Source organism: Chenopodium album, chromosome 5 (assembly GCF_948465745.1).
Source record: "Chenopodium album chromosome 5, dcCheAlbu1.1, whole genome shotgun sequence".
Classification (NCBI taxonomy): domain Eukaryota; kingdom Viridiplantae; phylum Streptophyta; class Magnoliopsida; order Caryophyllales; family Amaranthaceae; genus Chenopodium; species Chenopodium album.
The window spans coordinates 76,296,543-76,368,631 of record NC_137838.1 but is presented as its reverse complement, the minus strand read 5'-3'; the positions used below and the strand labels follow the sequence as shown (position 1 = coordinate 76,368,631).

The following is a 72,089-nucleotide window of genomic DNA, read 5'->3' as shown; positions in this document are numbered from 1 at the left end:
ATTGAGATAATAAGTTACTAAAAGTCAAACTGATTCTTTAACCAACCTTAGAGTCATCCTCATATATAAGAGATACAAACGTGTGGTATGGATACCTGATCACTTAGGGTGTGTTTAATTCACCTGATTTTCATTGATGTGAAGTTATCTTAATTTATTCGAACTTATCTAAATTTATCCGAACTTATTAAACCTTATTAAATTTATTTTAGTTGTAATTTGTACTTGGATAACCACTTATTAAACCTGAACTGAACTTATTTGAACTTATTACACCTGAAATAAGTTAAAATAAAGTGAACACACCCTAGTTTCCAATCTCCTTCTAACAAACATGTGTTGTTGGAAAAAAAAATCGCCTATGCAATTCAACTTGGATTTAGTAAGAATATTGATGTATGTTAATACAGAGGTAGGAGGAGAACAAGTTTGTCATTTAACTAATTTTTCTTCTAATATTTAGATAGTTTCATTCAAAACTATTGAATTTATTTCAATTAGTTAAAAGTAACTACGGAGTACTTAAAATGAGAACTTTGACGTACTTCTCAACTTTATCGAGAGATTGATAATCTCCCAACAAATGTAGAGCCCGAAGAGCAAAATAAACTGTAAATGTAAGATGGGTTGAAAAGTACCTTGACGTTTTAGACAAGATAACCACAACCCCCCCCCCCCCCCCTTTTTCCAAAATTTTGTGTAGAATTTTATTCCTCTAAACCTACCCTAATTCGAGTAAATTCAATCTATAATTGATCAAATCTTTATTACTTTCCCAATTTTTTTTGAAAAAAAAATCTTTACTTTCTTCGTTCCAAAATATCTTGGACGTTGAGACGGGCACATAGTTTAAGAAAACTTTGAGTGAGACAATTTAATACATTTGTTTAATGTGAAAAAATTTCTTTTGATTTTTTATGCATTTGAAATTGTTTTCAAAAAAAAAAAGGGCTATGGAAGAGTAAAGGAAAATAATTTTTAATTAATTGTCCCATACTATATTTAGTAATGTATCAAAAATTTTAAGTTGGACGAAAATGAAAAAGTATCAATTATTCTAAAACGGGGGAGTATCATCTACAGAGTACTCTATATTATATGTCGGTTTATATCTAAGCTAAAACATGTCATTTTCAAACAACAAATGAAAGCAAATTAGTACAATTACCTCAATGTAAATGCATTATATCAAAAGATGCTTATGTTAAAACCAAGAATTTACAAGTCATAATGATTATAATAATCTTAATTATAGTACATAAATTTTACAAAAAAAGAAAGAAGATGTTGACCAACTAACCCCTAAGTCATAAACCCCAAAAAAGCAATGAAAAACCCCTCCTATTAAATGAATAAAAATGATTGACCTCACATGAACCAAGTTTTCAACAATTGAACCACCACTTAAACCTTTTTTTTAGCCCACCAACAACAACACCCAACAAAAAATAGCTCCTCCCCCTTTCTACATGTTATAATTATAATACTCCCACTCCACCTCCCAAAGTTAGAAATAACTTTCAACTCTCACTCAAAGTACCACCATTTTCTCTCTCCTCTCTTTTGTTTTCCCAAAAAAAAAAAAAAAAAAAAAAGGAAAAAAAAAATCAGAATTCAGAACCAAAAGAAGTTTCCAACAACAGCCTTCATTTAAAATTGTAAGATGCACCAAAACCTATGTATTTTCAATTTTGACTCTTTCTCCTCCAATTGACTCCTTACAATCTTCTCTTCTTCTACTAAAAGTTCCCAAAACCCCAAAACTTTTTCCCCCTCCCTAACATTAATGTAAACCAACCCCAAATCAAACCAAATCAAACCGCAAAAATACGATTATTATTATTATTTTCTCTTTCACGAGAAAAACAAATCAAAACCCCGTTTCCGAGTTTCGAAACCGGGATACCCCTTTATGAGAGTTTCCGTGCGCGGTACATACATAAAATCAACCTCGCACTCGTACTCGCACACTTATGGTTTAGGGAAAAAATAACCAAGTATGGGAGGTCATCGCAGTAGAATGAGAAAACAACAACTAGCATGTTTATCGTTGTTATTACTCATAATATTGATCTTCAAAACTCCTACATTTGCTTTCGGGTATGGTAGATTCAACAGATTCAAATCCGGGCCTTCTTCGTCTTCTCCTCAAGTCATCGATTTTCATGGAAAACAACATAAAGCTCAACAAAGTAATAATGATAAAAATGGTGGTGATGATATTTTTGGAGCTGATAAGAGAAAAGTTCATACAGGTCCAAATCCACTTCATAATAGATAAGTTTAGTTTTTTTTATTTTTATTTTTATAATTAGTTGAAAAAAAAGAAGGAAAAAACAAAATTATGATATTTTGAAACTAAATTTCCTGATTATGTTAATTAGGAGTGTATATGAAAATTTTGATCTTTTGTTGATGAGAAGTTTGCTTTTTTTGGAAATTTTATATAGTATTTATTTGTTTAAAAATTTGAGATATGGATGAAATTATATTTTTCAGAGAATAATTGTGATCATTAATATGGAATTAATGACATTAATAATGGGTTGTTGGTGTAATGAATATTTTGTCTCTCTTTTTATTTTATTTTTTATTTTTATTTTTTTTCAGGTTGGTTGTTGTGAGTGTGAGTAGAAGTATAATCTTTTCTAGCTAAACATAGCTACTAATGTTGAAATTAAAGGATGATTAATATATATATTAAAAAAAATAAAATAAAATTACGAGTATCATTTTTCAATCTCTTTTGATTATTGTTTTCTCATTGTTTTATGCATGCATACTTAAATAGTTTGTTAACTAGGATTTAAAGGTTTTATACTCGTACTAGAATAGCTATACATTTAATAACACCAAGTGATGCGTGCTTTTTTATGCTATCTTGACAATTCTAGCGAAATAGAACTAACGATATCTCACATGACTATATTTGTTGAATAGATTAACGTATAAACAAATGTTATCTCTGTGATGTTCTCGAATTCATGAAAACATAATTCATAAATTAATTGTGAAATCTGTAATGTAAACTGTGCTTCTTCTTCTCATTAATTGTGGAATCAATAAATTGTCAGAAACTACAGGATAGATGTCTCCTCACATAAATTAAGATGAAAGGAAGAAAAACTTTAAAAATGGAGGTGTATTTCAAAAGTAATGATTCAAAAACAGGAAATTAAAATAAAAAGTTGATGATATCATGAAATAAAGTTATGTAACAGTAATAATATAATTATTACAGATAAACATTGATGTAAAACAATTAGCATATAATCTGATATTATTCCAACATCTTAAGTCAATAATTAAGTGGAAATAATCAAGCCAGCTATATATTCTTTTTTTTTTTTATTTTTTTTTCAAATAAAAGAATAATAATCTTTCTTTTTTGAGGTTTATTTCCATTTTAATGGGTTAATTAAATTACTTAAATGAGGTGACAGTCATTTTTAAGCAAGTAAAAAAATCTAAAGTGTTAGTAAAAAAGTGTAAAAACAAAGAGATGAAAACAGAGATGATATTATTAAAGAACCGAAAAAGTAATAAAGGAAATAAACTTTTGAAAAACTGAATCCAAAAGTACAAATTCTTAAATGAACCTGGTTCACACTAATTTATTGTGGACCACTAACATTAGTGAAACTATGGTTGTTTTATTAATTAAAAAAACAGTCACTATAATAAAATGAAGGTTACTATGTTGAAAATAAAAGTCATTTTGGTACTCCCTCCGTCCCTAAATTACATTCCTCTTTCTCTCTATTATGTGAGGAATAAATGCTCGAAAGAGGAATGTAATTTAGGGACGGAGGGAGTAATATATAGGCTATAAGAGGTTAATTTTTTTAATGAAATATTTTATAAGGTCAATATTAATAATAAAGGTCACTATATTAAAATTAGGGTCATAACGTCGTACTTCAAATTCACAATAGTATTAAACGTTATACAACTTTTAATAAAGATTACTATGTTAAAAATAAGGTTACTATGTTAAAAATAAAGGTCACTATGTTCAATATAATGTCAGTTGCGTGTGTATAAACCTCGGGTCCACAATAATATTATTGTGAACCAGGTCCACGCAAGTATTTCTGATCCAAAAGTAGGATCCAAGTATTATAAATGGAAACAAAAAATATTTGCCTTCATAGATGAAACTTTAGCTACACGGCATATCAATTGGTAGATGCTTCATCTTTTGGCCATATATATTTTCATTCTTTTATACTCGTATCGACTTGTTCAATTTACTACGGAGTATAATTATTGTTCGTGTTTGTTTGATTTACATAAATTAACATATAAGACGTGAAACTTAAATTAGGGTCTTTTCTGATTTACTGAGCTGAACTGAATTGTTTATGAGATAAGAAAATTGGAAACTAAACTGAACTGAGCTGAAATTAAGTTAAAGAGAACAGACCCTTAATGTCAAACAATCGACTGAATACTGCAAAGTCTTTTACTCGTCAATTGGTAGTACACACGCATGATTTTTTGTACCAATGAAAATATACGAGCAAAGTTTGTAGAGTCACTTTTTAAAAGTGGAGAGAGTATTTATGTTCGTAAGGGCGTCTTAATTTTGGATTTCCCAATCTATAGGGCAAAAAACAACTTTGGTCATGATCACTAGGACCACTATTCTAAATGAATGCCCTTTGCTTTTATTACTCCAACAACCCACCGATTATAGGATTTAGAGAGGTCTACGTATAAATGTATAAGAATGTAGGTTTATGCCCATACTTTTAAGGAATGTATGCCTTTAATGTTGAGTTTTATCACGTGATTAATTAAATCAATTAATCTAATTATAAAAAAGAACAGATAATAATTAAAAACAAGTCAAAAGGCAAGTTCATGATTCTACTAAAATTTATGCAATTTTAATTAATATTCTCTCTTTTAAAAAAAGTAGTTTTTATGTTGCCAATTATGTCAATTGAGCTCTGTAGAGTAAAGATTGTTTTACAGCTTTTATTCTGGCTAACACTATCTCATAATTTAATTGGCACTAGAAATGTTTACGTGTTTCACGAAATATATATATATATCAAACTTGTAAAGAAAAATAATGATAAAAAGTCATTTGTATTTTAAAAAAAGAAACAAAAGAATCCATTAAATTTGAGGATTAAAAAGGTTTGAAGGGTTGAGCAAGTAAGAAAGTTATTTTCTCCTCTATACATTATTTCATCCATGCATTTACTACTGTTTTATATCGTTTTGATAAAGATTAATCCTTTAACATGTAATCTTAGGTGAGACCAGCCTCATTTGATCGATATATGGGTAAAATATAAAACGCTTAGCAAATTAGTTGCGAATAATTACATTATAGATACCTTCCAACAACGTGATATTCTCAACAACATAACCCATCACCTCAAAACCAATTGGTCACACTAAAATATTGTGGTAGAAATCAATCTCATATCACTAGTAGAAAAAAAAAAAAAAAAAAAAAGCAAAATGACACTGGTTCAAAATGGCTTAAAGGCATCGGTTTTGAATGGTTAGTTGAACCGGTGCCTAACTGCTTGGTGCTATACAGTTCATAGAGGCACCGGTATTGTATTAAAGGTTTAAAGGCACCTTTTGTGGCACTTTAGGGACAGAGGGAGTACTTCATAAGTTTTAGCGATCTAACAAAGACGGGTTGTTATCTAAATCTCAAACTTTAGCTTATAATATCCATGTGTTTCTAGCCTAAATTTCGTTGACAGAATATTGAGGACGCTGTTGTCATATGATTCCACAAGAGCAGGCAGCTAAGTAGACAAATCCAAAAACTTCCAACCATTCCAAACCCATGATATATATTCTTGAGCAACACATTTCTTGTAAACTTATATAGAAGCAGAAACCAGAAAATATTGAAGCATATGACGTCAACAAACTTACAGAAAACTGAAATTTTTATAGCAAAATAGGAGGCAAATAACCTACATATCTCCAAAAAAAATTTACATCTGACAAAATGACAATATTTTTTTATACAAAGGGTCCACAACCTTCGAATAAGAGCCAGCTCTCAGAAGTCACCTATCAGAAACCAGTGATAGCAACTTATAGTATGGTATGGATGTCTAGGAGTTATGTTTATTGTTTGGTAGAAATAGAAATTTGCAGGACAATCGTGTGCTCTTGTGTTACTATCATTCTTTAGAAGTTTTATTGTGTGTGCTAGGAGTGACAGACCCGTCACGGCGACTAGATTAATTCGTCGACCTTTAAGGTTATGCACTAGCGTTACGTACTGTCACACTATATAAGTCTTATCGCGCATGTGAGGAGTGATAGACCCAACACAGTGATGAGTTGATTAATTCGTCGACCTTTAAGGTTAAATAAAATGTACATGACTACATGTTTTATGCTTTGATTGGCATGATGATAAGCATATAAAAATCACTCGGTTACATCGTAGTAAACATTGACAATATATTACATCGTAGTAAACATTAGTAGTAGCTTATGGCGTGATTAAAATTATAGTATGTGTGGACCCAAATCACCCAATAAGGGGTGAAAACATGATTGATGAATCCATTTCAATAACAACTGAATCGAAATTTTATTCTCAAATTAGATGAAGGGTCTGTTCTCTTACGTTGAAATTCAGTTCAGTTCAGTTCAGCTCTGTTCTTAATTTCCTTCTCTTATAAAATATACATTTCAGTTCAGTTTAGTTCAGTTCAACTCAGTTCAATTCAGTTCAGTTCAACTGAGTTCAGTCAATGAGAACAGGCCCGAAAGTTATTAATTTCAACAAAGTTTAAAGTAGACTCCTAAACCTAAACGAAAGTTGAATATTATCAAATTCGTAAAGAAAATGACCAACATTAACAATTCAATCGACGGAACATAAATGGATATTACTAGTATGTAGGGCATGTGGAAAAGTTGTAGTTGGGGGTAAAAATCCAGAGGACATGCAAAAAAATCCAAATAAAATAAAAGTGCCCTAGTCCCTAAGCAATTCAAAGAAGAAGTAATAAGTCAGAGCCATACTCTGTATCTACCACAAATCAGAGAAAAAAGACATATATAGTGTTACATCAGAACACATAATTTTCATTTAAAGCTTGCAGAACCCTATTTAATTCTTTACATTTATTTCTCAATCAAGGGAGCAAATGTTCTGTTGACAGATGCTCATTAAGAAAACTATCTCCAATGAGGCCTATTTTTTACATTAAACATGATTATCAGCAACTTTATTAGGAATAAAAAAATAAAAAATAAATTCAAACCGATTCTATGTGCGTGGACAATGTTTTGAGAAGTATGTTTTTTTCCGATGCAAAAATGTAAATAATCTATGCAATAATTATATTCGTAAACAGTTCCTTGTTATGGTTCAGATCATTTAAATTTAGCATAATTGCGTAAGTTCCTTGCAATACTAAGATTCATGCATGTCCATTGAATTTTAGCATATTCTTATACCAAGTGCATATATGGCTATATGCATTGTCTAAGTCAAGAATAACCTAAGCAAATTGAACTAATTTAAATTTTTATTAATATAAAGTTTTACAAAGTGGTGGTAATACGTGTATATAATTAGAAAACAAAAAATGACAAATACTATACAATTAATTTTAAGGCTACACGTAAAAAGATAATAAAAAAGCTAGAAAATATTAAACAATAATAAAATCGATCAACACCTGATTTATTTACAGGCTTATCATAACCGTTAAACAGAACACTCGTTAGAAAATGTAATTATAGAACCTTAAACATAAATTGTAAAAAACGTGTTTGTTAACTTCATGAAACCAAATTCAATGACTCATCATAATTCATAATAAAGGAGAATGTGAATTTAATAAATTAGATAGAGTGGTTATATAATTACAATAATTAATTAGAAATAGAATAAAGGTCCGACCAAGTTGTAAATGCAAATAAATCAAGGCATTGAATGATAGTGAAATGAATATAATCCACAAAACCTAGTTTTGTCTCCTGAAGATAGCCAGCAAGCATCACTGCTTTTTACCCGACCAAACAACTAGCTAACCTTACTACTTCTTCTTCTTTTTTTTTTTTAAAGGAATTTTTTTATTTTAGTATTATTTCCCCTTTAATTACTATCTCTGCCTTCTGACTGTTGCATGGAAGCCTTTAAGCTGTTCTATGCACAAATTCTAACAAATTAAATGCCCTTACATACATAAATAAATAAAATAATGGTCTTGTATATTACTCCCTCCGTCGCTAAATTACATTCCTACTTCTCTCTATTATGTGAGGAATAAATGCTATAAATAGGAATGTAATTTAGGGATAGAGGGAGTACTCCGTATATGGTATCGTATGTACTCCCAACGGATATACGAAGTATGTATATAGTACAAAAGAAGCTAAAAGTGAAAACATTAAACATGAATCAATACTTAAATTATTATAATTTTATGCTTGTTACTTTACGTGGAAATATATTTATATCTCATATGAAATATATAAATCCCTTTGGGCAACCTATAGCATATGGCTAAACATGCGATTCAACTCGGTTATTTAAATGTTCTACTATTACTTGACATGTTTTTTACTGCACAACTTTGATCATTAATATATATTGATTTGAACCCAAAAAGAACAAAACGCATTATAATATACTACAATACATATTGATATGAATCCAAAAGGAACAAAAACATCGCATAATAAAATATATTTTTTTCCTTCTTATTTTCATTTTTTTAAAACAGTAAGATATGTGAATGGTGTCAAAACCCCCGCAAAACAGCTAAAAAAGCGAAGGTGGTATTATATTGGCTACAAGGGCTACAACTGGTTAAACAATGATAAAATAATGAATGGTGTCTTACTTTGAGAATTACATAGAAAGAAAACAATGGCCTAATGAAGACAGACATACGTTTAAAGTATGAATAAACTATTTAGTGAAAACAATGGCCTTTGATTGCTGTTAAACTACTACGGAGTACAAGTATATTGGAAGTTGAAGAAGTTGTTATTAGAAATTGATTTAATCCAAACCGACCAAACCATCACTATTGCGTTATATTATGTGAAATTTTACACATAAAAGTGCAACATCAATCTCCACGTCTTTGGATACAGGATGGTCCAATATACTTGCTAATAATATTAAGTAACCCTTGAAGATATGGGGTCAATTGGGAGATGATATATTTTCTAAAATATTACTCCATCCGTCCCCAAAACTACGACCATTTTGGGTTAATTTTGCGGTTATTATGAAATTAAATAAAAATAAATAAAAACTTATTGAAAAGATAAATTTACACGAGGTTTGTAAAAAAATAGAGAGATAAAGTATTAAAAAAAATGAAAACACAAAATTTTATATGAAGAAGCTAACTTTGCACAAATATTGTTGTAAATTGATAGGTATTTTAATTTAATACAAATGGGTCAATCATTTTGGGACTAAAATTAGGCCAAAAGGGTCGAAGTTTTGAGGACGGAAAGAGTACTTGTATTGAGTTTAATAATGTTAAATTAATTAGAAATTCATAATCATTTTCCATGTTGTTCAATGGTATCTTTAGGCTATAGTTGCATTAAACAAATTGTAGTTAACAAGAATATAGGAAACATCAAACGACATCAAGATTTTTTTTTAATCAAGGACATCAAAATTTTGTATTATTGAGCTTTTGAAATGGGAACTGAGTTACAACTACTCCCTCCGCTTTTAAATACTTGCTCCATTTCTCTTGGACACGCATGCCAATGCTAAGCTTTGATCACTAATATCTTTAATTATCAGTAAGTATATATTTTAACAATTGAAAATATATTCATTGAGATGATTGAATCCTTTCTAAACCATTGTTCCTGTAAAAATAGATAAATAAATCTCCGTACTCCGTATAAAACAAGGGGGGTATATTTAGCAGTTTCATGAGGTACGGAATGAGTGAAAAAAACTTCAATGAGGTTAAAATCAAGAAGCAATCAGGTTGATAAGCAAAGTAAAAGTAGAAAGTGAAACTTTATAGCAAAGACTTTACATGCATACAAGATCAAATCTACAGTCAAATTCAAATCAGAAAGACTAGCCTCGAATCTCGATAGTTTATACTTGGGATTTGGTAATGTAAGAGTAACAGATTTGAAGCTCAACCAAAAGTTACCACTTTATCATATTCTACACTTCAAATATTGCATACCACAATGTATCTCGAATTCCACCATCTTTTTCTGTTTTTGGCATGTACGGAGTAGTTTTTATTCATAACTTATGGTTTAATCTGGGTTTTGATCGTATTTACGATCTATAATGTCGTGTTCTTTTACACAATTGTTATTGTATGTATGGACCACATACAACAATTGTATGAGTAGCCTTTACCCAGCATACATAGGTTAGACACGAGTACATAAGATTTAACAATTTGTCTAGATATGTGGGAAGAAGTTCGATTTAATTACAAAGTTGACAACAAGGGTAATGAATACAAAAGGTTTTACTCCTGAATGTTGTAATAAGGTTGGATTTGAGACCATTTGAAGCCTACATGTCATTGTCGATGAGACTTAATTGGCACAAAGGTATTAACGTAGTAGCTAGGGATTAAAGATCGATTTTCATATCGAGAGTATTATAGTCTTTTTTGGGGGGGTTTTAGAGCATTTCGATTTCAAAATTATTCAAGGAAAAATATGGACATACTGCCAAAATTTTACACACACTTAATTTCACTGGTTACTGAAGTATATTCCAATTATTTTGCTTCAGAAGAATAAGATTACTTTCTTATTTCAGGAGTTAGAATCTTCAAAGTACTTCGTATTTCATATCATAAAGGTAGTTTGTTTCAAACTTAATATGGCTAAGAATCCATTATTGGGGTAGAACATCAATTTCAATGACACTGGTTTGCTTACTTCTTTTGGCTGGTTTTGTTGTTCTTTGTTGGCTTCTTGTTCGTGTGTTTATCTGGCTGTTAAGTTGTTCTCTTTTGCTCCTTCGGATTTACGTTTCTCAAATATAAAATAAAAAAAATATAATAGGCTACAGAGTAATATGTTAGCCATTTAACAACTATAAAATTCACTAAAATATCTTAAAATAGGTGAATTCAATCAATCAAAGCCTTAATCCCATAAGTGGGGTCGGCTACATAAACCAAAAATAATTATTTTGTATAGTCATCCACAAAAATCTTCTTCCTCCCAGAAAGACTTGCGTGGACCTGGTCCACAATAATATTATTGTGAACCTGAGGTTTATACATACGCAACTGACAGTATATTGAACATAGTGACCCTTAGTTTTTCCATAGTAATCTTATTTTTAACATAGTAACCTTTATTAAAACTAGTATAACGTTGAATATTATTGTGAACTTAAAGTGCAACGTTATGAGACTAATTTTAACATAATAACCTTTATTATTCATATTAACCAGTATATAAAATATTTCATTAAAAAAATTAACCTCTTATAGCCTATATATTACCAAAATCACTTTTATTTCAACCTTTTTCTATTATAGTGACCCTTTTTTTACTAATAAAACAACCATAATTTCCTTAATGTTAGTGGTCCACAATAAATTAGTGTGAACCAGGTCCATTAAAGAATATATATCCTCCTCCTCCATCCTTTATCATCAAATGCCTCATGCTCATGCAAATCCATATACCCTAAAATGGGTGAATTATATATTTAAATGGAGTTCACTGCTCAAAAGAGATAAGTAATCGACTTTTGAATTATTTTATCGAGTGTTAGGTAGCTAACACTTAACCATTTAGCTTCACTCATCTACAAAGTACTCTATATAGAATTTTGGTTAATGCTTTGCTCTCTATACTCTGTCGATCATTCCATTAATTCTCATTTCCAATGTCGATGTGAATAATTTTAGGAATCTCCAGTTCATGGACTAATAATACAAAGTATTACTCGCATCTCAGTAGCTACAACAAACTAATTCCTGGCATTAACTAAACAAGCAATAACTTAGTGCTTTTTCTTCATGCAATTCCATTTTCAACGGAACCAATAATAAAGAATAATTGGCTCATCAAAGCAGTATTGTTTATTGGAAATACTAATACTCCATAACTTAATAAGACAGTCATTGTATTCTGCACTAAAAAACAGATTACTAGCTACCACTCAACTGTTATCATATCGTCCTATGCCTAAGGTTGCGTACATCCAACTCCATATCCAACTCTTGATGGGAACCCTAAAGACTACAGAGGGCATTGACTTAAGGGTCAGACCAATTTCTCGAAAAATGCTGAATATGTCCCAAATACTAATGATGCTTCAGAAGGATTTACATCAGCAAAATCTTCTACCATTTCTCACTGTTTCGACTTTCCCAGGTCCTTGGTATACTTGGATGAAATATAAGTATATAACATAAAATCTAGGATGAAGCTACTCCTCATTAGCTAGTTTGGGATATGGTTGTTACTCTAGCTCCTCTCTCGGTTTTTCCCAATACAGCTTGCATTCAAAATGGATAACAGATTTTGAACTTAGTTTTATTATCTATGTAAAGCACAGCATATTTTCATGGAAATCAGTAACTTCAAAACCGGGAAAATAGGATGCCTATTCTTCCTACAAAGGGTGTTTCCTCCCAATCAAACATAGCTTTCATTGCATTTTATGACTCCAAAACCTCCCTACGTTCTATAAAGAACGGCAATGTCATTGTTACTGAAAACAGAATGAAAATGCAGTATGGGATATGAACAGTCAACCGGAGACTTCACGAAACACAGCACAGCAATAATAGCATGGATATATACCACATAGTTATGTATGATCCAGAGAGCAAGTCAGAAAAGATGAATAATAGTTTTACAAACAGGAATTTGTGCGTATCTTACAGCTTAGATGCATGAGCAAGTGTTTTACTCAAAGCAGTAGCAGCCTTTGAACCAGATGCACGGCTGAGATGCTTGCAGATGAAATCTCCAGCAACCAAAAGCTTTTGTAAGTCAACATGAGTCTCTACTCCAAGTCCATTCAACATATACACAACATCTTCAGTGGCTACATTACCAGATGCACCCTTGGCATATGGACAGCCACCGAGACCAGCGATAGATGAGTCCACAGCACTGATACCCATCTACAAAGAAAAAAAAATCAGTTTCTTGATAGGGGTTCAAGAAATTGCACAGCTAATGCCACTGTGTTCACCAAGAGTTTTCTAAATGCACGACATGACATGATAAGTTGATAACTATTTAGTTTCAAAGCAACTATGTGGGGTACAGGAGGGGGGTATAGCAGCATTAAAAAAAATGAGATGTTAGCGCTTAGATTCTTCTTAAGTACGTAGTACAATTTATATGGTTCCTAACAACAAACTAAAATACGTCAATGAATTTCTTACTTGGAGAGAGAGGAGAATATTTGAAAGAGCTTGTCCGTATGTGTCATGAAAATGGACAGCAAGCTTCTCAACTGGGACAACATCGATAACAGCTTCAAGCATTGGAATAACAGTACCTGAAATAGAAAGAAGAAAAGATTAGCAAAATGATGCCTTAAATAAAGATAAGCAAACAGAGGATGAAATAAGAGTTAGATAGAAAATGGCACGCCAGTGGATATCACAAGTCATTGTTACATACTTACATACACAACCAGAACAGCATCACCTTCAAGAAAAACAGTGTTCAAAAAAGTTTCTACTAACAGATTTGCTGGTTTTTCAGTTTCTTAATAGAATGAAATGATTTGACAAAACATTCTAGAGGCCAAAAACCATCTAAATGACGATTTTTCTTAATTATTATTAAGGGTAACAAATACACCGGCATGTTTCAAATGCTAACTTCAGATTTGGTAGACAAACAATGAATCTGACCAAAAACACATCTAAGCTATCTGCATGAAAATGGTAATCCCTTTTTCTCACAATGCCTCCTTTTCAGGCTAAATTCTCTTTTCATGTTCTCATAACAGTGAGCTTAGTGAAATAAAAGGCGCTTTGGTTGAGCATTTGGCCAGTATAATTCTCAAAGAGGTATGATTCAGGAATATTATAAGAGGTTTAAAGTAATTTCCACATTAGTCTCATAACATCTCAAGTATACCAGTTCCACTCCCTGATCACAATAGAATTAGACATCTGGAGTTTATAGGTGATCGATAATTACTGTAGGTGATCTGTACTTGAGAACTGAGAAGTGATAATAGATAATGGACTTCATTGGAAAACTTTGAAAAAAAATATGAACTTGATTGACAGATTCATCAAAAACACTTTGAGAATTGCTTGGTAGTCAGTACCCATTCTCTTATAAACTCCAAATGTCTAAGATGCTGACAGATCAGACTACATCGCTGTAATGAAGGAGACAAGTTCTACAAACAAATCACATAAACCACAATTTCAAACCATGATGATTGATGACACAAAATATTTGATACGTGATTGAGCAAAAATCATCAAAGTGGACCTCCATATTGAAGGTTACCTGGAGTCCCAACTCCTATGGTATCACCAAGAGAGATCTCGTAACAGCCCATATTAGATAGCTCTCTAGCAACATATGCTACTTGAGAGGGTGAGACTGCTCCTTCAACTGGGCACCCCACAACACATGATATATATCTGTGAGAAGATTTTCAACCGTTAGCACCATCCTAAATTAAAATACAAATAAACCCATGAAGCTATTACCAAAATACATGTTAGACAATTTTTTCATTCTAGATAGGAGAACATTTTCTTAGACAGAAAAGCATTGCAACTACATAAAATAGAGAGCTATAAACATTTCAGATTCTCAATCATCGGAGACCATCAAACGTTCTCAACCACAATCACAGGAAAATCACATACCCCGCTACAGCTTAATTTGTTTTACCGCAATTCAATATTATAGAGCACGAACATACCAAACTATGCATCTATCTTATAGAGCATGAACATACCAAACTATGCATCTATCTTATAATCAATAGTACAACAAAAAGTATGCAGGCCCACATTGCAATATCCAGAACCAATAGTTCTCTGTAAGATACACAATCAAAAGTGAAGTAAAGACAACACTGAGGTTGAAAATCTCTTTCACTCTTAACTTCTTAAGGATATCAGATGAAGAAGGATGCATATACCTGATATAGATGTTCAACAGGTTATCTTTTGCTGTTTATATTCGCTTTTTTTTTTTTTTTTTTTTCCCTAAAGTACTTCAAATTTTGAAGGGCATGACCGAAAGTCATAGCTTTAAAAATATGCAACGAACTAGCGTGGTGCGTATAAATTAAATGAACGGAAGGTTGTTTTGGATAGATAAAGCTTAAAGCTTGCGTACATCGTTAATGGCTTTAGGCCATCACTCTCCAAGAACTCTCTAAAATAATAACATTCTGCCTACTGTTTCCTTCTCTCCTTTTCCTATTTATACTAAGGCTAACAACTACAAAACTAATAATACTAGACTACCCATACTGCCCATACTACAATTGATAACTACTAACATACTAAACTACCCATAATACCCTCCCCTAAGTCAGTTCATTACAAAATACTACACAGGAAAACAGATTCCAGAGACGGAAATCTTTAATACAAGAATCAACCCTAGAAACAGCTCTAGCTACTCACATGCATACACAAAATGCAATGATAAATAGAACTATTGTTTGCACAATAGCCATCGTTGCAATCTTGAGATGATTTACAGTATACAAAAAGACAGTGACTGTTTCCTATGCTGTGATTTAAAAATAAGATCAAAGGGAGGAAGCTTTGGCACACAAATACGTCACATCCAATGAAGTAAGAAAACTTAAATGAACATAGGCAGGAAGGTAAGAGCAATTGCAAGATTTAAAACAGAATTACTTTATACTAGTTTTGTACCCCGGCGATGCCCGGGTAGTTTATGGATTTTTAAGATAAAATTAAATTTTAAACTGAAAATAGAATTCTAAATTAACTTTTTTTCTACAAAGTCAATCTATGTTATTTTGATAAATTGTATAGAAATAAACAATATTCGCCTTGTCTTAAGTGATAAAACAACAATTATATATTCAAATTCTAGTCTTGATTAACGAAAGAGTACTATGTGAATTAATTAGTTGAAAGCTTATTTAAAGTGATCAAACAACACTAATTAATCAATTAATCAAGTCCATAATACAAAGTCAATCTTACTAAATTTGATAAAAAAAAGTTAGTTTAGAATTCTATTTGAAAAGAATTTTAGGATAAAGTTGTTAGTTTATTTTTTTTTTATTTTTGATAAATACCAATATTTCAGAGGTACAAATTGAATTATAATTTTATTCAAAAAAATTATTAGACTATAATTCACAAAAATTATCATATAAACTTATTTTTTATATCATAATACTTTATGGATAGAGGATATCATCCCACCAACTGAGAATATAAAAAATCTACATTTTTTCAATTCGGACTGACAAAATATTTCGTCAGTCCGAATTGACACAATACCTTCTCAATACATAATTGTAATGCATGTGTACCAAACTTATCACATTACCCCGGCCATGTCATAAATTTAATTTGATGTTGATCAAATAAAAAAGTTTAGGAATAATTGAGATATCAAAGGTTTATGATCATTACATACTTTACCTTTTAGATCATATGTTACCCTTCATTTACTTTTAGTTTTTATCAACATAATAAAACACGTGTAAAAAAGAAATCATATTCTATCGGACACTCCATTCCATAATGTGGTCACAAACTTTAAAATAAATCGGGTATAATGGATATTGTAGATTCATTGTTAAGTCTGTTGTCCTAAAATGATTAAAAGTTACACCTAAGATCAAAAAAAGTTAGCATCATATTATTATAAATTCATCCATTTAATAGAGACTGACAATCATTTTTTAGCATCATTTTTTCCCTAAAAAAATTGTAACACTACTTAATAAACAATTCCTAATTACCTCTCGATTTCTAGAGATCTCGGGATCGGTTCTCACCCCACCTTTGTGACTTTCTAAACACACACACACACACACACACACACACACACACACAAAAAAAAAAAAAAAAATATATATATATATATATAATTACCCAAATTGGTGCACTCTTTAAAAGACATGGATTTTGCTAGATATGTGCAAATATAAGTTGACTCTTGCCATTATGTATAGTAAGCTTATGTCCTAAATGTACCTTACTTCCATTGTTATTTCATTTGCCTTAACCTGCACAATGAAAAACTCGATCCAATTCTAGGTAATTAAGGTAAATTTTGTCTTTAATATTTCATAGTATTGAATTGAGATTTTTTTTTTTTTTTTTTTTTTTGAAGGGAAGTATTGAATTGAGATTTAATTATGAAATATGTTATTGAATGTTTGTCAAAAGAAATTGTACGATACTTGACGAAAAATTAAAACGCTAAATGATGTTGTCTTGTGGCCTAATTATAAATTTATTATTTGGTATTTTATCGAAAATATAACTCTAAACTAATAATCTTATTCTAAAATTCTACCCTAGTTTGATTGAAAATAGAATTCTTACCTAATTTTTTTATCTTATGAAATCTAGCTAAGGTGGCGCGACACTTAAACGGTTTTTTATCATATGAAGTCTATTTAAATCTATACAAGGTGGCGCGACACTTGGCATTACACTTGGCGAAAAGTTAGAATGCCAAGTGTCGCTATTTCGTGACCTGGCTAAAAGTTTAGCTTTATATATTAGTTATATGATGCTTAGTGACACAATAGTTTTCCAGAAAATTATAATTAATCAGAACTGCAATACGCACCCACGGACAGGTAAAGAAAGCTTTTCTGCAGCACTAGCAACATCACGGTATCGGATCAGACTCTCTTCAACAGTACAATTGATATTTGATTTTGAAAAGGACTCTGAAGCTGAAGCAAACACTGCTACTTCCTTGGCACCTGCTGCAACAGCTGCTTCTAGACCCTATTTAATTGGGATCATGAAATATCAATGTCAACCACTAGTGTCTCATCTCACTGAGATTTGCATGCACAACTGGAACAGAGGTTACCTTAAGATTAGGGGTTAATACAGGAAATTTACTGCCTTGTAAATTTTGGACAGCTTGCATTACTAACTTTGCGTCTGCTAGCTGTATCAAAGAAGTATACAATGATGAAACTGCAGTTCAGATTCCAGGGAGGAGTTTTGTATAAGATCACAGAACTGAACCCCCACCCCCCCACCCCCTCTCTCTCCCAACACCACCCATGGCCAGAGGCCCAGAGAATAGGAAGAACTGAAGTGCAAATCAAGTAAGAAACCCTTATAAGCAATTACTACAAATCTACAATAGTGGATCGTTGAGAAATATCTTACCTGAGGAACCCATTTTGGTGACACGAAACTAGTGGCCTCAACAACAGGCAGACCGGAAGATGCAAGCATCTTTATCAACTCAATTTTCACATCAGTAGGTACTATATTTTTCTCATTTTGCAGGCCATCCCTGGGACCAACTTCTACAATCTTCACATATTTGGGTATCCTCTCCAGCAGCTGCACTGAAATAGAGTACATGTTAAGCAATAACAGAAAATAAAGAAAATATATCTCAAGGAGGTCCAATTAAGCATAAGCTTATTCTTAGAGTATCTAACAGTGTACAAACTTAGATTCTACATACCTTGTTCTCACCATTGCCCTGGGAACTGTAGTGATGAGTTTGTAAAGAACAAGCACCATTAGGACTCACAGCTGCTCTGTGTTTCCCATATACAAAAGCGGATGAGCTCAACGCACCGTCAACTGCATTTCTCCGTGATACATATGGTCTTACTATTTTACCACTGGAAGCGATGGGATAAAAAGTAAGTTAGAATATTTTGGAAATAACAGTCTCTAAAAAAAAATAATAATAATAAATAAATAAATAAAACTCAGAATAGCTTCTGGTCCCTTGCGATGCACGGGATGCTAGTTAATACAAGTAGACAAATTAAATCAAACTCTAATTACATAAAGTTATCTGTGCTAATGTGCTATTGAGGAATTGCGGAATTTATGTCATAAATGACTTCATTTCTGCTATAGAGGATTTTCTTCGGTGGAACAGACCACAACTTTCTATCAAACAGGTTATCTGTTCAGTTCTTGGCATGCTATATGCTAGTCATTTGCTTTTATTCTTTTCAAGTCAGAACATAAGACAGCTCAATGAGTCAAGTCATCAACTAATGAAGAATAGAAAGAAAAGAAAATGTATGTTCTCACTCTTAATAAATCCTACTGAACAGAATCAGAATGAGAATTTTCTTTCTATAGTTTACCAACAATATCTTGACTTCTTACTACGTGATGGAAAACAATTTAGGGAATTGAGAATAGAAAAATACATGTGTATCAAACTACCAACTTATGGTAATGGAACCAATTTCTAGGAAAAATTATTACCATCTTTCATAATATAAATATTAAAAAAGAAAAATTCCAATGTTTGGGTGCTTAAACACACACAATACTACTCTATCCAAATATATTGAACATTTAATATAGCTTGTGTACTCACTTGTCAGCCATCGGAAGCTGCTGACCCTTCCATCTATTGCTACATGTTACATCGGCAGCTGCATCTTTCCTAGATACACAGCCTACTGTTGACAAGCCCCCTGATAAAACACCATCTATGCTTTCCCCCTTCTGAACACTGAATTGATCCTCCACGCTCATCACAAATGATGAATGGAAAGACGAAAAAGCCCTCCTCACCAAAGGTCTATTACGAACCTTCGATAAAAACATTGCAGATATGGCGACAAAAAAAGAAAAGCAAACTGAATGCTGTATCAACAACCCTTCTCAAATGTATCAACACCTTTCATCATCCCTGAAGCCAAAATCAAAATGCCCATATGACAAAGATGAGCAGAATATTACAAATTTATGATTATGACCAATTCACTAAAACAACCTATCATCCTTGATATAAGACATAAGCTAGCCAGTTATAGCTGCTTCGCAATCACACTTCATTTTAACATCCACCAAATAATCATATAGAATGTATTAGTATCTAAACACAACCGGCAGACCACCATCAATGGTTGGAAAAGTTCTTATACACTGAAGAGCCTAAATTTGAAAGTTATGCTTTTGTTCTTCTTCTAAATCTTTCAGTCTTTCCATATAATCAATATTTCCCCACCAACCCCAATTATCCTTCTACTAACAAGAAAAGCAGATTGTACAAGACCGTAAGTCATGCGTGCTCCCGTCTCACCAAAAGGATTGTGTGAAACAAGTAACATTAGAGTCCGCATTCAGCAATTTAATCACCAAAAGTCATCAGCAAAAATGGAAAATCTTTTTTTTTTTTTTTTTTTTGAGCAAAATCAAGTTCTACTCCTACTGAAAATCTTACTCCATAATTTTATCAAAATCACTCGATAATTCTACTAAAAGTATGGTTATGATTTATTAGTATCAAATAGTACTTGATAATTTTCATTTGCACCAAAATCTCTTCCGCTAAATACTCAATCCTCCCTGGAATTAGTCACTAATCAAAATAAATTCAGATTTTCATTGTCTAAATAGTTCATAAATTCATCACGAAAATATACTTGTATAACATTCTAATTTTATAATTGTGCACTTTCACAATCAAATCAATTTCAATAATTCTAAACAAAATCAAATTTAATTAGGAATTCTATGCAATTCAAACACAAATTAAACCTGGAGTAAGCATGTTTAACAAATAATACGAGTAATGAATTGTATCAAAATATAATCATTCTGTAATTTTGCTAATTACCCCCACATCCTAAAATAAAACTAAATAAATAATATCGAAAAAATAAAATTATAATAGAAAGAGAGAAATTACCCAGTTTCTAGAATTGCGCAAATATCACAAAGATTGAAGCTTTTGGAGTAATCAAACAAAAGGTTGAAGAATTGAAGATCAAGGCAGAGCGCGCTGAAGAAAAAATAAATTGCGGGTCAAATACTACAACATTGATCAAATTAATGCTTCAAGTAAATGGGAGCAATGGGCGGGCCGACCCGACTAATGTCGGGTCATTACGGGCCAGACTAATGTTTGATATGGCTAGGTCTCATAGAGCTGGTCAGATGGAACGGGTTGATCCACCTGGCAAACCATTAGTCCACGTTTCTTAATAACCCTAAATTTTATTAACGCATGTAAAAACTTACTTGAAATAAGCGTTCGGTAGGGCTTGAGCTCGTGACCTTAAATTTACAAGGTGAGTTCCTCCAACAACTCCACCAAGCTTGCTTGATTGTGGGAATGAGAATTAGAGGATAGGATTGGCAATAATGTGTTTAAAAATGTATAGGGTGAGCAATTCATCATACAAGTGTTTAGTATGACCTAAATTAGGTTGGGTAAATCCATTGGTAATTACTAAGTATGTAATAAAAAGTTGTTAATGTGTCACCTTAGGTTAAAAAGTCAAATTGCAATAAGTTTTACTGTCAATTAATCAATTTGTTTATTAAAAAAAAAAAAAAAAAAAAAAAAAACCTATCCCATGCTAGTTAATCTTAACTGAGTTTAACCAAGTACAAATTACAAAGTACGCATATTGATGGTGAAAATCCAATAAAATGGGTCAAACTACTAGTATTATAAATAGTTATCCAAAAAGTCTGATCTCCCCCTATATTGCCAACTTCTTTTTAACAAGCAATCAACTTAAATGATCCTCTTCACACCAAAAAAAACTGTCCACAGCCCACAAGTGACGCGAAGAGAAGAACCAAATAGCATAAAGAGCAATTTGCTCAACAGCATAACAGATTGGTATTTGCCTCAATACACATGAAATACACCACTTCTAATTCTCTTCTTTACATGATGTCCTCCCGTTTTTTTTCCGAGCTCTTTGTTGAAAGTGTTGATGATGGGCAATGGTTGCTAAATTAGGGACAATGAACCCACCAGCTGGAGGTTTTTACATCCATTGTCTAAAACTCTAAAATCTACATAAGCTAAAAATTTACAACGCCATCACATATTGACACTAGACACATCCAAACTTCTAGAAGTGGAAACTTAAGAGCCCATTTGATAACTCTTCCTTTTCATTTGCATAGATTTATCCGTTGTCATGCACATGGCTGCGGCCCAGCAGCTTAGTTGGAGAAAGTCCTTATAGTCACAATGTCCATTCCAGGTAATGCTGAGATCAATTCCTGTATCTTCAGCAATCCTCACTGACGACTTTCAACCATCCACCGGTATTTTTCTTTGGGTCATCACAGAGACTGAGATCTGAATCTTCACTCTTAAAGGTTTGGATGACAGTTTTTGCTCCCATCATAATGAGCCTCTCTATCATAAACAACTGATAGTTATTCTCTATCACAGGATCAACAATCCAACTGTAGTTTGATGAATATGCCAATTTGTACCTGCAAAAACCAAAGAACAAAATAGATAATCTTCCAAAATAAACGCAGAGTCGCTTTTTTAAAAAGGCAAAGAGATACTACATCTTAAGCACACTCTTTATTAATTAAAAAATAAATTAAATTAAAAACTCACGACCTTACGTTCAGTGATACAGAACAAAATTATAATTCTACATTTCTACTATACAAAACCAAGTAATTTGACATGTCTATATATAGAAAGTGCTAATACTAGAGATCTTTACTAAATGAGAATGAAACCTTTCACTTGGCTCCTTTTGGCTAAAAGAAAACGTTTTCTTCTTTGGGTAAACAATTTGTACCTTACTAGAAAAGTTATACATAAAAGGAAAATGGAAGTGGAAACGAAAATTAATGGGACAAGAGTCTTTTCTTTTAAAACTTTGTTTTCTTTTTGGGGGAGGGAGAGGGGGGGGGGGGGGGGGTAAAGAGTGGGGAGGGGAAACCTCCATAAGGAAAATGCTTTTTATCATAGGGAGAACTATTTTCCACCAATGGGAAAAATTTGCCGCCCTTTCAAAGACCAAACCCTCTCTAATCAAAAAGTTTATAACTGTCTTATAAACCTCTTGCACTAATCTCCACACACACACACACACACAAGAGGAAAAAAAAAAAAAAAAAAAAAAAAGAGGGCGGAAGGGGTTGGTAGGTGGAACAACATTTACACCAAATATGTCATTAGAGGTGGTACTAGATAAAATCTTATCATAGCCGAACAATACAAACTAACAACTTGGATTTCAGTCTTCTACTCTCAGTCTCATAGAAAACCACTTGCTACTAGGACTTGGGATTAGTTTGTCTGATTTCATCCACAATGAGTTGGTAATAAAAGAAATAGGAACGTCAATTATTATTTACTGGGGGAACGGGATTGTTTTTCAATAATAAAATCCATTACATGCTGACAGGATTAGGCAGGTTAACTTTAATCTGATAGGATGTGTTGGTATTTCGCATACTATTCATTACACATAACAGCAATACCTATATTAACAAAGGTTTTGAAGCATGCTACCCTACATAATCACATAATACTATTATTTAACAAAATAAACAGACCAGATTAATGTGACAGAGGGAACAGACAGTAGCCCCGCCACTCCCAAATTTGCAAAGATTCCAAGCTTCCATAATTCACACTGGAAATCCTCAAAAGCATAAGTAGATTTTTAAGCTTTCTATCCATATAATTTCCTATCTCTCTCCTCCCATCTCCCTTTTCTTTCAATTCTTTTCCTTCATCAAGTTGGTCAAACACATAGGCTAACAAATTTTGTTAACTGCAAAACTGTAGATGTAAAAAAGAATGTGAAAAATCAGGCTGGTTAAGAGCTCTACAGGATCTCTATATTTTCCCTACGTGAAGTTTTGCAAGGTGCCATGACCATAGCAAAATGGCAATTGAGCTCAGGAAAGGGAAACCATGATGGTTAAATAAATAAATACTCATGTCAAATTAGAAATTGTAAACCACAAAGAAACTAGATTTTTCCCAAAAAAAAAAAAAAAAAAAAAAAAAAAAAAAAAAAAAAAAAAAAAACAACAACAACAACAACAACAAAGAAACTAGACTTCTCATACAAACAAAATGGTGTAAAAGGATCAATTAAAATAATCCATGCATTCCATAGAGCCCAATTATTATACTGGAGATTGAAGATTTAAAAACCATTATCTTTCAATCCACACAAGATAAGCCAGAACTCTATTGGAGAAAGCTAACGAAGGTTACCTGACACCAAGAGGTGAAAAAAATCCAGGCTCCCCCTCATTTGATGCAATGAAAAGGGTTCGTCCTGGTGGGATCCATTTTGCTATTCTTTTAAGAATACACTCTGGCTTTGTATCCCTCTCAACATGAGGATGTCGACTCCTCACAACACCAAACCTATCTTTCCTTGTTTTTAATATATCACCCCGACGGACATGCATAGCATCATAGTCACCAAGCATTGCTTTTACCTGTACATTTCAAATGACAAGGAGTGATGGCTCCCAATTTTAAACAAATTTCCATAAATGACAAGTATAATTATTGCATAAATCCAAGGTCAAAACAGATAACTTGAATACTTTTTCATATAAAATGACACACATTTTATTATTAATGTAGAAAGATGACACAACATAACGTAGTCATATTCTTAATACTAGTATGTGATATAAAATGAAAAAATATTTGGTGTTCATCAAACGCAGACATGCACTTATGAGATTATAGAAAACCTTCTATATCCAAAATGTTAAACTAGTTCATTCTTTCATTAGGCATCAAGATCATTTATATAGCCTAAAGAACAGCTCTTTCCACAGTTCTCAGTGATGGACAATTAGACACTTCTGAGTTCTGACACAACTCTTTAAATTGTTATTTGACACTCGAATTTAAAAGCTAACTTGAATCTCAAAATCTTCAAACCAGTTTGTAATCAACTTTAAAAGGGAACAAAAGGGGTGGAGCCTTGTTTGATAATACGACACACGAAAATAATTTTATATCTGCCATATACTATTGTTAAGTCATTTTCTTTCCTTACTTTATTTATATATAATGGTGAATGTTTGTTGTATCTCACTTTTCTCTCCCCAGGGGCTTTACTATTTGTTTTGTAGGAAATACTATAATGCTTGAAAATGATAAATGAGGCTATTTAAAACTGGATGTTAGTGCATTGTTGTTGCAGCACAATTAAGGTGGCATATAGTCAATTGATGACTAACTTGCAACGGGGCAGCTCTTATCCCCAAGTTGGCTTATATCAGTTGGGAGGAAGTTGCAACCCTTGCAAGGATCTCAAGAACATGCAAGTATTAATGGAGTTGCCTTTGGAGTCGCGAATATTAAGCTTAGTCAGCCAAAGACATGACTTATGGATCAAGCTTCGAGTAGTTTGCATAAACATCGCCAATGAGCAACACATTTAGTGTGTAAATTAAAGGTAACCATGACCTATTCACTACATGAGTGATGCAGCGAATGCACCCAGTCCATGAAGCTCAACATCAGCCATGGCACTGGCATATAACTACAGCCCAACCAACCTACTCCATGAGCTGTGCATAGCTTGATTTCTGTGGGCCTATCCAATCTGGTGGCCTACTTGTGTAGTTATTAGCCAGTTACAAGGAGGTTTAGGACATCAAGATCTTCATAATACCTTCTGCATATAGATAGGCGTTGTTTCGGACTTTGTTAGGAGTTAGGACTTCTTTATACTACGGTTTTGCATGATATTCAGCAGCAAGAGGATAGATATTAAAGAGCTCAAGACCTTAATTTGGATCAGCATGGCCATCAATTACAAATTTAAGTTAAAATTTACTTCCTTTTCTCACTAATTCAATGACTTCTTAGTTTTTACCTTTTTTTTTTCATTTAGTTATTCCAGTCATGAGTGAAGAGATTAAGTGATGAGTCAAAAGGAAGCAGTACCATGGGGAAAGACCTCAAAATTAGTTTTTGGAAAATTTGTCCAGGACAACCTTTTAAAAGACAGTTTTTGTCTAGGACAACCTTTTAAATTTTTTTTGGCAAAGGCAGACCCTATTATAATTTTTTTTGTTAACAACAACCAACCCCCACTTTCAGGCGTTGACCCACCGGAATCCGGCGTTGACCCTCACGTGACTTGCACGTGACCCTTATTTCTCCTAATTGCACCCCACCATCGTACCACCATCATCATTAGCCACCACCATCATCACCGACCACCATAAGAACCACCGCACCAGACCACCAACACCATGAACACCTTCAACACCAGACCACCAACACCAAGGCCACCATAAACACCTTCGACATCGCACCATTACAACCACCAATCTTCTTCATCTTCTTTACCGCCGCCACCACCACCACCACCACCAGCCGCATTATTCTTTGTCTCAATTACGGATCTCTGATTGACACGAAAGAGAGAGAATTGGGTGTGCAATCTTAGAAAAAACAACGGATTTCGATCAGATCTAAAGCTATGGTTGGTATTTTTGTGGTGGATTTCGATTTGATGCGGTCTACGGGGGAGGGTGAGTGAGGCCGGTAGGTTGAATTCCTGCCGTGGGGTGGCTTTTATTTGCGGCGAGGAGGGTGATTGTAGGGTGGGGTTTCGGGATTTGCTGGTGCTTGGTGGTGGGGTTTTGGATCCAAATTTCGCTGGTGGTGTGGTTTCGGTGGTGGTGGGGTTGCGGATTTCGCTAATGGTGGGTTCAAGGTGGTGGTGGAGTTTATAGTTGTGGTGGTGGTGGTGGCCTGGTGGGGGTGGTGGTTCGAGTGGAGTACAAACAGTGGTGAAGGGGTGTTAACGCCGGATTCCGGTGGGTCAACGCCTGAAAGTGGAGGTTGGTCGTCGTTAACAAAAAAAAATTATAATAGGGTCTGCCTTTGCCAAAAAAAATTTAAAAGGTTGTCCTAGACAAAAACTGTTTTTTAAAAGGTTGTTCTAGACAAATTTTCCCTTAGTTTTTAGAGAGAGGGAGGGAAAGAAATTCAAAATTCCTATAAATCAGTGAGAGGGAGAAAAGAGAAAATCATAAAGAAAAATGAGAAATTGGGATTTTATTTTTTATTTTTTATTTTTTTTTAATGTTAAATTTGGGAGGGATTTAATCCCCTTGCATGCTTCCCTAATTTAATTTCTTTTTTTTTTTCCAATTTATCAACAGAATCACTATCTCCAGTTTCCAGTTGATTACATCTTCCTCATGCCAATTCCTCACCATCAGTTTTTCTAAGAGCCAATAGGGTATTCATAAGTCCTATCTCAAAACACATTTAGAGTTCAAAACTTCAAACTAACTATGCACTGATACCACTAGTTCAATAAATTTCAAAAACGCAGAAAATCTCCTTCCTACTACGTAACGAAAGATGGATACATCATACATATTAACATAACTGAACCAAAACACTTGTGATGCCTAAAGCACTTCATCCTCTCCCTAAATGAATACAAGTTGGACTATCTCAAAATATCCCTATGCAAACCTACTTCATAATATATTACTACCTTTTAAATCTGCACTAGCTAGACAGACATTCATCTCAATAAGCTATATACTACAATGAATTAAAACTTCATGTCATATCAGATGACTTCTCCGACTTTTGAACAGAGTCTCCCATCACCATCATCATGTTCATTTGCATGGGTAAATGTTAACATGAATTACTGCCAGTCAAATGATTTTTGTCAACTAAGTTGTCCATGCCATGGAACACTGAAGAAAATACAGTTTGTAGAAAAAATCACCAAACAAATACGAAGGACACAAACAAAATAAATTCGAAGGAAAAGCTAAGAATTAGATTTTGGAGAGAGACAGAAAGGAATTCAAATTTCCTATAAATAGGGAAGAGAAGAGAAAAGAGGAAATCAGAAAGAAAAATGAGAAATTGGTTTTGCTTTTAATTTGTTAGTTTCGAGAGGGAAACAAGCCCCATGAATGCTTCCCAACTTTAATTTTTGTATTTTTTTTTTCCAATTTATCAACAGAATTGCTATCTCCAGTTCCAGTTAATTACATCTTCCTCATGCGAGTCATGCCAATTTCTCATCATCATTTTCCCAAAAGAAACCACAGGGTATTAAAAACTCCTACCATCTCAAAACACATTTAGAGTTCAAAACTTCAAACTAACTATGCACTGATACCACTAGTTCAATTAATAGCAAAAGTGAAGAAATTCTCCTTCCTCCTACATAAAAAAAGATGGATATATGATACATATAAACATACCTAAACCAAAACACTTGTGATGCTTAAAGCACTTCATTCTCTCCCAACATGAAACAAGTTGGACTATCTCAAAATGTCCCAATGCAAACCTACTGCATAACTTATTACTACCTCCTACATCTGCACTAGCTAGACAGACATTCATCTCAATAAGCTATATATTACAATGAATTAAAACTTCATTTCATATTAGATGGCTTCTCCAACTTTTCAACACAGTCTCCCATCACCATCCCCATGTTCATTGCCACGAGTAAATGTTAACATGAATTACTGCCGGTCAAATTATTTACGTCAGTCAAGTTGGCCATGTCATGGAGGAGGGGGGGGGGGGGGAGCACTTCAACAGTATCAGAGTAAAAAATCTTGATATGCCATGCATAGCGCTCAATTCAATAGTTTGGAGCATGAAAGTAAAAGGACAAAATCCTCCCAAAATTAGAAGAAAGCATGGCGATCAACAAGTTTTGATAAGATTTTCAGAGAAGGAAGATCATTTAACATTGGTTCAGACAAGCATAACAATCACTACAAAGAAGCAACACTTAAAATTTAACATATTTCAGTTCACAATGTTTGATCAAATTATAATTGCTTCAAAGCAATTAGATCACAATAAAGTTTTAACATAGCATGACCCTAGATAGTGAACAAGTTAGCTAAAAATGATACAAATGCATACCTTATCTGCAGCATCTCTAAATCTCTTGGCCGCCATTGATGGAAGAAAAGTATATGGCAGCATGACTGAACTATGGTTTAACCTATCCTTGCATTCCACAAACCTGCATTTCTTCCAAGAAGCAATAATAACACAATTAAATTCCACATAGCTGCCAGCCCGCTAAAAAGGCAAATGCAGGAAAATGACAAGAAAGAACGACAAGAAGAATTCTTAAATTACAAATAAAGCTCAAAATATACAAACTAGCAATTGTTCCACATAGAAGCAATTCCGAATTTAAGTATTGGAGAAAATCATTTACCACGCGAGAGGGCTCGCAGTTCGATTTATCAGCAAGAGATTTGCATATTGAGGATCCTCCTTGAGATCCACTCGGCTAACTCCTTTCACATGAGCCACACCTCTGCCCCCCAGTTTCATAGCAGTAGATAATACATGGTGCCAAACTTCTGAATTGTCTAGAATCACAGGTATCTTGGTGGATATAAGGTCCAAGTCGTACAAAGATTCCATTGCACAGGAGGTAGCGATCCACCTAGAAGACATCGCAAACGGATTTAGATTTGCATCAAGCAAGATTGGTTGCAGCTACCATCAAATCCTTTCCTTCTGGCTGCAAAAACAGGTCTTCCCATTTTTGAGACAATGAGGGAGGAAAATGAAGGTCTCAAAGCTAAATGTACAGAACCCTGAAATTCTGCAGGTAAAGTTATGCACCAAAGAAACTTACGCCTCATCTGAACTTGCTTGACTTGATTGATGCAATAGCCCTTTCTTGTTGTGAATTGGGTTAATACACATCCGAGCAGGCATCACAAAAGTCCTGCAGCATAAAATATGCACAAATCAAGCCATCAAAACCATCACAAAATGTTCAACAGGAAAATTAAAGATATGACACCTAGTTCATTTATAAAACATCCTAAATACATATCCCACAAGTAGAATGAAAAGAGAAATGAAAGGTAAGTAGAGTAAGCATAGGAAAAAAAAAATCAATGACAATGAGTTTCCTCGACTTTGAGAAAGCTGAGAGTCGAAAAATTAGAACAGGAAGCAATAAGCAACACAATTTATTTAGCAACAATCAAATTACACTAATTCAGCAATCAACATACACTAATTCAGCAATCAATAAACAAGATAACACCCAACAAAAGTCTGAAACACATTCTCAATACAAAGAACAATAATCAGATCCCAACAATTCAAACTACAAAAAAAGGATCATGCATTTAATTCAACAACACCCAGAACTCAAAATCCCAAAAACCCTCGAACAAACCCAAAAAAAACCCTAACCCAGATCAAAATTCAATCAAAAAAGTTCAAAAAATGATACCTTTGAAGAAACATGGCCTCTTCAAGGGCACATCGAAGGCTAGATTCCTGATGACCAAGACCAGCACAAGTATCACAATGTTTACCAGGGCAATCAACTCTGTAACCCCAGTACAAGAACTTGTGTTTACTATCAATGGAGATAGTTCCAGATTTGTTGAAAACATGGGGAGTGATTTTAGGAGAAGAGAAAGAAAACCCAGTTGTAGAAATGAAAGAAGAGAAGAGGAATAAGAATGCAATGCCTGTAATTGAAAGTGCAAGCAGTAAGATTGGTTTAGAGAGGTGTGATTTGGGTTTTGGTTGATTTTTAAGGTTTCCCATTTTTGGAGATTTTACAGGGTAGAGAGAGAGTCAGTGATTGAGTGTTATAGAGTACTTGTTGCGTGAAACGAACAGTGTGAAAGATCACTGAATTTCTGGTTCGACCAATCGACCCTCGTTAATTTGGCACCAAAGTGGAAGAAGAAAAGTTAAAAATTATTTTTTCTTTGAAAAAATTCACATGATTAATCCCAACTATTGATAGTCTTCCCAAATTAATCCCAACTATGGATTATTATAAAATAATCCCAACTATGAAGAGTGTCTTCCAAAAATGATCCGGTGACTTGTAACCGGTTAAGTAGGTAAAGTTTTTTTTATATTTTTATTTTAAACATCACTCTCTCTCCTCCCCGTGCCCAGCTCCATAACCACCGGTCCACCACTCCTATTTTGCTCCCCTCCACCACCCAGCCACCTACGTATGTGCACCATTTTTTTGCTTGCCCTTAATGGCTCAATGTCTTCTTTGCTGCTCTCTCCTCTTAATGTCATTGTTGACCACTGTCGACCTCGGCTGCGATTACGACCTTCCCATTCTTTCCTTTCGGTGGGTGGTTTGAACAAATAACCACCATTTATCGCTTTCTTTGTTAGCCACAAAACACCGCACACCATATCTACACCACTGATCAGCGTATTGCCGTATTACTACTTTTACTCAACACGCACCGATCAAGTTCAGCTCCTCCGATCCCTCATATTTCCATTGCATTTTCATTCCCTTACTTCATCTTGCCCCTAATTTCTCTCCTCTTCATTAAAAAGTAATGATTGTTGTGTTTTTTCATTTAAAATCAATGGACAAACAACAATAATTTATATAATGAAAAATCATAAACGACAATGATAGTTTATATAAGTAGTATAGATAGGTTGTACAGTAGTTGTATGTTGTTGTATTGGAATTTTTCTCATTGCTGTCATGTTCAATCAACAATGTAAGCTCTTCTCTTTCTGTCTTCTTCCCTGAACTCAATAATTTAAAAAGGACAGGGTCGATTTTTTTTTTGTAAAGATATATTATTGCAGATTGTTTAAAAAAAAAAAATATAACCCAATCACAATATGTCACCTCATACAAACAACCGGTTTAATAAGTTAAACAGGTCACAAATCAATTCTATAAGACACCTCCCATAGTTGGGGTTATTCTAGAATAACCCATAGTTGGGATTAATATGAGAAGACATCCAATAGTTGGGATTAATGGTATGTATTTTTCCTTTTTCTTTTATTTTTTTAATTAATCCGAATGAGCCAATATTACATTTACAGCATCTAATCTGTGTGGCTGGCCATAGTGTGTGGCCGACTGACACATGAATAAACCATTATTGGGTAACCTCTGACTTACTTGGCTATGTACATAATCCCTCAATTTTAACTACTCCGTAGAATAATTAGTGTGTCAATATCCCATTTAAAAGTAAAGATTGAATTGTGAAATATCTAGTTTAGTTGTTTTTGAGGATATGAATTTATTAAATTAATGTTTTTTAACTTATAAATCGACTATCGGTATCGGTTTGGTATCATTGTCAATAGGTTTTTTTTTTCCGTTCAATTTCTTTCTTTTATTTTGAAATAAACTTATAAACATAAATCGAGAATTTGTTAGAGGTTTACTTAAATTAACATTGATGCCAAAATTATAACCGAAGCACTATGAACGAATTCTCTATGGACTCCATCCATGCATGTTATTTGCCCTAATAACATTTTTTTCTTAAGATTTCGACCAAACTTAACCCTCACAGTTTTACCAAACTCAACCCTCATAGTTTTACCAGGCTTCATAGTTTTACCAAGCTAAATACTTCTAGAATCAAAGGCATTTAAGTCTCTTACCAAGTCAATCAAGTTTTACTAGTTGAAAATTGAATTTGGTAGGTCATAGGCCATGTATTTGATACATATAAATGGACATTCATTTTATAGTTGAGTAGATGAAAATCAAGGTAGTGTCTTAAAAATTTTCAATTTTCAAAAATCATATTGGAGCTGGTTGACGTCAAAAAATCAACCTAAGAGTGCAAATTCTGAACCATCAATGAAATTTGGTGGAATTGGTGGGTAACTCATCTTGTAATTTTTAGGGCACAAGTTAAAGTTACCAACTACAATTGCTTGGGAGTAAGGGGATTCTCGTGCCTCTTCCACTTTTACTCTCAAACTTTGACCTACGTTAGCGGGGTGGTTTAACCTATGAGATGTGTTGGTTAGTCGGGTCCTTCATCTTACCCCCCCCCCCCCCCCAAAAAAAAAAAAAAATTAACATTAAGCTATGAAATTAACAGTCTAACCCTGTAAATAAGCTAAGGGTTTGTTCTGATTGACTGAAATGAGCTGAACTGAACTGAACTTATTAGAGTTGAACTGAACTGAACTTATTAGAGTTGAACTGAACGTCTGAACTAAATTGAAAATATTCGTATGAGAACATGCCCTAACTTGTTGTCCAATCTGTCCATCCACCATGCTGGATTATTTGTGCATAATTTACATGAATGATAGCTAAATTAGTCCAAATCCAATTAAAGCCCAACCCAGTACAAAGAAAAATCCTTATCCAAATTCATTCAAATAAATTATAAATTCAAGTCTGAATCCAAACAAAGCTAGATCCAACGGCATTACTGAACTTATTCCCATATTAATATTCTTAATTGCTCTTCCAACATGTCTCATTTTCTTCTTCACGTTACTCTTTGCTTGTGACATAATAAAGTATAATCTTTGCCATCTTACAGTTGTTAGGTTCAATAAACAAAGGATGAATCCAATTTGAAATCTATTGTGTATCTAAAACAAGAGTAGTTGAAACCAAACAATACATAATATATCATCAAATATCGTAATATAAGAATTGAAATCAGCTTGATGTTGTTCACTGTTGAGGCGACGACTAAATAAATGAGGACAATTCATGATGAAGTTATGTATATCAGTATAAGCAAAATACAATAGCAAGTCTCATTACATAATATGCCATGGATCATCTTCGGCTTATACTTCGGTCAGTCCATATTGCTACTGACTTGATCAGGCACAATTTTTTCCCCTAATTATTGAGAAAAACATATGCATAGAGTACACAGGATGTACCTAAAAAATAACAAAACCTTGATTTTCGCTTCCAGCAGTTCACTACTCTAAAAATCTAAATTTCCATCTGTACATTTCTCTACCTTTTACGTTCCAGCACCAGCAAACACTATCCTAAAACGAAACATTTATATGATTTTGAAGGAAGCAAAGAAAAGAAAAGAAAAAGACTGAAATAATGCAGGAGCTTTCGGAGGCTCATTAGTTGTCAGATATAAGGGTTAACATTAATGTGCAGCTGAGCTTCCATGAATAGGAACCTTTCATCTGAAGAAAAGATGGTTTGCTGTGAGGAAATTTACCCGCTGAGTAATAAGAAACTCAGACCATAGAAGTTTTCTTACACCAGTTATGCCTTCTGAAATGTGCGAGAAGAGACTCCATGTAGAAGTCTAACAAACCCGAGAAAACTAAGCTTTCCATCAGAATGTCTAATCCAATCTTGAAGAACCACGTGCACGGGTACTGATGGACTAAGTCCAAGCTCCTGTTGGAATAAATAACGACATTCAGAAAAACACGTAAAAATAAAGCAAATAGTTCCTCTAGAATTCAAGTCATAATTAGCTCAAAGTAGGTACACTTCTATGAAGGGTTTCATGTTTCCTAACTAGTCTATACTCAACATATAGTAAGCCGCACACAGAACAGCATAAAATGGGAAAAAGATTCATATAAAAAAAAAAAAACAGTATAATGCTTTCAACTAACCAAATGACTTAAAGTTATTCACGCTCATTGTTCAAGTAATTTCTAAATATGATTGGTAAGCTTAATTCAAAATAAACTAGTTTAAGTAGGAATTTTTTTCAAACTAAAAGTTTGTAACCTTAGTATTTACAGCTACAAGCCATACAATCATCTGGGGAAAGTACTACTAATATGATCCTAAAAGTTGCGTCAACTCAGTGGAAAGGCAACTACTATGCATGGATTAAACTCATTAAAGCACCAGACTATCATACTATTCTTAGCTAAAGCTGTTTCAAAAAGTTTCCCATGTAATGAAAGAAACAGCAAAAAAATTACATACCGAGGCCAGTTCTTCAATCATTATTGGTCTGTTACCATCCTTCTCAAACAGCTCATAAGCACGTCGTGCATGTTGCTCCCAGGTTTCCATTGCTTCTAGTTGATGCACACTTATGGCTGCGGCGCAAAATTCTTCAAAATCCATCTTTCTGTACTGGATTGAACTAACCTGCATAGCACATTAGCTACTTCACGTCATTTAATTCTTCCGAGGCAAAATCAATCAGCGTCCAAAAAGAGCACAAGAAGATACAGATGAATGGAAAAGGCACAAACCAGGTTGACATATTCAATAACTCGGGAATCCTTCATAGCATCTGTAGCATTCCTCAATACAGCCTATAAAATTAACAGCAATGTTAGGAAGACTTTAGAGCAAGGAAGCTAGAAGTGTGCTTGGATGAGAGGATTTAAAGAGAATAAAAAGGAGGGAGTATGGGTCCATATTCCGTTATTTCAGTACGATATGGGAAGAGAAGGAGAGGGAAGGATGTAATTTTGATCCCTTTTTTAACAAACCAAACCCTTCCCTTCCCTCTTAATCTATCCGCTAACCCAACACTATTGATATACAAACACACCATAAAGTAATAGTTGGCGTGAAACTTACTGCCTTAAAATTTTGCATTGATATGTAGCCATTTTTGCTTGGAGATAGCATCTGAAACTGTTCCTTCATATAAGCTAGTTGAGGCACAGTTAACGTCTTTGCAAGAGCCTGTGAACAGCAAGCACTGTTACTAGATTTAAAACAAAAGGAGTCTTGAGGAAATTTGTTTCACAAGATCCATACTAAAGTTCCACTAACAAGAGGAAAAATCAAATGTATTAGCCTACCCCAAGAGCTGCTTTCCGCAAAGAAGATGAGCATATGTAAGCTCTTACAAGCCTGTACACTATCATATCCTGGGGGATCTTATCGTCCTGGTGATAACCAGAAAGCCATGGATGACCTAGACAAAAATAAGCAAAAGTATTTTAGCAATAGAATCGCTAGCAGTTAAGCCTAGAAAAGACAGAAACAGTACAAAAAAAAATTATCTCTAGACAACAAATTTTTTTTAGAACTTACTAAGTGCCTGAGCAGCAGTTAATCGCTTTCGGTAATCCTTGTTTAATAATCTTTTGACAAAGTCGATTGCCTCTGGTGATAAAGAAGGCCAAGGGGCTTCATCAAAACTAGGGTCAGCCTTCAAGACGGCCCGGAAAATTCCAGATTCTGTGCGAGACCAGAAGGGACGGCTTCCACATAGTAGAATATAAGCAATTACCCCAATGCTCCACATATCTGCCTCAGTCCCATAGGCTCTGTGGAGAACTTCAGGAGCTACATAATAAGCACTTCCTACGATATCATTTAATCTCTCATCTGCAAGAATATAGACAAGCATTAAGGGCCTATTCACACTGCAAGAAAGATGTGCAATTGTGCATCAAGTAGTGGAGTTACCTGGCTTTACATAGTCCGACAATCCGAAGTCAATAGCCTTAAGAGGGGCATTCTCATCTTTGGATGTAAATAGAAAATTCTGGATGAAGGATCAAGGATCAGGGTGAAAGATAAATGTTAAATTAAATCACGAGGATAATTAAATCAAATTACCCGATAAACATATACAGAAAAAGATATCCTTCAGAAACAAAATCAGAAAGGGGGGGGGGGGGGGGGGACAAAATTGCTGAAGGTTGCAAATACTTCCACCATTACTCAAATTTTGTTGACTTAATTACTGTCCATAGTTCATTTCATTTGTCACTTAATTTGCCAACGCACTATTACTTGTTTAACTCCCAATGCAATAACTAATATATCTTTTGTCTCTGTGCATAACCTTAAAAGACAATTATTAAAGAATGGCAGGAGCAGTAAATAGCAATCTGAAATCATTGAAGAGAGAGCAACCGCCTAGGAAAGCAAAAGAACACTGTTATTTAGTGATTCTAGGGCAACAGCCATGAGTCAATTACCTCGGGCTTGAGGTCTCGGTGAACTACACCTTGAAGATGACAGTAGGCAGTAACACTCAAAATCTGGACCATGACAGCCTTTGCGTCTTCTTCAGAGAATTTTCCGCCTCTGATGATTATAAGCCAAATTTAGCCAATTATACTTCTAATAATACACAATAGTGAAGGTTCAAGGTTTAATGGCTTGTCAATAGTCAATACCTCGAAAGTATGCGATCCAACAATTCTCCACCTTGACACAGCCTACAAGATTCAATAAAGGACACGGTGAGCATAATTTTGCACACACAATATGTACAGTAGCATTCGTATGCATTAAGTATATCAGAGTTGATGGACAAGGGAATGAAAAAATTCTAGGAGAGGGGCCGTTAAAGAGAATAATGCAAAGAAAACCCATATCATTGGCATCAGACCCAGCAGCTTACACGTCCCACTTGGGTAAAAACAGAATCCACAACTAAACACATCAATTATTCAAAGGACCATAGAAAGCAACATTCTCCAATCAAGTAAAACAGAATCCAATTTTGTATCACATCATATCCTTGGGATTATGCTAAACTATAGATGATTTTTCATTATTCGCCATGACTAGTTGATAGCACCACCACGCGTTTAAACCATATCATTGGTAGTAAGAACGCAGCCAAATTGAATTGTGTGTGTGTGTGTCCAAGAAAGAGTATAACATGACACGTTCTCGAATAGAGATAGGAGAGTGTATGATATTGAGAGCTAAAATTAACTTACTCCATCACAACATATACATTGTCATCATCTTCATAAGACTCATAGAACTGCACAAGATTCTTATGGCCAGTAAGTGCTCGTAATATTTTGACTTCTCTTCTGACATCTTCGATTGCAATAGCTGTAGTCATCTGCCAAGAATTGGACAAGTATTATTCATGAGTCCAAATATACCACTTTACACAAGGCCTTAAACAGTTTCACTCTCAAAAGACAAATTTTACTAATACCAATAAAAGGTAACTTAATCATGATATATGAGCTGTTAATGGTTGAATCAACTTAAGGCCCCATATCGTATTATAATTGTACCAATTAACAATAGTGGAGTATTCGTGCAATTGCTACAAAGCGCGAAATCATGATAGCAGGGCCCTTACTTCTCCTTTTACCCAAACTGTCTTCAGTATAAATTCCATCAAACAAGAAAATCTCAAGAAGAGCTACTGATCACACAAGAATTCAGAATCTTTTAAAACAACTATGCAAGTCATAAAACACTAAAAATAAAGCAAAGGCATAAAAAGATGCCCATTAAATCATCAAACATCATCAGCATCCAACTATCCAACTACTACTAATATTTGACCAACCTAATTCAAAAGAACAGAACTAAATTTACATCAGTAGCACCAAAGTGACCAAAATCAGAAGTCCAAAACACGGCGAATTAATGATTAACACAAGCAATTAGATCAATTCCTAGCTCCACATCAACTTCATATTGACACATAAACACACATATAGAAAAATATAACATGAAATAAGCAGCAAAAATGAATCAAAATTGGAATATTAAGAATACAACCTTTGCTTTGGGAATGACTTTGACAGCAACATCTAGCCCCTTCAAGCTACCTTTCTTCCCTTTACCATAACAAGTATACCCAAAATGGCCCCTCCCAACCTCTTCCCCAATCTCAAAATGATTAGCAAATTGTTTCGAAAACCCGAAATTTTTATCCAATCCAATGTCACACTCACTCCCTTCAGGGATTGAGGCCTCATTAGGCTTCACAGAACCATGTCTCCGGGCTAGCAAAGCCCGAATGTGCTTCGCCGGAGACGGTGGTGGAAAGGGGCGCTTAAAGAACCTAAGAGGGGTTGATGTTACACTTGAATTTGCTGGGGAGTTCTTAAAAGCACTTGGCAATGGACTTGGGCTGTAAAATGGGAATTTTGGGGTTTTCCCACTTCCACTGTTTTGGGGTTGAATTTCTCCATTAATTTCTCCATTTTCATACTGGGTTTCTGGGATTTTAATGGGTTTTGCATGACATAATCCCATTGAAATTGAATCACCACAAATTCAAACCCCAGAAAAACAAGAAAAAAAGACCCAGATTTTTGCAGAAATCTACCCCCACAAAAATACAAAACTCTCAAAGAAGATAAAGAGGAAACATTATTGAACAAATAATTATCACTCTAACTTAGCCAATAAATCTGGATACTAAAAAAAACTAAATTGAAGGGAAAACCCAGAAATTCAAAAGGGGTCAAAAATCAAGAAAAAGGGTTGAGAATTTTTAACCAAGATCAAATTTTTAGCACAATTGAAGTGAAAACTACTCAATTGAGAATAAAAAGGTAGAAACTTTATGATCAAACAAACAAATGCTAAACTAAGCAAAGAACAAAAGGAAGAATATGAGTGGAAAAGGAGAGAGAAAATTTGTGTTAAGCTGAGGGAAGAAGAGATATATACCAGAAAAATTTGAGCTTGGAAATTAGGAAAGAAAATAAAAAACACAAATGAGTAAAAAAAAAAAAAAAAAAGAAAAAAAATTAAGGAAAGATAACAAAAGTAGTGGGAGAGGTAAAGAGTAAAGATGCTTAGCAGTGGCAGCAAGAAAAAGGAAATAAAAGTGGAGGGAAGACAAGCAAGAGATGGGAAACAGGAAAGGGGAAGAACATGGGAATCCTTTTTTTTTTTTTTTTTTTTTTTTTTTTCTCTTTTTCATTTAACTACTTTCTTGATTTTATTTTTATGTATTTATTTTCATTATCATTTTTATTTTATTTTTAATTTTATTATTTTAATTTTAATTTTAATTTTAATTTTAATTTTTTGGTGTGTGGGGTTGAGTATTCTCTAATCTCATTGGTATTATTGTCTAGAAGTCATTGTATTATGATGCAGGAGAAGTCATTGTATTATCTTCATTTATCCTTTGGTATTATGAAAGTTGAAGCTAGATTCTCCTCATCTTATTTAAGATATTAAAATTAATATTTATGAAGTCTAATTAATCTAAATCTTTCTAATTTGGTCTAATATGGTTTCTTGGTCAAGTTTAAATTTGTTTTATCTTTCTAATGTAGTTTATTTGTTGTGAGTCAATCTAATCTGATTTTACGAGAATAAATTGTACGGTGAAAGTAATAAAGCCTTAGAAAACAAAATTATGACATTAGTAGAAGTGAAATTAAGATTGTATTAGACTAGTATATATATATCTTTAAACAGAAAATTTAATCACGTACACAATAAATTCAATTCTTTTCACCACACATGGATTATATACATACAAATGCATGTATCAAATATGATTTTCCCTTTTTTTGTTCTTTCCCTGGGGTTCTATATAATTGGAATGCAAATGGATTATAATGGAAATTGTAAAAAATATAAACTAAAAAATTATAAATAAATTAATTAAAAAAAAAAAAAAAAACAAGCACTTTATGGGGGAGGGACAAAATAGAAAATAATAGAGGAGGTGGGGCTTGTATTTGGATCCTTCCAGGCTGTCTTTTTGTGGGTTGAGTATGTGTTCCATTTTCATGTTGATACATATATTTTTATATCCCTTATTTTTGCAGGAAAGTGAGCTTAAAACTTGTCTTTGCCTTTGTGTTTGTGATTTTTGACTGGCTTTTATGCTCACTAATTCAAGTTTCATTTGCTTCTACTCTTATGTAGTGGTTATGTATGTTTCCTGCAACAAAAAAAAATGGAAACTCTATTTATGTATGTTTCTCATTACAAGTATTATGTCTTTAAATAAACAAGCACTCAATCTGTAAGCAATAATACTTATGGTTTATGAGTACTTTTACGAGCGAAAGTGGAGTATAATAAGATCTAGTGGTCTTTAATTGTTTGAGAACGATTTAGGTATACGTTAGCAGGTGTAAAAGCCGCAAAGTGTAACAACTAAGAATAAGGAGGAAATATTTGAAAATCTTGCATTGTACTCCATAATTCCGTATCATGTATTAGAATTCAGTAACTCGTGTAACTTCCTTAATGATGCTAATAAAGTCTTTCAATCTTTCATGGGTTTTAGATTTACTCGTGTAACTTATAAACTAATTAAGTTAGATAACGTAATTTCTAACTTGGTTAATATAATTGGTTTGCCAATTTATTTTGGACCGTATTTGTTAGTTGTAACTTGTAAAAGATGAGAAAAGATGATCCTCTTCCTCAAGTACTCATGCTTATTGTACCTCAATATTGTGTGTGAACTTCAAATTCCATACGGTATTTTTTAACTCCCAAAAACATCCTTTTGGACCAGAAAATACCCAATAATAATTCAAATATATGTTTGTAATTATATGAGTAGTCAAATATTATCTAAATATTTTCCTCAAAAAAAAAAAAAAAAATTATCTAAATATACCCCCAATAATAAGCTAAATTACAACCCAATCTTAAAATTATTAATTATAGAAGATATTTATGTGCATTTTCTTAAAGATTTGCTGGTAGTATTCAGTTTTCAGCAATAATGTAACGTTGCATTTGACATCAATATATATATAGATAGGTACGGGTATATAAAAATGAATCACATGCAAAGCCCTATTTTTAAGTTTCTATTGATTCTTAACAATCATTAAGAGTTTATGACTGTGTGTTTGATGGATTGTTAGGTGGTCTTTCTACATAATTTAGATTCTTCCAACTACAAATGCATTTATTTATTTATTTATTTTGCTTATTATTATATTGGTTAGTATGTAATTGGATAGTGTCTACAACGTTATTTATTTATTGCATGCCAATGCTATTGAGTGAAAAAATACGTAATAAGCAAGTAAGCAACTAATTATGTGGTTAATCTTTGTTCCAATGAGTTTTGGGATATATGTCCACACCTTATTTTCATTAATTTTGAGTATACATGGTTAAGAATAGTCTTTAATTAATACAGAAATAGACTTTGTATTAAGGGACGGAGGGAGTACTCTGTAACAAATTAAAGTCCTCATGTTACATTTATTTTGTTTTATTTTATTATTATTATTTTAGTCATACATATTTTGTTTCATTTTCTGTGTTTATTCTTTAAGTCATATATATCAATGCATAAATGATCATCAATACTTTTACAGCAAATTTAGTTTGTTGCACTCAACAAATTTTCAAGATTAGTTATATGAAATCATTAATAATGTCTTGTCAAAAAAAAAAAATCATTAATAATGTAATTTTACATGGTTAAGAGTATCTCTTTTATTTTGTGGATCCGCGTATGTAAAACAATGGTTGCGCTTTTAATTATTTTATCTATGTCGTTTAATTTTAACAACTTGCAAATAAATGAGTAATGATTAATCCACAATTCCCCTGCCTTCTCCAATCCACCCCTTGGGACTTGGGGCTTCTAATCTTCTATACACACACAACAAATAAATAAATAAACAAGTCATTTCATTATTAAAAATTTTGTTCAACAAAAAAAAAAGGGAATGTTGGGTGACCAAAAGATTAGTGCATATCTTATGCTTTGGCTTTTACCCTATATAAATAATATAAATACCCACATTTTTTTATCCATTTGTCGAATTGTAGGTTTTTTATTTTTATTTATTTTTTTAAATAATACCAAACTTTCAAGGTTTTAATCATCACCTATATCATACATATAATTAAAAACTAGTGTGTGGTCTAAGCAATGTGTTAAGTTACTACTTTGAATATACGTAGTATATATATTTTGTTTAAATGGATAAGTAAAAGCTGACTTTATTGTTATTATTATTATTATTATTATTATTATTTGGAAATATTTTGGCTTTTACCATGGCTAATTAAGACTTGACAAGTATCTATTAACTATTACTAAAACAAAATATTGCTGATATCATCTCTCATCAAAACTGTATATGTGTCACTTTCTTATGAAATTTTTCCCGCCTAAAATCGTTGATGATGTCATTTTTTGTGATATTTTTTCTTAAAAGTCTGTAGTTTTTTTTTTCTTTTGTGTGATACTTCCAAACAAACTAAGTAAGTTCTTTCAACAACTTTAATCTAGAAAATCGAAGTATAGTAAATTTGAATAGCAATTGTATTCCTTTCTATTGATTTAAAGATCTATCATTCCCTCTTCTCAGTTCTTTAACACTAATATTCAAACGTCCAGAAATTTTCTAAAATATTCAAACTGTGTTTTATTTTGAAGAAATCTCCTTCCAATAAATTTTGACCGTCCATTTCACCAAAAAAAAAAAAATGTGCCTTTGAAACTAATTAACTTTTCGTCATACATAAATTAATTAACTAATATCACTTCTTTTATCACAATGGGTTGGGGATTTGTAAACATGCTTCATGTATATGGCCTCGATTCATCTAACCTAAATACTCTAATAGTGACTGAAACTTTGTCTACATGATTATACGTACATTATTACACCTAGTTGAAATGCTACATTAGGCTTAGCTAGTATATATCTCAAAATGTTTAAACAATTAAGTTTGAAATGGCTTGCTCCTTCGGTTGTGTTTGTTTATTTGGGGCAAAACATGTGAACCAAAACAAGAAAAGCATGCTTAAAGACCGAAAGAGACCTTGTAGTACTTCATATTTTATAGACTTAGGGTTTGTTCTCTTACGTTGAAATTCAGTTCAGTTTAGTTCAGTTCAGTTCATCTCAGTTCAGTTCAGCTCAGCTCCTAATTACCTTCTCTTATAAAATATTCATTTCATTTTAGTTCAGTTCAGTTCAGTTCAGCTGAGTTCAGTCAATGAGAACATACCCTTATAGTGAGTAGTATAATATAAAATGGAAATATACGAGTATACCATACTCGCCCCCTTTTATTTACTTATTTTTATCTTCATATTTACTATTTATATATACGTGGTAAATGTATACTTTGATCATCTTTGATTATTTACTTAACTAGTTCATCCCAATTAAATTGACATACTTTCTATTTCATGGTATATTAATATTTTATCACCTCTCTTTCTGTACTACAAATATTTTATCTCACTTCACCTCTCATCGTTCAATTAAAAAGTTCATCGACTAAGGGTTTGTTCTCATTGACTGAACTCAGGTGTACTAAACTGAAGTGAACTGAACTGAACTGAACTGAACTGAGCTGAACTGAACTGAACTGAAATGAATATTTTATAAGAGAAGGAAATTAGGAGTTGAACTGAACTGAACTGAGCTGAGCTGAGCTGAACTGAACTGAATTGAACTGAACTGAATTTCAACGTAAGAGAACAGACCCTAACTCTTATTAATTATCACATCTATTTTTCTGTTTAAATATACATAAATTACATAATAGATAAGCCAATGGCAACATTGCCGACATATCTCTTAAAACTCTATGCAAACCTTCCTACAACGTTGAGGATTATATATATATGAGTATAATATAAACATTGTAATGTGAATCTTATTATTTTTATTTCGGTTTAAATGCTTATTAAGTTTTTTTGCTAAACATGGTGACTAAAAATATATTTCTTGCTTAATAATTTTGAAATGCATTAAGAATTTTTTTACTTTTTTTTTTTTTTTTTTAAGGAAGAAACTTAGTTTAAAATTGTGGAACCTCATTTGTTGGTCCAACAATTATCAAGTATCAAGTATACATGGTATATTAGGATATGTTAACAAGTCTCAATTTTTTCCTGAAAAATGCCAGAAAGTTTAACAATGACTTCTCATTATTAATATATTCCTCTTTTTAAATTTTATGGTTTGGGTGGAGCTTTGTGCAAAAAGAAATAAAGCTAAAAAAACAAAAAATTCTGATTCTTTGATACCCATCGTTCCTCCACTCGATTGATGCACAAAGGATTAAAGTTATTATAAACTAAAAGGTGTCCCAAAATGAAAAAAGGTCTAACATATGATATAATGTTTGATACAATAAAATAATAATAATAAGATATGTGGTATGAATGTATGATAATACTAGACCTAATTTAAAGACAAAATTAAGATAATATTAACCTCAAATTTCAAAATACTTACATTATTATTTATTTATTTATTTTCACAATGTTCATCAGTGAACTATAATGCATATCTTTGACAATGTAACAATAATACTACATCCGTTACATATTATGTGCAACGATTAGACATTTTTCCTCTCTATTTCATGTCAAATCTTTGCAAATAATATGTAACGGAGGTAGTATAACAAAACAATGTATTTTTATATTATCTATTATGATTAATCAAACAAAAACTTGTATAATTATTTTGAAGTTTGTATAGTAACATTCGATCAACACTAGATTATGTCATTGTCTTCTTGTAAATACATGTGGGATAGATAATGAGAAAAAGATCGATAGTGATGTGTTAGTGAAAAGACTGCTTAATGTTAGGAGTTAGGATACAAAATTCCACTTCATAAGAGTAAAATTTTACTCCATAAATTTCTTAAAGTGTACAATAACAGTAAGGTTGAGTGTTTGGAACTCTTTCTAATTCAATTAGCCCAACTACAACACACTTGTTGTGATTCAACACCTAAACATATATTAATCAACATTTATAACCTCCATTATTATCATTATTACAAACCATTTCCATATGTTTTTAATTTTTAATTTAAGCAATATATATTAGTGGATACTAGAAAAGGGTGGGTACGAATTTTATAATATGACTAGAAAATAAAATCAAGAAATCAAAAATAAAAATTATGGAAAATGAGCATGAAAGAACATGGGGTACAGGTGTTTCCAAGACAATGCTAAGTATATCTTGACAAAAAGGACATTATCGACTATTTGGTGGTCAAATGTTGGTTAAGACCCTAAATTGATTTTTTTAATTATTAAAATGGGGAGAATCCTATGGTAATGAAAGCCCCAATCACGATGCATGGCCAGTTCATTCTTTTTTGACAGTTTTTTTTTGCAGTCTTTTTTATTTTATTGATTTAAATTTTTAATACTTTTGTTTGAGGCATGTTTGGTGTTAGCGTTTGAGGTACCGATTAGTGTTTTCACCTGTATTTACCAAACACCAAACACTACTAGAAAAATTTTGAAAGCGTTTGGCTAGGCAACGATTCTAGTACGATTAGCAATAGAGGTAGTGTTTAGATAGTTTTTTATCAAACGTTAAAAATAATAGCGTTTAAAAGTAGTGGGTAACGATTGACAAATATTTTTATAACTTTTTATACAAATATTTATATGAATTTTGATATATTTTAGTATTGCAACCGCTACTTTTGCCAAACACTTATACTATCAATCGTTACCTTGACAGCTTAACTCTACCCACTACTCGTTACCTTAACAGTTACTCGATACTCGACCGCTAAAAGCTACCTGCTATCGCTACTTTTGCCGAACAGGACCTACGGTTCTAAGACTTAGGCCTTGTTTGGTACAGAGTAACTAGCTGATATCTGATTGTATTAACTATTTTGAATATTTAGTTATATTAGTTGGTCTGACTAACTAGTTGTGTGAAAGTGTTTGATAAATACTTGTTAATTGTTAGCTGTTTTAGTGCATTAATAGCCAAAATCCAATTATTCAATAAGTTAATTTTAGAAAGCTTTTATAATAAGTTTTTTGAGCTTAAAATCTCTTTTAATATGCTATTTACCAAACACAAACACCTAAATTAATTTTTTAAACTAGTCAAACATTTAGTAGGGTTTAATAAGCTAAAAGCTCTTTAAAAAGCTCTTTATCAAACAAGATCTTCGTTTGACTATCACGTATCACGTATGGCTATGCAAAATTTTAAATGTTTCACCAATAATAATAGTTGCAAATCATACATTGTGCTAATTCTTACTTCATACTTTGTATAGACTATAGAGCATGAAAATCATCCAAACTAATGTATATGATTAATATGAATAGTGCAAAGTATATGTAACCAGATCAATTTTTTTTTTTTTAAAAAGAAAATAAATATGTGTAAGTGGGAGTATGATTTTCTGCCTTGAGCCCTTGGCTTTTGTCAGTTTTGTGTGTTCCCACATTATACAAAATCCTACCATCCTACGCAAAAATGCCTAACATTATGCACACTCTTTCACGTCTAAAAGCTGCTCTTTGTCATAACCCACATATACCTAAAAGGTTAATCTTTGGAATAATAATGGTGTGATTAGAGCAATATTATTTAGTGGGTGTACGCTAATTTTAGTAGGTAATTTATCGGTATTTGGGGATAATAATTCCAGATTTATGATCTAATAATTTTGTTTGTAATTGATTTTATGCAACTTTTATACACAACAACTTACCCTACCTCATAAATCATCATAGATCATACATAAACTAAGTTTTCATCAATCAAAATCTACCAATATTAAGGGTCTTTCCACTTTAACTTAATTTCAGTTCAGTTCAATAAATGTGAACAGACCCTAAGTTATTTGCATGAGAATTAAGATTGTTCTAATTGGTTGGTGATTTTATTACGGAGTATGAGCCAAAACTAGTTAATATTATCTACATTTTTACAATAACTTCAAAAATGTGAAATTCTTAGAGCCGTGTACTACATAGATGACTAGATGAATTGGTAGTGTGACAAAGCCCTTTTTTTCTCCCATTCTTACGTTTTCCTTGGTTGTATATTGTATTATTAAGGCCTATTGTTAGGTAAGCCACTAGTAGTGGCCTGTTTAAGCTTAATTAATTAATCAATAATCAAGGCATAATAGGCAAAAGGACCATGATTTTGGGGTCATAAACCACCGCCATTATCAAAATATATTTTCCTTTAGCTCTAGACCAGTCTACCTTGATACATGGTTTATTTAATATTAAAAAAAAAAATTTATACTTTAATTATCCTTCAAAAAGAAGTACAAGTATTATACTTCAATTATAAAAAGGGAAAAGAAAACAATGTTGGCCAATTATTCTTGGCAACATTGATCTTCTGACTCCTGTTACTGCCATAGGAATTAAAGTTAATTATACCTATTGGGATTAGAGATTCTCTACTAGTTAAAGTCCCTTTAATTATTCATCTCCAAAATTAGTTAGTACTAGTAATTCTTTTGGTTGTTTTTACCCTTTTACCATTTGGACTTTTACTAATAATCACACACTCTCTTTTAATCACGTTTAGTGATTTTTTATAGTTTCACTGTTTTTTTTTTTATTATTATTTTTTTTTATGTTTGAAATATTGTGCATTATTAGTGCTAGAATATATAATCTTATTCGTTGGGTTAATCATTAGTTTAAGATTTTGGTTAAGTTGGTTTTTTTAATATGATATCTTGAACCAGCGTGACAAAAAAAATTAAGTGAAATATTCAGCACTGGATATGGTAGAATCCACCGTGCTGCATTTACACTTCAAACCCAATGAACTATCATATGAGGGGGTGTGCTGGAATATATAACCATTAGTCTTTTATGCACGAGGATTTTTTAATGCATGCTTTATTCTTAAAATGACTAGTGAAGCAGTTTTTGTGAAAACACCTTAGCTAAGGGGTGACAATGATAGATTTAACAATTATTATATCCAAATGAGTTTAATTAACTGAATTTTGAGGTACGAACATCATCAACATTAATATAAAAATAGTATTAAAAACCATTAATATATTGGCTGACCATAATTTAATTTAAAATAATTTTTGAAGAAATTTTACATCTTTCTTTCTCTTTCATTTGCTATTGAATTCAATTTGAAATGATTTTGATTTTAAAAATTAACTGGTTTTATTATATTGAAAATTTGTTTTTGAATATAATTTAAGCAATTGATTGTTAAAAAAATAATATCAATGATCAAATATGTGTGATGAGCATGAATATAAAAATAAAATTAAAAAAAAAAACCGAAAAAGGTGTATAGGAAAAATTATAGATATATGAGGTATTGTTAAAATTTACTAAAAGATAATTAAAGATTATGAGGTATTGTTAAAATTTACTAAAAGATAATTAAAGATAGTAATGATACATTATGTGTAAATCTTAAAAGTATAAAGTTAATAGCCCATTTTTACTCAATCTTCATCAATAAATTGTTTAATTGTGGAAAGCAACATATTCTAGAAGCATAACCTTTCCTTTTGGCCTTACTTTGAGAACAGTCTTGGAGGTTAAATGATTGTCAACTGAATTATGAAGACATTTAGTATACCATTTGGCTAAATTCTAAGCAAGTAATCATATTGGACCTTTTCATCATTAGTCTTATACTAGGTTAAGTCCCGTGCCATGCACGGTAATAGTTAAACTTTATAACGAAAATTATAAAGAATGATGTTAAGTTAACAATAATTTACCAAAAAAAAATATTTGTAACAAAATAATACGGTGTAGTCTTTAATTAAGGATATTGATGGTTAAAGTTGTGTATCGACAAATGTGCAAATCCAACTATAACATATAAAAAACGGAGGAGTATAATATAATAAAATAATTTTGTTTGGTTGTTTTTTTTTTTTTTTTGAAAGAATTTTGTTTGGTTGTTCTTATAAACGTTATGCAAAATTTTATGATTTATACAAAGTATGCTACCAAAATATTTTTTTTTCTATTTTTAATTAAAATAAATTTTAAGTTGGAGGAAAAAAATTGATAACATTATAATAATCTTGGATAATGATATACAAAGTATTTCAATACCTTAATTTTAATCTATGTTACTATATTTGTAACTAAACGATTTCATTTTTTTTTTTTTTTGAAAAAAACTAACTAACTAAATGAGTCCTAGTATATAAAATATATATTAAAAAAAATAATAAAAAAAATAATTGAGTATGATTGAATTAAATGTGTTGTCAAAATGGAAATAAGTATTATTGTAGGTTAAACATTGGAAGTCATTCAAATTTGGCAAAAAAAAAAGAAAGAAAGAAAAAAAAGGCGGGAAATTTTTTAATGACATCATGACAAGTGTCACTTTAGGTTCGCTTTTTAGTATAGGTTGATTGATTGATTAAATGTGTTGTCAAAATGGAAATAAGTATTATTGTAGGTTAAAAATTGGAAGTCATTCAAATTTGGCAAAAAAAAAAAAAAAGAAAGAAAGAAAAAAATGCGGGAAATTTTTTAATGACATCATGACAAGTGTCATTTTAGGTTCGCTTTTAGTATAGGTTAATTGATTGATTTTTGCATCATAAGTTACTCATATACTTGTATCAATGACATTATAGCAATTCAACTACTGTATTATATTAAAGGGGTATTTAAAGATTAATCCAATGGATAATCTTTTCTTTAACAGATTATTAGACTCATTCTAAATACAATTATTGAAAACACAAGGTGACAACATTTAGGTGGCCAGTGATTAGGAGTTGTTAGTTGTCTCACAAAGCATAGTTTATAATATTTTCCTTTACCTTCACGTGGGTCCACTAAAATGAATGAGTCATTTGGTTCGGGTAATAACATGATCTATTTGTCAATTTAGAAACAAAGGAAGTATTATTTGTGCGCCGTTGGTTTTTCCTTTGGAGTATATGGTTAAATTCAGTGTATGAACAATTCTGTAATTCAGTATTTAGTATAGTATTTCTGTAATATGGCCCATTAATTCTATAGGTTTAGCCCAACCTAGCTCTATGCTTCCATCCCAATGAGTAGGGTAGTTTGCTAGTCTCTCAAGCTTGTGATAATATCATCAAATGTGCTTTTGTAAGAAAAGAACACTATAAAGAAAGATTTGGATGACAAGCATCTCGTTCTCTTGTACGAGAAAGCAAGGATTTGATTCTTAACTCCATCATCTTGTCCATCCTTTTCCTCTAGTAAGAGATTAATTGTATGAAGATCATTACAAGATTATTAAAAGAGTAATATAAATTTAATAATCACAAAACAAGGGGAAAAAAAACCCTTTAAGATGATTTTGCAAAAGCTATGTACATGAGAAAGACCATCAATTTATAGAAATCCCACTTATTTACGTTTACCAAAAGAAGAAGAGAATAAAGTTAAGTAGTGCCATGAGATATAATTAACTTGGATTCGAAAAAGTTAGTCACATGAGTTTAAATGCAACCTATGTTGCTCGATTTGTCCACTCGTGTGAATACATATACAAGTGTCTAATTCAGCTGTCTTGTTAAAATTTTCCATGATTTCGGCTTAAATTGAAGGGTCAAAGTATTCTGCTCATATTTGAGATTTTTGGATCCAGACTCAACACTTAAGGTAAAATGAAGAGTTCAAGTAACATAAGATGTATGATGCAACAACACCAATAAAGAATTAAGCAGATTTCCACGTTCATTTTTAATACTGTATGACATAAGTTAATTCGAATTAGTTAGATTACCAAATTGTACGATACGGGTACTAGATGAATAACGGTTCACTAATCCTCACAAAATTTGGGTAATGAGGATATCCAATATAATCAGATGATTATGCATATAAAACACATTAATTAATTTATAGTAATACAATAATTTTACTTGAAAAGATAAATTTAGAATCCCCCTAAAATAGAAGAAAAGAAGCATCCGATTCTTGTGCTTCTTGCGCCCCTACCCAAAAGTCCCTGTCTATTTCCCCTCGTCAAGATGTCCTATAATTGTTAATTATTACTTCCACAGTAAGAATCCAATGAACAGAAATTCTTAAGATCCCCATAATTTTGACAAAGAATTATTATGAGAATCCAATGGTAACTATATTAATTAACAGTTAATACAATGCTAAGCTGTTTTTCTACCATATAAATCTTTGAACGCCAGATTCATGGCTCCACTCGAATGGTCGAAACAAAAACATGTACATGGTGAAGCTGTTAATGACTACGTATAGAATCGCAATGAGAAGCCACTTATTAATATCGTCAATCCCACAATTAAGCATAAAAATAAAGAAGGGTATCGTGTAATATCTAAACTCAATTAGCGGGGTAGGCACAAGAACTGCTGCACAAGCCAAGAAATAGGCCAACACCCAGATTCTGCTCCGAGACTTTCCTGTTGACAGAAATGCAAAACAGAGTTCAGTTAATTGTTTGGAAGGGTAAGACAGATGAGCCTGCTGAACATAACCCTCAGCAGGTTTCGAAACTGAGTCCTGAGGCCTAGAGGTCATGAGGTAGGAAATTAGGAATGCCAAATTTAAGCTATATGGTTGATGTATGTTACTGACCTAATATGTACAAGATTGATAGCCATGAGTAAACGTAAAGTGGGACTAGAAAGTATTTCATCAACTGATGAACGTTGATGACCTTGCGCCATATATAAAATGGATAGTGTCGATTGTCTGCTAGAAGATAGGGGTGTGCTATACTGCAGTAATAAACCAAAATTTATCAGTTTAAGGAAATTGGAAACATAGTCCAATGATATACATATCAATCATCTACCAATATCAAGAGCTTGTGAATAATTAGACCACAATTGGCAAACCATAGGAGAACACAAACAGTTTTCCAAGGAGTAAAAATTATGAACTTGGCAAACCATAGAATGTTTAATGTTTTTTTGGCCTTGTGATGTTGCAAGTAGATATTGTTTATTGTTAATTATTTTGGCCTTAAAAATATTGGCATTGTAAATATATGTTGAATCTTTTCATATTATCAGATCTACAACCAAAAATAAAAAAACAAAAATAAAACCCTTGACATGAATTTAAATGTAAAAACATGTTTACAAAAATTGCCTGCTCTATTTATAGTGTTCATAAGCAACTGACATAACAACAGTCTGAAACTGTCTAGACGCAAAAACACAAATACTAAGTACTGGTATAAAAGAAGCCTGTATCCATAGCATTTCATAAGCACATACAGATACAGATAGAATTCTTTGCTAACCTGAAAAAATGCACAGAAAGTAGACCAGCAGCAAAAATCACAAATCCCAGGAAAAAACTAAGCGGCCTTAGCTTCCAAAATGATCGCAGCAGAACGGAAGCATGACCCAAAGTGAAGTGGAAAGGAGCACTAAATAATGCAGAGACCATTGCAAAATACAATATTTGAGAAAAATGAGGGGACACAGCATGAGCTTCTTTTGCACCTGCAACACCAAGGAATGCAGAATAAAATACATATGCAACAGCAAAGTAAAAAGGCAGAGGGGCAGCACACAAAGACGAGGAAAACAGAAGTCAGAATTTAAGGCAAAGACACAGCCGAGCAAGATAGCATTACCGAGAACAACACTTCCATTCCAGTAAACAAAAGCAACAAAGGCTACCAGAACAAAAAGAAAGGGGCTAAAAGAAACCACAAGCTCCCATTTTGAATGCCATGCTTGTACAAGAATGTATTGGATCTCATCAAGAAATCCTGCAAACAAATTAGCACAAGAGAAGTTAGCAATTGCCAAGCTCTTGTATCTCTTATATTTAAATCATATGTTTTCAGAAAGTTAGTCAGATGAACCAAAAGATTTTGTTACATTAACAATTACACTGCGGTGAGAACACCTACAGCTCAAACACCCATGAACCCAAGTTACACAAATGCATGTAGGAGCTTTTCTATTGATTACTAAATAAACGATAACAATCCACCTTGAGGTAGAAACTGAGCTCATACTTCCTGTTAGATCATTGATTTATTAGTGTACTTATACTATAATACACCCCCCCCCCCCCACACACACACACACACACAAAAAGGCAGCTTGTAAGGGTGAAACCATTTAGCCACCTAGAGTTCCTGACTCCATCTACAAAGACAAATCCTACAATTTGGTGGCATTATAATTTGATATGGATAAGCAGTTACAAATGTATTATTAGAATTCAATCACCCAACCTCCTAAGTAGCAATTTGTAACCTACTTGGCGGTTGGCACCTGATCCAACAAACAATTTTCATCTTCATTACTCTCTATTCTTCAAAATTCCTCATAACCATTCTCTCATCCTCAGAAACCTTTTGTTCAATTCCTACCCACCTCTTACCCCCACAGTCATCCATACAATCCATGCTGTATCCACATGCCCGCCAGATGATAATCTCTCCAGAAATCAACAGTATCCTTGTATACTTGTCCTTCTGCATCATGGATATAATCAATAATGTATGGAATTTACACATTCCAAACAGGCTGACAACTCCAACACTTTGGTGAAGAATGTGATAGCATTGAAAGAAAAGCAAAGCAATAAACCACAATGGCAACAGATGATCTGTGTCAGGTCAATTATCCTCATAAACCAGCATCCTTAACCACCCCTTACAAGTATGAACCATCTTGTTTTTAAAGCAAAGACCAAATCTTTATAATAGGACTAGTGGAGCTCAAACAGAGTAAAAAAGAACTATAGAATGAAAGCTTCTAATTTGATGGAAGCAACCCTCAATGAGACATCAGTCAGTCTAGAGTTCTAATATTATCCTACAGGGCTGTAGGAGAATCTGGAAATATCTTATATGCGAAGAAGATGAGACCTCAAGGAGTCTTACTTTCCAGTAGGAACTTAAGGAAATAGCTGGTACGCAGATGGCAATCAACGATGAGGTCACTGGAAAAAGTCACTAGTGAGCCCGAGTACTGGAGTTGAGATGGGAGGCAGAAAAAAAGGGAATGGGAATTGTCAAAAGATTGAATTATGTTGAGACAAGCAGCGAAAGAAGGGAAAGGCTTGGCCATGACAGAATACATCCAAATTGCTTTAACATATGTACTGTAATGTAATCCAATTAGTTACATCATCTAAGAGTGGAATAAAGACACATAAAGAGGAAGGAGGGAGGCCGTGATGACAGTTGACATAAAATGTTAAAACTGTTGTGTTGCTCCGTATAAAAGATTATCAACAGACTTCATCACAAAGCAATAGGAATTAGAAGAAGAACAATTGATAACATCAAGCATAACAATATGGTAGCTCATCCATAGTCATTATTCATATGAATAACCATCTCTTGCACCTTTCACTGCCAATTTGTTAAGATTTAAGATCATACATTCATATGTAACGGGCTCGGGCGAACAAAGAGAAGAGTTCATTTCACAAACAAGGCCCTAGGAGGTTCCATAATAAAATCAATTGGTAATATTAGGAGTAATTACCTTATTAAGTGAAATTATCTTTCCTCTTTCTCCAAGAACACTCACTAGTAGGCTATAAGGAGTTTCAACACTCCTCTCACTTGTGAGTGTCCTCAGAAATTCAAAGCTAACTAGAAAAGTAATTAGAACAATAATCTTCTTTAGGGGCTGGAAATCTTATCAAGGTAGTTCCTTACCAAGTAGTGATTAAAGTCCTACTTTAAAAAAGCACCTGGGCTGTAATATCATGTTAAATTTCACCTTAATACGTAACGAGCCTGAGATGAGACACTTCGGTCCACAAACAAGGCCCGAAGGGGTTCCGTAACCTTATATAGTGAAACCATCTCTCCCCTTACTATATTGTGAGACTCACAAGTAGACTATAATGTGTTTCACCCCAATGCAACATAATTTCAAAATAGCCACATAGTTGCACCAAACTCAATCTTGGGACTTTATAGAGATATTGGTAAGTCTCTTACGGTTCCAAACCGACTAATATGACCCTAGGGGACACCCTACGCATTCACTTTAATTTTGAAATTTTTTTTCCGATATTTGTCTAAAAGCATAGATTATATCCTTCAATTTGGCCAATTTTCGACTTCTCCAAACCCAGAAAGGAAAGAGGTCGAAGTGCTTTCCCACGAGCCATTTGGGTGATTGGAACAATCGAAGTTGCCTTTAAACGGTCAATTTAGCCATTTACTTATACGACTCCCTTCATTAATTCAAAGCCACCATGAGTGATGCGACTGACAAGTGGTCATACATTGTTCCAAACAATATCATATAACCTCCGGGGTGCATTCCCTACAATACCACGAGTTTTTGACACATGGCCCGAAATCTCTGAAATTTGGGTCGAATTCACTTGCTGGAGAACATTTTTGACCCAACAAGATTATGGATCAAGTTGATTCGCAGTGTCCCCCCAAAGGGCCCCTGAGGAAGGCCTGGTTTCTTGCCTTTTCGAGGCCCTCAGCCAAGCCAATATGCAACCCTCAATCAGCAAAAATAAGTTTTTTTTTTAGAGGATGAGGTGTTTTCATGCCTTTTCCTTCTACCCATGGTTCATTCCCCTTGCCCAGACTATGGCTGGCCATTCACTTGGGCATTGTGTCTTAGCCTTCTCATACTTGAGCATTTCTTAAGAACTGGAATATTAGAAAGATGCAGAGGTCACCTGAAAGATGAGATTGTAAAAAAGCAGACTCATCGTCACCAGTAGCTGAAAGGTGGGGAACATGTAGTGTGCTCTTCATCTTTCGCCTTCTTATTCCTGGTTTTGCTACAAAACCATCTGTAGGAGTTATTTGGTCCTTTTCACTAATAGACAAATTAGATTTCTGAATATCTACACTTAGCCTATTGGCCAGCAGCATATCAATCACACCACCACATGCAACAAAAAGCATCCATATGATGTTGGTTTGTCGAATGCATACAGCCAATGCCCCCAGCTTCATGAAAGAGCGTAAACAATATCATTAGTATACTTTCGTGCACGGAAAAAAAGTATCTTAAAATATGTTTGGATTAGGTCCTTACCAAAGCACTCAAAACATAATTCTTTTTCAGGGATGCTAGATACATAGCAAGGAAAACGACTAGTGATGCCACATCAGTGTAATAAAGATAAGTGAAGAACCAATGAAGAGGGTACAATGAAAGAACAACAGTGTAAACTGTTGCTTTTCTTCTGTCAAGTGCCGGTCTTAACTGTGCGATGATCTCATATATAAGAATGCTGTATATAACAGCCAATGCACCATTGACAGATCGAAGGATTGCAGTAGAACATAGATCTGTAAAGGATGAGATCCGCTGCAGCAAAAGCATGCCTGGAAACAAAGAAGCAATATGGGCAAGTGAAAGATAGTACCTGCAAAGGTTTTCAATTACAAAATCAACTCCACCTTCCATTCTTACACTAGGGCTCTAGATAACAATCCCACTTGATAAATTAAGTTTCGGCAATCCATATCAAGGAAATGTCTTGTCGTAGTTTGAATTAGTTACGAACAATGTGGAAATAACATAAAATTTAAGGGTAGACAGATTAAAGATAGGTTTATCTATGCGAAAGCCATAAATTATCGAGCAAGGCAGAATCATTCAGAAAGACTCCAGAGTAGAACACATTCTGGTCAAAGCTTCAGAAATGTACATCCCAACCACCCTTTCCTATCTATTAAAGCACCGAAAATGCCACCAACCTAGGCTACTTGCACAAACTGGTACATCTACTGGGGAAAATCACTGAAATTAATACTCCTCTATTACTGAAATTCAGGAATTAACAAAACAATTAACAATTTTTGGTCCGATTCAAATGTTTTGGATGAACAACTAAATAAGAAATGAAGCAAACTCTAACATATCCCCCTTTATTCGCAGAAATCGAAACATGTCTATATATATATATCAATGAATGATACTTAACCCTTTTCCTTAATTCCCCATTTTAATATTCACACACAATAATACCTTCATATCATTGCATTTCAAAAGTAAAGCAATAGCTTGGTAAATCAACAAGCACCCATTACAGCTAATCAATTTCACTTTCAAGCTCCAAACAATCAACAAGATCAAAGCAACCAACATTAAGGCAGCAACTGTTGTTTTAGGGTATAAGAGCCACTAATTGCAATAATGTAGACGGGCTTTGATCTCAAGTCTTGGGTACGAACCATGTCAGTCTCCTAAGTCCTAACACCCTAAGAATTTAACCAATTAAGCTAGTTCTCATCTACGAGTCAATGTATAAGAAATTAAATTAAAATTTAGAAGTGAACAAATGGTTGACATACAGGCCAGGAGGAGTAGTAATCATGGGATCCCAGCTCTTGAAATTGCCTTTACAATATTGTTGAACTTGTGGAATGTGAAATATTTCATCCTGTCAAATTCAATACCAAATCATTTTCATCAATAATAATTCAAAAAAGAAAAATTAAACTTTTTTTTTTTTAACAAAAATTAAGTGCAGAAAAAACAGGAAAAAAAGGGGAAGATTGAATTACCATGTAAGCATCAGGAACAATTGAATTAACAAGAATAGAAATAGGGATAATCCACAAACTCACAATCAAACCCACAACTAATTTTCCCATTTCTAAACTGTTCAAGTATTAACAAGATTTCTTTTTTTTTGCCCAGTAATTGTTCCTCTGCAAATCTGAAATTTTCCCTCGATGAAGAAGAAGAAATTGGGTGGGCTTTTTGTAAATCTACTGTTGAGAAATGTGGGCTATGACAATAGGATTTGCAGCAAAAAAGCCCAATTGCAAAGATGAATGGTTACCTATAAATCTATAGTTAAGTAGATGCAATCTTTTACATAATTAGTGCGCCTAGTGGACTATAACTAGTTTTATCCGATGAGCTCTTTTGCTTTGGCCTTATATCACAAGTTTTAGGGGGCGTTTGGTTGGGGGTAATAAACAAATGGAATGGGAATGAGAGGGTTTCATTCCCTTTGTTATTGTTTGTTTGCCACATTTTTCCATTCCCTTTACCCCTTTTTATTTTTGGGTTCACCCATTTTCCCTCTACACTCATTCCCCACCCCCCTCCCCTTTTGCATTCCCATTCCCCTCATCACTACTACACCACCAACCACCACCTTGCTGCCCTACCCCACCGTCCAGCCACCTTGCTGCCTCTCCCCAGTCATCGCTGCTCCGCCGTCGCCACCGTCAGTCGACCACCTTGCTCCCCACTCATTCCCCACCGATCTCCCTCGACCACCTTGCTCTCTCCTCATCAGTCGCTGCCTTTGGTCGCACGTGGTTTGTCGCTCCTCCCTCCATCGTTGCCGGAGATCATCGGTCCAACCTTCTCCACCCCTCCCTTGCCTTGACCCTCGTCGTCTCTCCGTTCTCGAAAACCACCCCCTCCCAATCTTCCTTCAATGCTCAAATCACACTTCACCTCTTCGCTGGAACCCTAATTTCCTAAAAAATCATGGCTGGAAAATTGGCTCCCGATAAGCGCCACACCCCACAACGGTAATCCTTTTCTCTCACTTCAATTCTTGTTGATTTTATCGATTGATTGATTAATTTGACTGCTAAATTTCAAATTTTGGAGGTGTTGCGGTTGTGTTGTGGTGGTGCTGTGGTGGTGTGATTCTTGGGTGTTTTTTTGAAAACAAACAACATGCTTAAAAGAATGGGTTTTATTTCATTCTCTTTGATTACCTTTTTTCTTTCCATTGGGCGAACCAAACGGCCCCTTATTGTTGACTACATTAATGTGGGAAAATATGTAACTAATATTTTTAGGGATATAAATGTTCTCACACTATTATTAAACGTTTGAAAAATAGGTAATTAATATTAAAGAGAGCAAATGAGTAATCAAATATTTTTAAGGGTATAAATGTCCGTACACTATTTATAAAAATTTGATTGAACATTTAAAAGGTAAGGATAGGGTGTTGTTGTTTGACTTGTTTCAGTTGAAAATGTAAATTTTGAGGATTGATTGTAAAGCAAATATGAAGTTGATGTCTTGGGCCTCTTGGCCCTAGGATAATATCCTCTTAAAATGGGTTGAATTGAGTTGGGCTAAACTAAATAATAATAATATTTTCTTCGGGTTTTTCTTTTTAACATCATGAGTGATTTAATGCTTATCAATACATTACTTTGGCCTATTAATATCTTTAATTATACTTTTGTAAAAATTATAAAAAGTAGATTTCAATACAGCCCTAACTAGATCTCACATGACTATTTTTTCCTCACGGATAAATCATAAAAAGGTGGTCGATAAAAATTATGTGAATAGTGTAAAAATCATTATACAGTGCAATAAATGAAATACAAAGGAAGTAATAATAATTTGGGACACGAAATTCTCCATGGAACTAGGTAGAATGAATTGTTAGAGAGCTAGGTTGCCGAACTCAATGTCTTTGATTTATATCATTATTCCATGAAAGTAAGTTTACTAGTCTATTAGGGAAGCCATTGAATACTTGGAAGAACTTGTCAACAAAAAAAAAATTAGAAGAGACCTATTACATTTTAGAGGACGTAGATAATTTATTAATTGAGTAATTATTTGTCTTACAATCAGTGTTAACTACGCTGATGGTGATCCTTACGTTATTTTATTTTTATTAAATATATTTTTTTTTCTTTTGTACAGTAGTTAGTAATTCAACCATGTATTTGATTGACTCGGCTAATTATAATCCATAGCAGTTTAAGGGTCTGTTCTCATTGACTGAACTCAGCTGAACTGAATTGAGCTGAACTGAACTGAACTGAACTGAAATGAATATTTTATAAGAGAAGGAAATTAGGAGCTGAACTGAGCTAAGATGAACTGAACTGGACTGATTTTCAACGTATGAGAACAGACCCTAATCTAATATTGATATTACTGAAGATCAACCCTAACTTATCCACCACATACGACTAATTAGGAGGATAAGGCATAAGAAATAGTTAGATTTTTATTATTTTTGTTCGGACTGCCCATCACATGATATGACCGGAGGCACCACGGGCGACCTGCATGGTAACAATGCTAGCACTTTTACAAACCTAGCCCATTCAACATGTAGGCCATGACATGCCATGGAATACATACCGGTTGAACATTCCCATGACTAATTTGACTAATAGATGTGGGTCCATGGTCATGACCATCAGTAGAAACAAAAACAAAAACAAAAATGGAGCTTCAAGTACTTGGTAAAACAAATTCAACCATGAAATAATGGAATGGTATACTTTAGTGTAGTCGTGTAGTAGTAGTAGTCGCAGAATGTTCAATTTGATGACAAAAAACAAGTACACAGTAAAATAAGTGGTAGGAGTCAAAAAGAATGATTGGCGTGGGGAACAAGTATAAGCTGCAAACAGCACGCTATGTGCTATACGAATTCGACCGTTTTTTATTTTTATTTTGGTTTACAAGGATGCAAATACGGCGTACACCTTCTAGCTTACCATACAACTCTGGGGGACATGCACATCTCTCTATGCTATTGCTGACACCTCCCCTTCCTTGTTACATCATCCTACTCGTGAAACCTTGGCGCATAGATCTTATGTATTTGACATGCAAAAGAGGATGACATTTTTGTAAATAATGAGAAATCGGAGGATTGAAAATATGATTGCAAAAGGTATCACTACATGTATCACGGTACACAAAAGTACTATTTAGACAATTTATACTTTAATTGTACATTATACATACATAATAATACACAAAAATGTATCATTGTATATTAAGAGAGCGAGAGAAAATGTACCATCGAACCCCAGATTGTCCTCCTATGTGCATGCCAAATACATAGCCCCTATGCGCCTAGATGCACTCATACGGAGTCACCTTCAATACTCGTATTGCTATGGATTATTCCTTTCGTTTCAAGTTATTTAAGACAATTTTTGTGACACAAAGTTTTAAAAACTTTTTTTAAAAAAAAGTGTAATGGATTGATTTTATTAAAGTGTTTATATTAGGTCATGTTCTTTTAAGTTTTTGGATAAGGTAGGGCAGGATAGAGAAAAACAGAACAAATATCAGCAGATTTTAGTATAACAAAGTAGCTTTAAAGAACCGGGCCTACTTGGTATAATTTTTTTTTTTGACGGGTACTTTGTATAATATATTACATATATATAATATAGGTTTAATTAAACAAGTGGGATACAATGAGATTAGGTTGAGGATAATTTTTTTATTTTTTTAAAATAAAAAAAAGGTAAATCAGCAAATTAAAGTGAGTCGTTCAACTAAAGTACATGTATTGAGCATTATTTAACTTGTTTAATTTTTTTACACATATTTTTCTTACTTCCTCTGTTTTAAAATAATTATTTTACTCCGTAGTTCATATTCAATTTAATAATTTAATTAAAATGTGTTAAAAATCAAAATGTAGCTGATTCTATTTACGAGATTAAGGCTTTAATTGATTTATAAGGATCAAAATGTTGCAACTAAAAAGACGCATGTTATTGCATTATGGGTTAGTTAGTTGAATAAAACATAATTAGGGCCTGTTCTCTTACATTGAAATTCAGTTCAGTTCAGTTCAACTCGACTCAGTTCAGTTCAGCTTCTAATTTCCTTCTCTTATAAAATATTTAGTTCAGCTCAATTCAGTTCAGTTAATGAGAACATGCCCTTAGTGTGACAAATATTATGAATATGATTTCACATCACATCAATAATAAGACTAAGCAAATAGCATAGGGGGTGCATTGTGCATAAATGCCAAACGCAAAAGGCGATTGGGGGATGGTGTTCACGTCTGAGTCGCACCCAACCAAAACGAGACTCACTTAGCCCCAATCTAATCAGTCTTTGTCGGCTCCTTTCATCATCAATATATAATCCCACTGCCTCCCCTTATTTCACGCCCTCTTCCTTTTTTCTCCCACACTTGTCCTTTTTCTGCCTTTCTTCTATTCCCCTTCCTTTCTTTTCCCACCTCCCCCTAGGCCCCCACCACCCCTTTTTTTTTTTTTTTTTTTTGTATTTTTTTTTTACACGGAGTATTCATTAACTACACTGATTACACATACATATTGGAGCGTTTGTTTAGAGAGATGGAGATTATAAGTACTCCTTATTAGGGTCTATTCTGATTTACTGAATTTATGAGCTAAGATAAACTGAAATGTTTATGAGAGAAAGAAATTAGAAACTGAACTAAGTTGAGCTGAAATGAATTGAACTGAACTAAAATTAATCTGAACAGAACAATTATCAAGTGCAATATATATATAGCCATATGGGTATATGTGAATTGAAGAATGGGTACAAAACTTAGATTGTATTTATTTTTTGTTCCTATGCATTGAGAATATGAGAATTTTTTAGTTAGCGCGTGCACATTTATATATGGTCCAATGGAAGAGAGTGATATATATTGCGAGTCCTTGTGACACAAAATTATGAGACATATAGTAGTAATAGTGGTAGAAAAGAAGAAGAACAAGAAGTTGTGCTATGATAATTTTTTTTTTTTAAAAAAAGGGGTTGCAAATAGCATAATCTCAAAAACGAATTTTAACTTCATAAAATATATATTTCATACCTCTCTAGCAAGATTGCATGAAATTACAAAGAGACGAATCTAACAAAAAAATCCATATTCATATGCTTTGCCTATAGAGAAACATATGATTTGTTGAAAAATGAATTATTTAACAAAACATTAGAACTGAGATAAAGTAGTTTTAATATAAGGATCTTGCTAACAAACGTCCCCGGGGCGTTGGATAAACATTTAAAATATTGCCTAAAATGGTATTAATTTAATAAAGTATGACAAAATCACGCGTCGATCGGTGTAATTAATGTTCATTTTAGTTTAATCTTTCTAATTTTAGCTAGCTTATCCAACGCCTCCGAAACGTTCGTTAGCTTTTGCCTTAATATAATATGATAATACAAGTTTAAAGAATCACATCAATTCAAGGAATAGTAATAAAACCTAGACAAAAAAAATAAAAAATGCCGTGAGAACATTGAGATCGACCACATGTCAAGCACAAGGGTAACATTCTTCTTGTGATTACCGTTAATTTATCTTTACTGGGGTCAGTGATTACCACAATTCCTGTCTCTAGCAAAGTTTTCATACAAAAATACTATTCACCCTATTTTTAGTGGTTTTGTATGCAAAATTATTCTAAGATAAAAATTAGGTCATTTATATTACATAGAAACAATTATACGTGTAAGAAACCACCAAAATTAGTTGCATTAACATCCCTAGCTTGCGCTAATCTTTGTCCAAGCATTGATGGATCCCTATTTATGTGCTACTTTAAATGATTTCGGGTTAAAATCCTGTAAAACAAAAGATTCATATAACTATTATGACTAGTACAATAAAGAAAAATAATTCTCACTAAGACAATAAGACAATTATGAACAAAGGGAGTATAAAACGACTTACATGGATTATCTTATGACATAGCTAGTGTAGCCTTCAAAACGATATGATACTATAATTGAAGTTGATAATACTGTAAATGAAGCGCTCGAAACACAAGAATTCTTGCATTCAAACTGTTTACAAATTACAACAATAATCTTATACTCCATCTTATACCCCCTTAAACCCAAATAACAAGAAAACCACATAAATGGATACAAATTTAACACTTATATTAATACTACAAGCCCAAATAAACCAAACCCCAACACAAGATTAAGAAAATACATGCACATATACTGATATACACCCCACACATACTATAGCCAACCAACCAAGCATATCATCAAAAAAAACATATCCTTGCAGTTAGCATTCACCAGCAGTATCAAACACCCTACGCCTCCGCTTCAACCGTTCATCAGACCCCGATCGTTGAACAACTCCCTTCAACGCATCCCTCAGAAACACAGCACATTCATCGCTTTGCACACTATTATTATCCGCGCTAACAATAAACACACTTTGAATCCTACCACCAAGGGACGAAACCTCGGCCCGAAGAGTCTTTAAATTTAAAGAACTCAACACCCCATTAAGATCAGCAAATAGATCAGGCCTATCTTCACAACACAATGAGGCTTTCAATATAAGCTTGTTACTATTACTATTACTATTATTATTACTGTCACCATCTTCAATATCGCATTGATTATCGTCTTCATTGTTGTTGTTATTGTTATTGTTATGAATATAAACGGCAAACTCATCGTTTTCGGACGGTATCATTAAGTTGTCTAGCTCATTAAGCTCCGAGGTTTGCCGTTTTAGCTCCAACACTCGCTGAACCACCTTGGAAAGGAGCGTTGCTTTGTCTGTCTGTTTTCCAAAAACAAAAAAAACACATATAAATTCAATAATAAACATAAATGAAATGTATAAATAAATTATTATAATTAATTAAAGAAAGAGAATTATTATTAATGAATGAAGTATATTCAAAAAAAGGGTACTAAAAAAGGTGAACAACTTTGTTCAAAGTCTGAACCCTAAGGTGTAAGAATGTAAGATGAGCATGGTTGAAATTTTAGAAAAAGGAAAAAAAATTAAATAAAAATAAAGTGTGCATGTTTTTTTTGACTGACTCACTAAAATACTCAAAACCCAATAATATTAATAATAATAATAATAATAGGAATAAATAATTATATGTTCTCATTTCTTTTTCTTCACGCCGTGATGATGATGTTGGTACTTTAATTTTTATTTTTTTTTTCAAAAAGGGTGGAAAATATTTATTTTTTGTAAATCAAAAGTGGGACAATTGTTTTAATTTTTTGAATGGGAATGCAATACTGAGATGATCAGAAACAGAAGAATCTCTGCAAATTATAGAAGCTTATAATGGTAAAAAGATTTTCCATTAACTGAACCTTTAATGTAAGCACAAAAGGAGAAAAGGGAAAAATCACACAACAATTTTCAAAGTTATCATAAGTGCAGTATTAAGGATTACTCCACATTTTCTAAAAAAAAAAAAAAAAAAAAAAAAGGGATTACTCCACATAAAGCTTTGTTTTAACTTTAAAGTTATAGAGAGGATAGATAACCTATTAGAGGTCTCCTCCTACATTCTACTCGCAATAATTTTACTTATCGACTTATGTTCACCTAAGTTCAATCCACAATTAAGATAAGAATGACTCCGTATCGTAATAAGTCATACTCAAACTAAATAAGAGTTCCCTAAAAAAAAAAAAAAAAAATCTTAATAAGAGTCACTGAGTTCAAATAATTTAGGTCATGGACCTATAAATCGAAATGATTCAGATTAAGTTAGATATAACTATATAGAACGAACACAATCAACACATTGTAAATCTAAAATTAGAATATCCAAACTTCATCATATAGGGTGCTTTGATTAGGTTCTGTATTATGTTTTTTTCCCAGTCAAAATATACATTATTGGTTAAAATACATACTTAATTCTTATTTACTTGTACTGTTGTTCTAATCCATGTGTAGTAAAATTAATGAAAACAATTACACTCCATTTTTGAAAAAGTTCATGCTCTTAAAGCATTTACATACTTCTATACACTCTTTAATATATTAACATTCGTCCTAAGTTTTAATCTCTTAAGCCTTTTCATCTAAAATCTATATTTTCTTTGTCACTCCACTCATAATACAATATACAATCAATATAAATTTACGAAGTACTGTAATATATTTAGAGCATCACTATTATTATAATTTTTTATTTATTTATTTATATCACAATTTATAATATCAATGCAATACAATTATACAAAGCTAAGTATTGAATTAAACCAGTATCTTACAATACCAATGCAATCGAAATAGATTTGGTTTCATTTACTCCTCACTTATAAAAAATGGTCAAAATGACAACCATTTTTAATTAGTTGATGTAGGAACTAGAATGGAATAACATTGACCGGTTAATATAGCCTGTGCTTGTCACTTGTTTACAATGATTTACTATCTCCGTTTCCTATTATTTGCAATGATTTGACGTAAAGTATAGAAAAAATGTATAATCGTTACAAATAATATAAAATAAAGGTAGTATAAAGAAATATAAAATCCTCACTACATTCCACAACTCCATATTATATGTTCCATATTCACTTACTAACTTTAATTTTCTTATTTGATGTTCTAGCCAAATTCTTTTTTTCTTACTAATCAATCACATAAAATATCAAAATTATTTATTTTCCTTACCAAATTTTCAAAATTAATTAGTTACACAAAATTAATCAAACAAACATGACGTACACCAAACCAATCACAACACTCCCTAAATTCAAATGAACACATTATAAGGTCGGTGATAGAATAATCGAGTGACTTTTCAATCAATGAATTAATTTTACTAATCCATAGCTAAAAAGATACATTTTCCCCCAAAATACATACAATAATCATAAAACCCTAACATTTTTTATTTTATGACTTGGTAAATAAACAAGATGTGATCTCTATCGTACCAAAACCTCACACAGGTCAACCCGACTCGAATTAATCGTTAATATTACCGTAAATAAATAAAGATTAAGATTAATAAAGTAATATCAAAAAGAGATAAATAAAGAAAGAAATATACTTTAGAAGTGCAGGGAAGAATAGAACGAAGACGATCAAGGTGAGAATTAATTCTCTCTCTCCTCCTTTTCTCAGCTTCTTTATGATGAATCCTTGAAGCAGCTAACGCTTTTGCTTCTGTCGTTTCATTCAGTAACCCTGTATAAAACGACGCGCTGCAGCTTCCGCTACTACTGTAATTATTATTGTTAGTATTATTATTATTATTATACTTTGCCGGCCAATTAACGACGTCGTTTACTCCGGCGCCGGTTAAATACCGGTAAATCTCCATTTCCGATGAAGTTGTATTGTTTGGAAATTCATCTGAAAATTGCTGCATATTTTAATTTTAAATTGTGGAAGGATGAATTGAAGAAGAAGATGAAGTAGATTGAAATTGGTAAGTTTGGGTTATTTATATAATGAGGCAGGAAAATGGCTTTTTTTAATTTTTTAAATTTAAATTTTTTAGGGTTTGTCTGTTTGTTTGTTAATTTTTGGGGCTTTTTAGGAGTGAAGGAATTTTGGGGTTGGAAGATGACTGTCTTTTTGGTTGTACTTGATGATGAGGATTTTTGATCAATTTGTTCTCTTTTTCAAAGACTTTTTTTTATTGTAAATTATTTTTAATTGTATAATACTCTCTCCGTTCTTTTTAGATATTTTTACTAATATTAAAGATTTAATCCGTAGTTTGTCAGAGTTAGGGTCTGTTCTCATTGACTGAACTGAATTGAATATTTTAAGAGAAGGAAATTAGGAGCTGAATTGAATTTCAACGTAAGAGAACAGACCCTTAATTCATGTAATACTTTGTATATTTGTATTAGGGCTTTTCTTATTTATTGAATTGAGCTGAGCTAACCTGAACTAAACTGAGCTGAAATGAATTGTTTATAACAGAAGGAAATTAGAAACTGCACTGGATTGAACTGAATTGAAATTAAGCTGGAGAGAACAGACGACCCTTACTCCCTCCGTGTTTTAATAAGTGTTACAATTTGACCAAACACTCATGTCGAGACACGACTTTGACCACTAATTTATCTAATTATATGTTAGCAAAATTATTGAAAAATTGATATTATGAAAGTATACATTATAAATTTATAACAAATCCAATGAATTATACAATAACATTTATTATATATATTAGCAAATTAATCAAATTAAAACCATTATATAAACAGTGAAAAAACATTTATTAAAAACACGGAGGGAGTATAACAAGATTTGATAAGTTGCATGTAATTTTTTTTTGTTTGTCTCATTCAAATTGAGGGAGTACATGTTTAAACAAATACATTTTCAACAACGGATATAAGTTGAAGATTTGAATACACAAAGTCAAATCTAACAAGATTTCCACATAATTGAATAATATTTTTTAACATAATTATTGAATATAGTTTGTGTTTAAATTTTCTACCTTCAAATCAAAGCTTCCAATTAGGATAAAGAAAAAATAAAAGGTAGACTTGTTAATTTAAAGATAATGGATATTGAAGGTATATATGTTCAGTTCACTTAACTTACTTCGAATTAGATCAATTTAGTAAATTTTACAAAAATAACTTTTAATAAGGGTTACTCAAGTTCAAATTACAATCTCTTAAAAAAAATAATTAAAAAAAAAGAGTTCAAATTACAATTAAAATTAGTAATAAACGAAAATTAAGTTAGTAGAGTAGGTAAATAAATAAGTTATGAAGGTTAAATATAGGAAGCTATGTAATTAAAAAAGTTCAATATGTTAAACATTAGTTATTACTAGTAATTTATTTATATATTTTTTTGTTTACTTAGTACTTCGTATATTTCTCATTTACTATCTCCGTTCTTTTTTTCGAAGTACATGACTTATTTCATTTACGACTTTTTTTTACCGCATATCTTTAACTATCAATAACTCTAATAATCCTTCATTAGTAAAAAAAAAATATAAATATAAAAGTTATACCAGTATAACAATCTAAAAGTTATACAAGTATAAAAAAGAAAAGAGGAGGTAAGTTATTGTAATGTAAGTCCTTTTTATTCCTCCATATTGTAGTTTGTCTAATAAGCTAGCCTACTAAACTAAATCCATTGGACTAGCATAAGGTTTCATAATACAGTAATTCAGTAAGGGTCTGTTCTCTTTAGCTTAATTTCAATTCAGTTAAGTTAAGTTCAGTTCAGTTCCTAATATTCTTCTTTCATAAACAATTCATTTCATTTCAGTCCAATTCAGCTGCAATTAGTTCACTTCACTTCAATTCAGTTCAGTTCAATAAATTAGATTAGAACCCAAGACACTTCTCCTTAATGTTATATGAATAGAAAAATAATTTGTTTAGTAATAGTAGTAATTTGTTTTTTTATATTTAGGGTGGGGTCTACCACATTCCCACTATAGTGTTTGTTCCTTTTGGTGGTATAGTGCCTATAGAAGAAGTTGCTAGCTTTATATACGTGAGCTTGGCGTAGTGGCCACGTCATTATTCGGTGAAATAAAAATGGGGTTTTGTAGATGATGATGTTTTTATTTTTACACGGAGGTGATCATGGGATCATGTGGCTCACACGGTCACACCACTACTCTCATATAAATGATCATCATTTTGGTCTACTCCCTACACCTTTATCACCTTCGCAATTTTACCCAAGGTAAGAACAATAATACGGAGTACTTCGTAATTATAATACTCCGTAATAATCTTCAAAACTTTCGCACTTAAAAATGACGGATGATATACTCCAAAGTAATCACTAATTCAATAGTCACAGTAATTGATGTGTAATTTTGTCATGTATTTTCAAATTAATACTACGTATTAAATTTAGAAATGTTTAAAATAATTATATTCACAGAGTTTTATATGTGGCTAGCCATATGATGTGGTCACTCCACATAATTACATATAAGACAATTAATTAAGTAATAGTTAGGGGGTTACGGTGATGAGCAAATGGGGTTACCTTAATGCGTATATAGGTTACTTAAATGAAAAATATGGGTTACTCTCTTAGCAAGTGGAACTATTCTTTTATTTTTTAAAACAAAGGAATAGGGGTTACTCGAATGAACAAATGGAGTTACTTATTTCTAAATTACTTGAATTCACTCATATATGTTTTTGGGCTACTTTATTTTATGGACGACATGAGGTTGCTCTTATGAAAAATTGAGGTTACTCATACAAATAAATGAATATTACTCACACAAGACTTATCCAATTATGTTATATGCAATCCTTATAATTTACATTTATCATTCCATTATCACACACAAAAAAAAATGGTTTATATCGTTATCAAATACCCCAATTAGGATTCTATATATATTGTGAAAAGACGATCTTAGTTTTTGTAGTATTGTTCATAACAAGATACAGTATATTGCTTTCCGTCATGCAACTTTAATTTGATAGTAAAATAAATAAAATTTCAAGGGTCAATTTATTCCATTCACACCAAATAATTGGCCAATACAATTAGCAAGTGCCGATTGAGCTTTTACTCTTTTAGGCCTGAAAGCGTTTAGTAATGAGAATCATGAGATCGAATTTCTTCCAAAAAAAATTCCACTTCCAAAGTTCCATGCATTGCCCCTTGTTAGTTGTTATTCCTACATTCTATGAATGATTTATTATATGTGTTTTATGATTCCTTGATAGGATTATTCTTTCATAGCTCCCTAATCACACAAAATTATGAAACACATGACAATAGTGTTTGTTTATACAACAATGTCCATCCAAGTCTCCCTTGCAACTTTGCAAGTTACGAGTACGGAGTACGAATAAACTAGATCTTCTTGAGGGGATTGTGTTACCACTTCTTTGAAGTTTTCGACTTTGTTGAAACCCATTGTATCCCACTTGTGATTGTCCCACATTGGAGAAAGAGGAGAGATAGAAGTAACTCCTATTGCCAATTGGTTTTAGTATGAAAGATCATAACCCTTGTTTGTGAACCAAACTTTCCTCCTTGTTCGGGTTGCCCATGTCCAATTTATATTGTTTCGAACTTTAACAGACTTTAATGATACTTTATAAATCTTTTGTAGGATAATGTATTATAAATAAAGATTAAAAAAAAAAAAAAATCCTTAGGCAAACATAACATATTAATACAGCATAAAGAAATGATGCGTTCATCGCGAGAAACGTATATAGAGAGAGATGTATTCATGTATAGGCCTGGGAATGTGGGCTGGGCTATAATGTTTATCAAAACAAATACATAAAAGCCCATAATATGGTGGGCTTGTGGACCATTGGACTACTTGTTATTGAAAATTAAATGTGAGTGTCAAAGAAAAACCTCAACATTAGTTTTGCAGACAAATGAAATATTAATACTTCCTATGTTAATTGCCCTAAGGCTAAGATAACATATTAACAATGTTGCATGAAGTATTATTACGTTTTGTTCTCCTCAATTTATTTAGATACTTTTATGTTTAAGCAAAATTAATTTCAGGTTAGTAATATCAATGTATCACTTGAATTATTATATTACTTCCACCGTCTTTATAAGTTTTTCTTTTTTTTTTCTTTGAGACAATTACCTGTCAAAAACGAAAAATATTTAGAGGTGGAGGGTGTCAAGGTAAGAGTTAGAAAATCAAATTAGGCTTATAAATTATATTTTTTTATATACTGGCAAAACTTAGTCAAATTATTAAGCAAGAATAAGTTTAATCAATTTACCAAAGATAAACTATGAGATCATAGCCTTATGACCTTCAATTCACCTTTAATCAATAAGACCTATACATTTGTATCTTTCTTTACAAATAAGTGCTTTTTTGGTTAAATATCAGAAGTATTCTTTTCGTGAAAAATTCTACTTCGTATTTACATAAGAGAGTCGCGTAAGTGACTTCTTACAATTCATAAAAAGTGAAACTTACTTCTAATATTAATTCAACAAGATAATTGTAGATAAATTTGTGTCAACCAAATAACCTATGAAGTTTGTCTAGCTAGACTTCATAAATAGAATTGAAATACTTCCTAATGCCATTCCTTTTATTACTCCATATATCACATCATTCACATGATTTTTGGTTTAAAGACTTTATAATTGACTGACTTAAAAGCTACTCCCTCCTTTATTTTTTATTGGCTACATTTCACTTTTCGTAAGTTAAGGAAATCTTCTAATTTAGGGTCTGTTCTCATTGACTGAACTCAGCTGAACTGAGCTGAACTGAATTGAACTGAATTGAGCTGAACTGAACTGAACTGAAATGAATATTTCATAAGAGAAGGAAATTAAGAGCTGAACTGAACTGAAATGAATATTTTATATAAGAGAAGGAAATTAAGAGTTGAACTGAACTGAACTGAGCTGAACTGAACTGAACTGAGCTGAACTGAACTGAATTTCAACGTAAGAGAACAGGCCCTTAGTCCTAATATATAAAATATAATATAATCATTTTGGGTCTTATTTGATTCGTCTCAATGAGTACTT

The 72,089-nt window shown here is 32.7% G+C and overlaps 5 protein-coding genes across 6 annotated transcripts; all 5 read right to left on the bottom strand.

The window, feature by feature from the left end:
• Positions 1-12,748: 12,748 nt before the first annotated feature.
• LOC145631126 (uncharacterized) lies at positions 12,749-20,977 on the bottom strand. Its single transcript, XM_081683218.1, has 9 exons — positions 20,845-20,977; positions 19,525-19,842; positions 18,643-18,805; positions 18,336-18,515; positions 18,028-18,108; positions 17,776-17,939; positions 14,473-14,609; positions 13,383-13,498; positions 12,749-13,115 (listed from the first exon to the last, which is right to left on the bottom strand). Exons 2-9 carry the CDS (start codon positions 19,755-19,757, stop codon positions 12,867-12,869), a joined length of 1,323 nt encoding a protein of 440 aa, XP_081539344.1. The 5' UTR covers positions 19,758-19,842; positions 20,845-20,977; the 3' UTR covers positions 12,749-12,866.
• A 748-nt stretch (positions 20,978-21,725) lies between these two features.
• LOC145631125 (uncharacterized) lies at positions 21,726-30,622 on the bottom strand. Its single transcript, XM_081683217.1, has 6 exons — positions 30,188-30,622; positions 29,576-29,668; positions 29,147-29,380; positions 28,843-28,945; positions 24,157-24,386; positions 21,726-22,397 (listed from the first exon to the last, which is right to left on the bottom strand). The coding sequence occupies exons 1-6, from the start codon at positions 30,508-30,510 to the stop codon at positions 22,187-22,189; spliced, it is 1,194 nt and encodes a 397-aa protein (XP_081539343.1). The 5' UTR covers positions 30,511-30,622; the 3' UTR covers positions 21,726-22,186.
• A 2,805-nt stretch (positions 30,623-33,427) lies between these two features.
• LOC145632332 (CDPK-related kinase 7-like) lies at positions 33,428-39,249 on the bottom strand. The gene is made up of 11 exons (XM_081684679.1): positions 38,180-39,249; positions 37,372-37,502; positions 36,820-36,861; positions 36,619-36,727; positions 36,101-36,179; positions 35,723-36,019; positions 35,488-35,603; positions 35,261-35,368; positions 34,927-34,989; positions 34,652-34,819; positions 33,428-34,105 (listed from the first exon to the last, which is right to left on the bottom strand). Exons 1-11 carry the CDS (start codon positions 38,657-38,659, stop codon positions 33,968-33,970), a joined length of 1,731 nt encoding a protein of 576 aa, XP_081540805.1. The 5' UTR covers positions 38,660-39,249; the 3' UTR covers positions 33,428-33,967.
• An 11,847-nt stretch (positions 39,250-51,096) lies between these two features.
• LOC145631124 (dol-P-Glc:Glc(2)Man(9)GlcNAc(2)-PP-Dol alpha-1,2-glucosyltransferase-like) lies at positions 51,097-58,697 on the bottom strand. 2 transcript variants are annotated; one of them, XM_081683215.1, is made up of 8 exons: positions 57,613-58,697; positions 57,400-57,488; positions 56,135-56,468; positions 55,770-56,046; positions 52,726-52,863; positions 52,387-52,591; positions 51,714-51,856; positions 51,097-51,538 (listed from the first exon to the last, which is right to left on the bottom strand). In XM_081683215.1, the coding sequence occupies exons 1-8, from the start codon at positions 57,700-57,702 to the stop codon at positions 51,279-51,281; spliced, it is 1,536 nt and encodes a 511-aa protein (XP_081539341.1). In that variant the 5' UTR covers positions 57,703-58,697; the 3' UTR covers positions 51,097-51,278. The 2 variants fall into 2 exon arrangements, with proteins under 2 accessions (XP_081539341.1, XP_081539342.1); XM_081683216.1 differs by having other exon boundaries at positions 56,135-56,427; positions 57,613-57,661.
• A 4,907-nt stretch (positions 58,698-63,604) lies between these two features.
• Positions 63,605-67,133, bottom strand: LOC145632331 (transcription factor bHLH106-like). The gene is made up of 2 exons (XM_081684678.1): positions 66,643-67,133; positions 63,605-64,385 (listed from the first exon to the last, which is right to left on the bottom strand). Exons 1-2 carry the CDS (start codon positions 66,961-66,963, stop codon positions 63,876-63,878), a joined length of 831 nt encoding a protein of 276 aa, XP_081540804.1. The 5' UTR covers positions 66,964-67,133; the 3' UTR covers positions 63,605-63,875.
• Positions 67,134-72,089: the final 4,956 nt, after the last annotated feature.

Excerpts from the sequence above, each read along its gene's own strand:
- LOC145631126 (XM_081683218.1), bottom strand. The coding sequence starts at position 19,757 with ATGTTTTTATCGAAGGTTCGTAATAGACCTTTGGTGAGGAGGGCTTTT. Across the intron at positions 18,109-18,335 it reads CACCAAAATGGGTTCCTCAG|CTAGCAGACGCAAAGTTAGT; the intron begins GTAAGATATTTC and ends TCTTTGATACAG. Across the intron at positions 13,499-14,472 it reads CATAGGAGTTGGGACTCCAG|GTACTGTTATTCCAATGCTT; the intron begins GTAACCTTCAAT and ends TTTCTATTTCAG.
- LOC145631125 (XM_081683217.1), bottom strand. The coding sequence starts at position 30,510 with ATGGGAAACCTTAAAAATCAACCAAAACCCAAATCACACCTCTCTAAA. Across the intron at positions 29,669-30,187 it reads GAGGCCATGTTTCTTCAAAG|GACTTTTGTGATGCCTGCTC; the intron begins GTATCATTTTTT and ends TTTATGCTGCAG. Across the intron at positions 24,387-28,842 it reads TTAGAGATGCTGCAGATAAG|GTAAAAGCAATGCTTGGTGA; the intron begins GTATGCATTTGT and ends TGAAATGTACAG.
- LOC145632332 (XM_081684679.1), bottom strand. The coding sequence starts at position 38,659 with ATGGGATTATGTCATGCAAAACCCATTAAAATCCCAGAAACCCAGTAT. Across the intron at positions 37,503-38,179 it reads AAGTCATTCCCAAAGCAAAG|ATGACTACAGCTATTGCAAT; the intron begins GTTGTATTCTTA and ends AATTCTTGGCAG. Across the intron at positions 34,990-35,260 it reads CAATGCAAAATTTTAAGGCA|GCTGTATTGAGGAATGCTAC; the intron begins GTAAGTTTCACG and ends TTAATTTTATAG.
- LOC145631124 (XM_081683215.1), bottom strand. The coding sequence starts at position 57,702 with ATGGGAAAATTAGTTGTGGGTTTGATTGTGAGTTTGTGGATTATCCCT. Across the intron at positions 57,489-57,612 it reads TTGTTCCTGATGCTTACATG|GATGAAATATTTCACATTCC; the intron begins GTAATTCAATCT and ends TGAATTTGACAG. Across the intron at positions 56,047-56,134 it reads ATTATGTTTTGAGTGCTTTG|CTGGGGGCATTGGCTGTATG; the intron begins GTAAGGACCTAA and ends TCTTTCATGAAG.
- LOC145632331 (XM_081684678.1), bottom strand. The coding sequence starts at position 66,963 with ATGCAGCAATTTTCAGATGAATTTCCAAACAATACAACTTCATCGGAA. Across the intron at positions 64,386-66,642 it reads TTCTTCCCTGCACTTCTAAA|ACAGACAAAGCAACGCTCCT; the intron begins GTATATTTCTTT and ends TTTGGAAAACAG.